The 72089-nt window shown below is 41.9% G+C and overlaps 1 protein-coding gene and 1 long non-coding RNA gene across 4 annotated transcripts; one reads left to right on the top strand and one right to left on the bottom strand.

Moving 5' to 3' along the window:
• Window positions 1-24989: 24989 nt before the first annotated feature.
• LOC311253992 lies at window positions 24990-28783 on the bottom strand. Its single transcript, XR_014622133.1, has 3 exons — window positions 28712-28783; window positions 27129-27272; window positions 24990-25147 (listed from the first exon to the last, which is right to left on the bottom strand). It is a non-coding gene; the product is annotated as an uncharacterized lncRNA (long non-coding RNA).
• LOC311253991 (uncharacterized protein) lies at window positions 27970-49782 on the top strand. 3 transcript variants are annotated; one of them, XM_084384419.1, is made up of 4 exons: window positions 27970-27982; window positions 46897-47042; window positions 47165-48219; window positions 48582-49782. In XM_084384419.1, exons 3-4 carry the CDS (start codon window positions 48124-48126, stop codon window positions 49107-49109), a joined length of 624 nt encoding a protein of 207 aa, XP_084240545.1. In that variant the 5' UTR covers window positions 27970-27982; window positions 46897-47042; window positions 47165-48123; the 3' UTR covers window positions 49110-49782. The 3 variants fall into 3 exon arrangements, 2 of the variants coding, with proteins under 2 accessions (XP_084240545.1, XP_084240544.1); XR_014622132.1 differs by lacking the exon at window positions 27970-27982 and adding an exon at window positions 44072-45745 and having other exon boundaries at window positions 47165-48276; XM_084384418.1 differs by lacking the exon at window positions 27970-27982 and adding an exon at window positions 44095-45745.
• The last annotated feature ends 22307 nt before the right edge of the window (window positions 49783-72089 follow it).

Genomic DNA, 72089 nt, shown 5'->3' on the forward strand with positions numbered 1-72089 from the left:
AAACCTGTTTGAAAGACCTTTTTTCAGTGAAATGCAGCTTAGTGCAAAAACAGGCTGCTCTCGCTCTGAAACGCTCATTTTTCACATAAGCCACTTTTCAGCCTTAGGCGACTGTACAGTGCAAAAACAGGCTGCTCTCGCTCTGAACGCTCATTTTTCACATAAGCCACTTTTCAGCGCTAAAACAGCCTCCAATCGCTCTGAAACGCTCATTTTTGACATAAGCCACTTTTCACCTTTAATGAATGAAATTCCAGGTAAAAACTCCTTTGCCATGAAGAAGATCCAAATTCAACCAGTTCAGGCTAGTAAACCTGTTTGAAAGACCTTTTTTCAGTGAAATGCAGCTTAGTGCAAAAACAGGCTGCTCTCGCTCTGAAACGCTCAATTTTCACATAAGCCACTTTTCAGCCTTAGGAGACTGTACAGTGCTAAAACAGCCCCCTATCGCTCTGAAACGCTCATTTTTGACATAACCCACTTTTCAGCCTTAATGAATTAAATTCCAGGTGAAACTTCTTTGCCATGAAGAAGATCCAAATTCAACAAGTTCAGGCTAGTAAACCTGTTTGAAAGACCTTTTTTCAGTGAAATGCAGCTTAGTGCAAAAACAGGCTGCTCTCGCTCTGAAACGCTCATTTTTCACATAAGCCACTTTTCAGCCTTAGGCGACTGTACAGTGCTAAAACAGCCTCCTATCGCTCTGAAACGCTCATTTTTGACATAACCCACTTTTCAGCCTTAATGAATTAAATTCCAGGTAAAAACTCATTTGCCATGAAGAAGATCCAAATTCAACCAGTTCAGGCTAGTAAACCTGTTTGAAAGACCTTTTTTCAGTGAAATGCAGCTTAGTGCAAAAACAGGCTGCTCTCGCTCTGAAACGCTCATTTTTCACATAAGCCACTTTTCAGCGCTAAAACAGCCTCCAATCGCTCTGAAACACTCATTTTTGACATAAGCCACTTTTCACCTTTAATGAATGAAATTCCAGGTAAAAACTCCTTTGCCATGAATAAGATCCAAATTCAACCAGTTCAGGCTAGTAAACCTGTTTGAAAGACCTTTTTTCAGTGAAATGCAGCTTAGTGCAAAAACAGGCTGCTCTCGCTCTGAAACGCTCATTTTTCACATAAGCCACTTTTCAGCCTTAGGCGACTGTACAGTGCTAAAACAGCCTCCAATCGCTCTGAAACGCTCATTTTTGACATAAGCCACTTTTCACCTTTAATGAATGAAATTCTAGGTAAAAACTCCTTTGCCATGAAGAAGATCCAAATTCAACCAGTTCAGGCTAGTAAACCTGTTTGAAAGACCTTTTTTCAGTGAAATGCAGCTTAGTGCAAAAACAGCCTCCTCTCGCTCTGAAACGCTCATTTTTCACATAAGCCACTTTTCAGCCTTAGGCGACTGTACAGTGCTAAAACAGCCTCCTATCGCTCTGAAACGCTCATTTTTGACATAACCCACTTTTCAGCCTTAATGAATGAAATTCCAGGTAAAAACTCCTTTGCCATGAAGAAGATCCAAATTCAACCAGTTCAGGCTAGTAAACCTGTTTGAAAGACCTTTTTTCAGTGAAATGCAGCTTAGTGCAAAAACAGGCTGCTCTCGCTCTGAAACGCTCATTTTTCACATAAGCCACTTTTCAGCCTTAGGCGACTGTACAGTGCTAAAACAGCCTCCAATCGCTCTGAAACGCTCATTTTTGACATAAGCCACTTTTCACCTTTAATGAATGAAATTCCAGGTAAAAACTCCTTTGCCATGAAGAAGATCCAAATTCAACCAGTTCAGGCTAGTAAACCTGTTTGAAAGACCTTTTTTCAGTGAAATGCAGCTTAGTGCAAAAACAGGCTGCTCTCGCTCTGAAACGCTCATTTTTCACATAAGCCACTTTTCAGCGCTAAAACAGCCTCCAATCGCTCTGAAACGCTCATTTTTGACATAAGCCACTTTTCACCTTTAATGAATGAAATTCCAGGTAAAAACTCCTTTGCCATGAAGAAGATCCAAATTCAACCAGTTCAGGCTAGTAAACCTGTTTGAAAGACCTTTTTTCAGTGAAATGCAGCTTAGTGCAAAAACAGGCTGCTCTCGCTCTGAAACGCTCAATTTTCACATAAGCCACTTTTCAGCCTTAGGAGACTGTACAGTGCTAAAACAGCCCCCTATCGCTCTGAAACGCTCATTTTTGACATAACCCACTTTTCAGCCTTAATGAATTAAATTCCAGGTGAAAACTCCTTTGCCATGAAGAAGATCCAAATTCAACCAGTTCAGGCTAGTAAACCTGTTTGAAAGACCTTTTTTCAGTGAAATGCAGCTTAGTGCAAAAACAGGCTGCTCTCGCTCTGAAACGCTCATTTTTCACATAAGCCACTTTTCAGCGCTAAAACAGCCTCCAATCGCTCTGAAACGCTCATTTTTGACATAAGCCACTTTTCACCTTTAATGAATGAAATTCCAGGTAAAAACTCCTTTGCCATGAAGAAGATCCAAATTCAACCAGTTCAGGCTAGTAAACCTGTTTGAAAGACCTTTTTTCAGTGAAATGCAGCTTAGTGCAAAAACAGGCTGCTCTCGCTCTGAAACGCTCATTTTTCACATAAGCCACTTTTCAGCCTTAGGCGACTGTACAGTGCTAAAACAGCCTCCAATCGCTCTGAAACGCTCATTTTTGACATAAGCCACTTTTCACCTTTAATGAATGAAATTCCAGGTAAAAACTCCTTTGCCATGAAGAAGATCCAAATTCAACCAGTTCAGGCTAGTAAACCTGTTTGAAAGACCTTTTTTCAGTGAAATGCAGCTTAGTGCAAAAACAGGCTGCTCTCGCTCTGAAACGCTCATTTTTCACATAAGCCACTTTTCAGCGCTAAAACAGCCTCCAATCGCTCTGAAACGCTCATTTTTGACATAAGCCACTTTTCACCTTTAATGAATGAAATTCCAGGTAAAAACTCCTTTGCCATGAAGAAGATCCAAATTCAACCAGTTCAGGCTAGTAAACCTGTTTGAAAGACCTTTTTTCAGTGAAATGCAGCTTAGTGCAAAAACAGGCTGCTCTCGCTCTGAAACGCTCATTTTTCACATAAGCCACTTTTCAGCGCTAAAACAGCCTCCAATCGCTCTGAAACGCTCATTTTTGACATAAGCCACTTTTCACCTTTAATGAATGAAATTCCAGGTAAAAACTCCTTTGCCATGAAGAAGATCCAAATTCAACCAGTTCAGGCTAGTAAACCTGTTTGAAAGACCTTTTTTCAGTGAAATGCAGCTTAGTGCAAAAACAGGCTGCTCTCGCTCTGAAACGCTCATTTTTCACATAAGCCACTTTTCAGCCTTAGGCGACTGTACAGTGCTAAAACAGCCTCCAATCGCTCTGAAACGCTCATTTTTGACATAAGCCACTTTTCACCTTTAATGAATGAAATTCCAGGTAAAAACTCCTTTGCCATGAAGAAGATCCAAATTCAACCAGTTCAGGCTAGTAAACCTGTTTGAAAGACCTTTTTTCAGTGAAATGCAGCTTAGTGCAAAAACAGGCTGCTCTCGCTCTGAAACGCTCATTTTTCACATAAGCCACTTTTCAGCGCTAAAACAGCCTCCAATCGCTCTGAAACGCTCATTTTTGACATAAGCCACTTTTCACCTTTAATGAATGAAATTCCAGGTAAAAACTCCTTTGCCATGAAGAAGATCCAAATTCAACCAGTTCAGGCTAGTAAACCTGTTTGAAAGACCTTTTTTCAGTGAAATGCAGCTTAGTGCAAAAACAGGCTGCTCTCGCTCTGAAACGCTCATTTTTCACATAAGCCACTTTTCAGCCTTAGGCGACTGTACAGTGCTAAAACAGCCTCCAATCGCTCTGAAACGCTCATTTTTGACATAAGCCACTTTTCACCTTTAATGAATGAAATTCCAGGTAAAAACTCCTTTGCCATGAAGAAGATCCAAATTCAACCAGTTCAGGCTAGTAAACCTGTTTGAAAGACCTTTTTTCAGTGAAATGCAGCTTAGTGCAAAAACAGGCTGCTCTCGCTCTGAAACGCTCATTTTTCACATAAGCCACTTTTCAGCGCTAAAACAGCCTCCAATCGCTCTGAAACGCTCATTTTTGACATAAGCCACTTTTCACCTTTAATGAATGAAATTCCAGGTAAAAACTCCTTTGCCATGAAGAAGATCCAAATTCAACCAGTTCAGGCTAGTAAACCTGTTTGAAAGACCTTTTTTCAGTGAAATGCAGCTTAGTGCAAAAACAGGCTGCTCTCGCTCTGAAACGCTCATTTTTCACATAAGCCACTTTTCAGCGCTAAAACAGCCTCCAATCGCTCTGAAACGCTCATTTTTGACATAAGCCACTTTTCACCTTTAATGAATGAAATTCCAGGTAAAAACTCCTTTGCCATGAAGAAGATCCAAATTCAACCAGTTCAGGCTAGTAAACCTGTTTGAAAGACCTTTTTTCAGTGAAATGCAGCTTAGTGCAAAAACAGGCTGCTCTCGCTCTGAAACGCTCATTTTTCACATAAGCCACTTTTCAGCCTTAGGCGACTGTACAGTGCTAAAACAGCCTCCAATCGCTCTGAAACGCTCATTTTTGACATAAGCCACTTTTCACCTTTAATGAATGAAATTCCAGGTAAAAACTCCTTTGCCATGAAGAAGATCCAAATTCAACCAGTTCAGGCTAGTAAACCTGTTTGAAAGACCTTTTTTCAGTGAAATGCAGCTTAGTGCAAAAACAGGCTGCTCTCGCTCTGAAACGCTCATTTTTCACATAAGCCACTTTTCAGCGCTAAAACAGCCTCCAATCGCTCTGAAACGCTCATTTTTGACATAAGCCACTTTTCACCTTTAATGAATGAAATTCCAGGTAAAAACTCCTTTGCCATGAAGAAGATCCAAATTCAACCAGTTCAGGCTAGTAAACCTGTTTGAAAGACCTTTTTTCAGTGAAATGCAGCTTAGTGCAAAAACAGGCTGCTCTCGCTCTGAAACGCTCATTTTTCACATAAGCCACTTTTCAGCGCTAAAACAGCCTCCAATCGCTCTGAAACGCTCATTTTTGACATAAGCCACTTTTCACCTTTAATGAATGAAATTCCAGGTAAAAACTCCTTTGCCATGAAGAAGATCCAAATTCAACCAGTTCAGGCTAGTAAACCTGTTTGAAAGACCTTTTTTCAGTGAAATGCAGCTTAGTGCAAAAACAGGCTGCTCTCGCTCTGAAACGCTCATTTTTCACATAAGCCACTTTTCAGCCTTAGGCGACTGTACAGTGCTAAAACAGCCTCCAATCGCTCTGAAACGCTCATTTTTGACATAAGCCACTTTTCACCTTTAATGAATGAAATTCCAGGTAAAAACTCCTTTGCCATGAAGAAGATCCAAATTCAACCAGTTCAGGCTAGTAAACCTGTTTGAAAGACCTTTTTTCAGTGAAATGCAGCTTAGTGCAAAAACAGGCTGCTCTCGCTCTGAAACGCTCATTTTTCACATAAGCCACTTTTCAGCGCTAAAACAGCCTCCAATCGCTCTGAAACGCTCATTTTTGACATAAGCCACTTTTCACCTTTAATGAATGAAATTCCAGGTAAAAACTCCTTTGCCATGAAGAAGATCCAAATTCAACCAGTTCAGGCTAGTAAACCTGTTTGAAAGACCTTTTTTCAGTGAAATGCAGCTTAGTGCAAAAACAGGCTGCTCTCGCTCTGAAACGCTCATTTTTCACATAAGCCACTTTTCAGCCTTAGGCGACTGTACAGTGCTAAAACAGCCTCCAATCGCTCTGAAACGCTCATTTTTGACATAAGCCACTTTTCACCTTTAATGAATGAAATTCCAGGTAAAAACTCCTTTGCCATGAAGAAGATCCAAATTCAACCAGTTCAGGCTAGTAAACCTGTTTGAAAGACCTTTTTTCAGTGAAATGCAGCTTAGTGCAAAAACAGGCTGCTCTCGCTCTGAAACGCTCATTTTTCACATAAGCCACTTTTCAGCGCTAAAACAGCCTCCAATCGCTCTGAAACGCTCATTTTTGACATAAGCCACTTTTCACCTTTAATGAATGAAATTCCAGGTAAAAACTCCTTTGCCATGAAGAAGATCCAAATTCAACCAGTTCAGGCTAGTAAACCTGTTTGAAAGACCTTTTTTCAGTGAAATGCAGCTTCGTGCAAAAACAGGCTGCTCTCGCTCTGAAACGCTCATTTTTCACATAAGCCACTTTTCAGCGCTAAAACAGCCTCCAATCGCTCTGAAACGCTCATTTTTGACATAAGCCACTTTTCACCTTTAATGAATGAAATTCCAGGTAAAAACTCCTTTGCCATGAATAAGATCCAAATTCATCCAGTTCAGGCTAGTAAACCTGGTTGAAAGACCTTTTTTCAGTGAAATGCAGCTTAGTGCAAAAACAGGCTGCTCTCGCTCTGAAACGCTCATTTTTCACATAAGCCACTTTTCAGCCTTAGGCGACTGTACAGTGCTAAAACAGCCTCCAATCGCTCTGAAACGCTCATTTTTGACATAAGCCACTTTTCACCTTTAATGAATGAAATTCCAGGGAAAAACTCCTTTGCCTTGAAGAAGATCCAAATTCAACCAGTTCAGGCTAGTAAACCTGTTTGAAAGACCTTTTTTCAGTGAAATGCAGCTTAGTGCAAAAACAGGCTGCTCTCGCTCTGAAACGCTCATTTTTCACATAAGCCACTTTTCAGCGCTAAAACAGCCTCCAATCGCTCTGAAACGCTCATTTTTGACATAAGCCACTTTTCACCTTTAATGAATGAAATTCCAGGTAAAAACTCCTTTGCCATGAAGAAGATCCAAATTCAACCAGTTCAGGCTAGTAAACCTGTTTGAAAGACCTTTTTTCAGTGAAATGCAGCTTAGTGCAAAAACAGGCTGCTCTCGCTCTGAAACGCTCATTTTTCACATAAGCCACTTTTCAGCCTTAGGCGACTGTACAGTGCTAAAACAGCCTCCAATCGCTCTGAAACGCTCATTTTTGACATAAGCCACTTTTCACCTTTAATGAATGAAATTCCAGGTAAAAACTCCTTTGCCATGAATAAGATCCAAATTCAACCAGTTCAGGCTAGTAAACCTGTTTGAAAGACCTTTTTTCAGTGAAATGCAGCTTAGTGCAAAAACAGGCTGCTCTCGCTCTGAAACGCTCATTTTTCACATAAGCCACTTTTCAGCCTTAGGCGACTGTACAGTGCTAAAACAGCCTCCAATCGCTCTGAAACGCTCATTTTTGACATAAGCCACTTTTCACCTTTAATGAATGAAATTCCAGGTAAAAACTCCTTTGCCATGAAGAAGATCCAAATTCAACCAGTTCAGGCTAGTAAACCTGTTTGAAAGACCTTTTTTCAGTGAAATGCAGCTTAGTGCAAAAACAGGCTGCTCTCGCTCTGAAACGCTCATTTTTCACATAACCCACTTTTCACCCTTAATGAATTAAATTCCAGGTAAAAACTCCTTTGCCATGAAGAAGATCCAAATTCAACCAGTTCAGGCTAGTAAACCTGTTTGAAAGACCTTTTTTCAGTGAAATGCAGCTTCGTGCAAAAACAGGCTGCTCTCGCTCTGAAACGCTCATTTTTGACATAAGCCACTTTTCACCTTTAATGAATGAAATTCCAGGTAAAAACTCCTTTGCCATGAAGAAGATCCAAATTCAACCAGTTCAGGCTAGTAAACCTGTTTGAAAGACCTTTTTTCAGTGAAATGCAGCTTAGTGCAAAAACAGGCTGCTCTCGCTCTGAAACGCTCAATTTTCACATAAGCCACTTTTCAGCCTTAGGAGACTGTACAGTGCTAAAACAGCCCCCTATCGCTCTGAAACGCTCATTTTTGACATAACCCACTTTTCAGCCTTAATGAATTAAATTCCAGGTGAAAACTCCTTTGCCATGAAGAAGATCCAAATTCAACAAGTTCAGGCTAGTAAACCTGTTTGAAAGACCTTTTTTCAGTGAAATGCAGCTTAGTGCAAAAACAGGCTGCTCTCGCTCTGAAACGCTCATTTTTCACATAAGCCACTTTTCAGCCTTAGGCGACTGTACAGTGCTAAAACAGCCTCCTATCGCTCTGAAACGCTCATTTTTGACATAACCCACTTTTCAGCCTTAATGAATTAAATTCCAGGTAAAAACTCATTTGCCATGAAGAAGATCCAAATTCAACCAGTTCAGGCTAGTAAACCTGTTTGAAAGACCTTTTTTCAGTGAAATGCAGCTTAGTGCAAAAACAGGCTGCTCTCGCTCTGAAACGCTCATTTTTCACATAAGCCACTTTTCAGCGCTAAAACAGCCTCCAATCGCTCTGAAACACTCATTTTTGACATAAGCCACTTTTCACCTTTAATGAATGAAATTCCAGGTAAAAACTCCTTTGCCATGAAGAAGATCCAAATTCAACCAGTTCAGGCTAGTAAACCTGTTTGAAAGACCTTTTTTCAGTGAAATGCAGCTTAGTGCAAAAACAGGCTGCTCTCGCTCTGAAACGCTCATTTTTCACATAAGCCACTTTTCAGCGCTAAAACAGCCTCCAATCGCTCTGAAACGCTCATTTTTGACATAAGCCACTTTTCACCTTTAATGAATGAAATTCCAGGTAAAAACTCCTTTGCCATGAAGAAGATCCAAATTCAACCAGTTCAGGCTAGTAAACCTGTTTGAAAGACCTTTTTTCAGTGAAATGCAGCTTAGTGCAAAAACAGGCTGCTCTCGCTCTGAAACGCTCATTTTTCACATAAGCCACTTTTCAGCCTTAGGCGACTGTACAGTGCTAAAACAGCCTCCAATCGCTCTGAAACGCTCATTTTTGACATAAGCCACTTTTCACCTTTAATGAATGAAATTCCAGGTAAAAACTCCTTTGCCATGAAGAAGATCCAAATTCAACCAGTTCAGGCTAGTAAACCTGTTTGAAAGACCTTTTTTCAGTGAAATGCAGCTTAGTGCAAAAACAGGCTGCTCTCGCTCTGAAACGCTCATTTTTCACATAAGCCACTTTTCAGCGCTAAAACAGCCTCCAATCGCTCTGAAACGCTCATTTTTGACATAAGCCACTTTTCACCTTTAATGAATGAAATTCCAGGTAAAAACTCCTTTGCCATGAAGAAGATCCAAATTCAACCAGTTCAGGCTAGTAAACCTGTTTGAAAGACCTTTTTTCAGTGAAATGCAGCTTAGTGCAAAAACAGGCTGCTCTCGCTCTGAAACGCTCATTTTTCACATAAGCCACTTTTCAGCGCTAAAACAGCCTCCAATCGCTCTGAAACGCTCATTTTTGACATAAGCCACTTTTCACCTTTAATGAATGAAATTCCAGGTAAAAACTCCTTTGCCATGAAGAAGATCCAAATTCAACCAGTTCAGGCTAGTAAACCTGTTTGAAAGACCTTTTTTCAGTGAAATGCAGCTTAGTGCAAAAACAGGCTGCTCTCGCTCTGAAACGCTCATTTTTCACATAAGCCACTTTTCAGCCTTAGGCGACTGTACAGTGCTAAAACAGCCTCCAATCGCTCTGAAACGCTCATTTTTGACATAAGCCACTTTTCACCTTTAATGAATGAAATTCCAGGTAAAAACTCCTTTGCCATGAAGAAGATCCAAATTCAACCAGTTCAGGCTAGTAAACCTGTTTGAAAGACCTTTTTTCAGTGAAATGCAGCTTAGTGCAAAAACAGGCTGCTCTCGCTCTGAAACGCTCATTTTTCACATAAGCCACTTTTCAGCGCTAAAACAGCCTCCAATCGCTCTGAAACGCTCATTTTTGACATAAGCCACTTTTCACCTTTAATGAATGAAATTCCAGGTAAAAACTCCTTTGCCATGAAGAAGATCCAAATTCAACCAGTTCAGGCTAGTAAACCTGTTTGAAAGACCTTTTTTCAGTGAAATGCAGCTTAGTGCAAAAACAGGCTGCTCTCGCTCTGAAACGCTCATTTTTCACATAAGCCACTTTTCAGCCTTAGGCGACTGTACAGTGCTAAAACAGCCTCCAATCGCTCTGAAACGCTCATTTTTGACATAAGCCACTTTTCACCTTTAATGAATGAAATTCCAGGTAAAAACTCCTTTGCCATGAAGAAGATCCAAATTCAACCAGTTCAGGCTAGTAAACCTGTTTGAAAGACCTTTTTTCAGTGAAATGCAGCTTAGTGCAAAAACAGGCTGCTCTCGCTCTGAAACGCTCATTTTTCACATAAGCCACTTTTCAGCGCTAAAACAGCCTCCAATCGCTCTGAAACGCTCATTTTTGACATAAGCCACTTTTCACCTTTAATGAATGAAATTCCAGGTAAAAACTCCTTTGCCATGAAGAAGATCCAAATTCAACCAGTTCAGGCTAGTAAACCTGTTTGAAAGACCTTTTTTCAGTGAAATGCAGCTTAGTGCAAAAACAGGCTGCTCTCGCTCTGAAACGCTCATTTTTCACATAAGCCACTTTTCAGCGCTAAAACAGCCTCCAATCGCTCTGAAACGCTCATTTTTGACATAAGCCACTTTTCACCTTTAATGAATGAAATTCCAGGTAAAAACTCCTTTGCCATGAAGAAGATCCAAATTCAACCAGTTCAGGCTAGTAAACCTGTTTGAAAGACCTTTTTTCAGTGAAATGCAGCTTAGTGCAAAAACAGGCTGCTCTCGCTCTGAAACGCTCATTTTTCACATAAGCCACTTTTCAGCCTTAGGCGACTGTACAGTGCTAAAACAGCCTCCAATCGCTCTGAAACGCTCATTTTTGACATAAGCCACTTTTCACCTTTAATGAATGAAATTCCAGGTAAAAACTCCTTTGCCATGAAGAAGATCCAAATTCAACCAGTTCAGGCTAGTAAACCTGTTTGAAAGACCTTTTTTCAGTGAAATGCAGCTTAGTGCAAAAACAGGCTGCTCTCGCTCTGAAACGCTCATTTTTCACATAAGCCACTTTTCAGCGCTAAAACAGCCTCCAATCGCTCTGAAACGCTCATTTTTGACATAAGCCACTTTTCACCTTTAATGAATGAAATTCCAGGTAAAAACTCCTTTGCCATGAAGAAGATCCAAATTCAACCAGTTCAGGCTAGTAAACCTGTTTGAAAGACCTTTTTTCAGTGAAATGCAGCTTAGTGCAAAAACAGGCTGCTCTCGCTCTGAAACGCTCATTTTTCACATAAGCCACTTTTCAGCCTTAGGCGACTGTACAGTGCTAAAACAGCCTCCAATCGCTCTGAAACGCTCATTTTTGACATAAGCCACTTTTCACCTTTAATGAATGAAATTCCAGGTAAAAACTCCTTTGCCATGAATAAGATCCAAATTCATCCAGTTCAGGCTAGTAAACCTGGTTGAAAGACCTTTTTTCAGTGAAATGCAGCTTAGTGCAAAAACAGGCTGCTCTCGCTCTGAAACGCTCATTTTTCACATAAGCCACTTTTCAGCCTTAGGCGACTGTACAGTGCTAAAACAGCCTCCAATCGCTCTGAAACGCTCATTTTTGACATAAGCCACTTTTCACCTTTAATGAATGAAATTCCAGGGAAAAACTCCTTTGCCTTGAAGAAGATCCAAATTCAACCAGTTCAGGCTAGTAAACCTGTTTGAAAGACCTTTTTTCAGTGAAATGCAGCTTAGTGCAAAAACAGGCTGCTCTCGCTCTGAAACGCTCATTTTTCACATAAGCCACTTTTCAGCGCTAAAACAGCCTCCAATCGCTCTGAAACGCTCATTTTTGACATAAGCCACTTTTCACCTTTAATGAATGAAATTCCAGGTAAAAACTCCTTTGCCATGAAGAAGATCCAAATTCAACCAGTTCAGGCTAGTAAACCTGTTTGAAAGACCTTTTTTCAGTGAAATGCAGCTTAGTGCAAAAACAGGCTGCTCTCGCTCTGAAACGCTCATTTTTCACATAAGCCACTTTTCAGCCTTAGGCGACTGTACAGTGCTAAAACAGCCTCCAATCGCTCTGAAACGCTCATTTTTGACATAAGCCACTTTTCACCTTTAATGAATGAAATTCCAGGTAAAAACTCCTTTGCCATGAATAAGATCCAAATTCAACCAGTTCAGGCTAGTAAACCTGTTTGAAAGACCTTTTTTCAGTGAAATGCAGCTTAGTGCAAAAACAGGCTGCTCTCGCTCTGAAACGCTCATTTTTCACATAAGCCACTTTTCAGCCTTAGGCGACTGTACAGTGCTAAAACAGCCTCCAATCGCTCTGAAACGCTCATTTTTGACATAAGCCACTTTTCACCTTTAATGAATGAAATTCCAGGTAAAAACTCCTTTGCCATGAAGAAGATCCAAATTCAACCAGTTCAGGCTAGTAAACCTGTTTGAAAGACCTTTTTTCAGTGAAATGCAGCTTAGTGCAAAAACAGGCTGCTCTCGCTCTGAAACGCTCATTTTTCACATAACCCACTTTTCACCCTTAATGAATTAAATTCCAGGTAAAAACTCCTTTGCCATGAAGAAGATCCAAATTCAACCAGTTCAGGCTAGTAAACCTGTTTGAAAGACCTTTTTTCAGTGAAATGCAGCTTCGTGCAAAAACAGGCTGCTCTCGCTCTGAAACGCTCATTTTTCACATAAGCCACTTTTCAGCCTTAGGCGACTGTACAGTGCTAAAACAGCCTCCAATCGCTCTGAAACGCTCATTTTTGACATAAGCCACTTTTCACCTTTAATGAATGAAATTCCAGGGAAAAACTCCTTTGCCTTGAAGAAGATCCAAATTCAACCAGTTCAGGCTAGTAAACCTGTTTGAAAGACCTTTTTTCAGTGAAATGCAGCTTAGTGCAAAAACAGGCTGCTCTCGCTCTGAAACGCTCATTTTTCACATAAGCCACTTTTCAGCGCTAAAACAGCCTCCAATCGCTCTGAAACGCTCATTTTTGACATAAGCCACTTTTCAGCCTTAGGCGACTGTACAGTGCTAAAACAGCCTCCAATCGCTCTGAAACGCTCATTTTTGACATAAGCCACTTTTCACCTTTAATGAATGAAATTCCAGGTAAAAACTCCTTTGCCTTGAAGAAGATCCAAATTCAACCAGTTCAGGCTAGTAAACCTGTTTGAAAGACCTTTTTTCAGTGAAATGCAGCTTAGTGCAAAAACAGGCTGCTCTCGCTCTGAAACGCTCATTTTTCACATAAGCCACTTTTCACCTTTAATGAATGAAATTCCAGGTAAAAACTCCTTTGCCATGAATAAGATCCAAATTCAACCAGTTCAGGCTAGTAAACCTGTTTGAAAGACCTTTTTTCAGTGAAATGCAGCTTAGTGCAAAAACAGGCTGCTCTCGCTCTGAAACGCTCATTTTTCACATAAGCCACTTTTCAGCGCTAAAACAGCCTCCAATCGCTCTGAAACGCTCATTTTTGACATAAGCCACTTTTCACCTTTAATGAATGAAATTCCAGGTAAAAACTCCTTTGCCATGAAGAAGATCCAAATTCAACCAGTTCAGGCTAGTAAACCTGTTTGAAAGACCTTTTTTCAGTGAAATGCAGCTTAGTGCAAAAACAGGCTGCTCTCGCTCTGAAACGCTCATTTTTCACATAAGCCACTTTTCAGCCTTAGGCGACTGTACAGTGCTAAAACAGCCTCCAATCGCTCTGAAACGCTCATTTTTGACATAAGCCACTTTTCACCTTTAATGAATGAAATTCCAGGTAAAAACTCCTTTGCCATGAAGAAGATCCAAATTCAACCAGTTCAGGCTAGTAAACCTGTTTGAAAGACCTTTTTTCAGTGAAATGCAGCTTAGTGCAAAAACAGGCTGCTCTCGCTCTGAAACGCTCATTTTTCACATAAGCCACTTTTCAGCCTTAGGCGACTGTACAGTGCTAAAACAGCCTCCAATCGCTCTGAAACGCTCATTTTTGACATAAGCCACTTTTCACCTTTAATGAATGAAATTCCAGGTAAAAACTCCTTTGCCATGAAGAAGATCCAAATTCAACCAGTTCAGGCTAGTAAACCTGTTTGAAAGACCTTTTTTCAGTGAAATGCAGCTTAGTGCCAAAACAGGCTGCTCTCGCTCTGAAACGCTCATTTTTCACATAACCCACTTTTCACCCTTAATGAATTAAATTCCAGGTAAAAACTCCTTTGCCATGAAGAAGATCCAAATTCAACCAGTTCAGGCTAGTAAACCTGTTTGAAAGACCTTTTTTCAGTGAAATGCAGCTTAGTGCAAAAACAGGCTGCTCTCGCTCTGAAACGCTCATTTTTCACATAAGCCACTTTTCAGCGCTAAAACAGCCTCCAATCGCTCTGAAACGCTCATTTTTGACATAAGCCACTTTTCAACTTTAATGAATGAAATGCCAGGTAAAAACTCCTTTGCCATGAAGAAGATCCAAATTCAACCAGTTCAGGCTAGTAAACCTGTTTGAAAGACCTTTTTTCAGTGAAATGCAGCTTAGTGCAAAAACAGGCTGCTCTCGCTCTGAAACGCTCATTTTTCACATAAGCCACTTTTCAGCCTTAGGCGACTGTACAGTGCTAAAACAGCCTCCAATCGCTCTGAAACGCTCATTTTTGACATAAGCCACTTTTCACCTTTAATAAATGAAATTCCAGGTAAAAACTCCTTTGCCTTGAAGAAGATCCAAATTCAACCAGTTCAGGCTAGTAAACCTGTTTGAAAGACCTTTTTTCAGTGAAATGCAGCTTAGTGCAAAAACAGGCTGCTCTCGCTCTGAAACGCTCATTTTTCACATAAGCCACTTTTCAGCGCTAAAACAGCCTCCAATCGCTCTGAAACGCTCATTTTTGACATAAGCCACTTTTCACCTTTAATGAATGAAATTCCAGGTAAAAACTCCTTTGCCATGAAGAAGATCCAAATTCAACCAGTTCAGGCTAGTAAACCTGTTTGAAAGACCTTTTTTCAGTGAAATGCAGCTTAGTGCAAAAACAGGCTGCTCTCGCTCTGAAACGCTCATTTTTCACATAAGCCACTTTTCAGCCTTAGGCGACTGTACAGTGCTAAAACAGCCTCCAATCGCTCTGAAACGCTCATTTTTGACATAAGCCACTTTTCACCTTTAATGAATGAAATTCCAGGTAAAAACTCCTTTGCCATGAAGAAGATCCAAATTCAACCAGTTCAGGCTAGTAAACCTGTTTGAAAGACCTTTTTTCAGTGAAATGCAGCTTAGTGCAAAAACAGGCTGCTCTCGCTCTGAAACGCTCATTTTTCACATAAGCCACTTTTCAGCGCTAAAACAGCCTCCAATCGCTCTGAAACGCTCATTTTTGACATAAGCCACTTTTCACCTTTAATGAATGAAATTCCAGGTAAAAACTCCTTTGCCATGAAGAAGATCCAAATTCAACCAGTTCAGGCTAGTAAACCTGTTTGAAAGACCTTTTTTCAGTGAAATGCAGCTTAGTGCAAAAACAGGCTGCTCTCGCTCTGAAACGCTCATTTTTCACAAAAGCCACTTTTCAGCGCTAAAACAGCCTCCAATCGCTCTGAAACGCTCATTTTTGACATAAGCCACTTTTCACCTTTAATGAATGAAATTCCAGGTAAAAACTCCTTTGCCATGAAGAAGATCCAAATTCAACCAGTTCAGGCTAGTAAACCTGTTTGAAAGACCTTTTTTCAGTGAAATGCAGCTTAGTGCAAAAACAGGCTGCTCTCGCTCTGAAACGCTCATTTTTCACATAAGCCACTTTTCAGCGCTAAAACAGCCTCCAATCGCTCTGAAACGCTCATTTTTGACATAAGCCACTTTTCACCTTTAATGAATGAAATTCCAGGTAAAAACTCCTTTGCCATGAAGAAGATCCAAATTCAACCAGTTCAGGCTAGTAAACCTGTTTGAAAGACCTTTTTTCAGTGAAATGCAGCTTAGTGCAAAAACAGGCTGCTCTCGCTCTGAAACGCTCATTTTTCACATAAGCCACTTTTCAGCGCTAAAACAGCCTCCAATCGCTCTGAAACGCTCATTTTTGACATAAGCCACTTTTCACCTTTAATGAATGAAATTCCAGGTAAAAACTCCTTTGCCATGAATAAGATCCAAATTCAACCAGTTCAGGCTAGTAAACCTGTTTGAAAGACCTTTTTTCAGTGAAATGCAGCTTAGTGCAAAAACAGGCTGCTCTCGCTCTGAAACGCTCATTTTTCACATAAGCCACTTTTCAGCCTTAGGCGACTGTACAGTGCTAAAACAGCCTCCAATCGCTCTGAAACGCTCATTTTTGACATAAGCCACTTTTCACCTTTAATAAATGAAATTCCAGGTAAAAACTCCTTTGCCTTGAAGAAGATCCAAATTCAACCAGTTCAGGCTAGTAAACCTGTTTGAAAGACCTTTTTTCAGTGAAATGCAGCTTAGTGCAAAAACAGGCTGCTCTCGCTCTGAAACGCTCATTTTTCACATAAGCCACTTTTCAGCGCTAAAACAGCCTCCAATCGCTCTGAAACGCTCATTTTTGACATAAGCCACTTTTCACCTTTAATGAATGAAATTCCAGGTAAAAACTCCTTTGCCATGAAGAAGATCCAAATTCAACCAGTTCAGGCTAGTAAACCTGTTTGAAAGACCTTTTTTCAGTGAAATGCAGCTTAGTGCAAAAACAGGCTGCTCTCGCTCTGAAACGCTCATTTTTCACATAACCCACTTTTCACCCTTAATGAATTAAATTCCAGGTAAAAACTCCTTTGCCATGAAGAAGATCCAAATTCAACCAGTTCAGGCTAGTAAACCTGTTTGAAAGACCTTTTTTCAGTGAAATGCAGCTTCGTGCAAAAACAGGCTGCTCTCGCTCTGAAACGCTCATTTTTCACATAAGCCACTTTTCAGCGCTAAAACAGCCTCCAATCGCTCTGAAACGCTCATTTTTGACATAAGCCACTTTTCACCTTTAATGAATGAAATTCCAGGTAAAAACTCCTTTGCCATGAAGAAGATCCAAATTCATCCAGTTCAGGCTAGTAAACCTGGTTGAAAGACCTTTTTTCAGTGAAATGCAGCTTAGTGCAAAAACAGGCTGCTCTCGCTCTGAAACGCTCATTTTTCACATAAGCCACTTTTCAGCCTTAGGCGACTGTACAGTGCTAAAACAGCCTCCAATCGCTCTGAAACGCTCATTTTTGACATAAGCCACTTTTCACCTTTAATGAATGAAATTCCAGGGAAAAACTCCTTTGCCTTGAAGAAGATCCAAATTCAACCAGTTCAGGCTAGTAAACCTGTTTGAAAGACCTTTTTTCAGTGAAATGCAGCTTAGTGCAAAAACAGGCTGCTCTCGCTCTGAAACGCTCATTTTTCACATAAGCCACTTTTCAGCGCTAAAACAGCCTCCAATCGCTCTGAAACGCTCATTTTTGACATAAGCCACTTTTCACCTTTAATGAATGAAATTCCAGGTAAAAACTCCTTTGCCATGAAGAAGATCCAAATTCAACCAGTTCAGGCTAGTAAACCTGTTTGAAAGACCTTTTTTCAGTGAAATGCAGCTTAGTGCAAAAACAGGCTGCTCTCGCTCTGAAACGCTCATTTTTCACATAAGCCACTTTTCAGCCTTAGGCGACTGTACAGTGCAAAAACAGGCTGCTCTCGCTCTGAAACGCTCATTTTTCACATAAGCCACTTTTCAGCGCTAAAACAGCCTCCAATCGCTCTGAAACGCTCATTTTTGACATAAGCCACTTTTCACCTTTAATGAATGAAATTCCAGGTAAAAACTCCTTTGCCATGAAGAAGATCCAAATTCATCCAGTTCAGGCTAGTAAACCTGGTTGAAAGACCTTTTTTCAGTGAAATGCAGCTTAGTGCCAAAACAGGCTGCTCTCGCTCTGAAACGCTCATTTTTCACATAAGCCACTTTTCAGCCTTATAGGCGACTGTACAGTGCAAAAACAGCCTCCTCTCGCTCTGAAACGCTCATTTTTCACATAAGCCACTTTTCAGCCTTAGGCGACTGTACAGTGCTAAAACAGCCTCCTATCGCTCTCAAACGCTCATTTTTGACATAACCCACTTTTCAGCCTTAATGAATTAAATTCCAGGTAAAAACTCCTTTGCCATGAAGAAGATCCAAATTCAACCAGTTCAGGCTAGTAAACCTGTTTGAAAGACCTTTTTTCAGTGAAATGCAGCTTAGTGCAAAAACAGGCTGCTCTCGCTCTGAAACGCTCATTTTTCACATAAGCCACTTTTCAGCGCTAAAACAGCCTCCTATCGCTCTGAAACGCTCATTTTTGACATAAGCCACTTTTCAGCCTTAATGAATGAAATTCCAGGTAAAAACTCCTTTGCCATGAAGAAGATCCAAATTCAACCAGTTCAGGCTAGTAAACCTGTTTGAAAGACCTTTTTTCAGTGAAATGCAGCTTAGTGCAAAAACAGGCTGCTCTCGCTCTGAAACGCTCATTTTTCACATAAGCCACTTTTCAGCCTTAGGCGACTGTACAGTGCTAAAACAGCCTGCTATCGCTCTGAAACGCTCATTTTTGACATAAGCCACTTTTCAGCCTTAATGAATTAAATTCCAGGTAAAAACTCCTTTGCCATGAAGAAGATCCAAATTCAACCAGTTCAGGCTAGTAAACCTGTTTGAAAGACCTTTTTTCAGTGAAATGCAGCTTAGTGCAAAAACAGGCTGCTCTTGCTCTGAAACGCTCATTTTTCACATAAGCCACTTTTCAGCGCTAAAACAGCCTCCAATCGCTCTGAAACGCTCATTTTTGACATAAGCCACTTTTCACCTTTAATGAATGAAATTCCAGGTAAAAACTCCTTTGCCATGAAGAAGATCCAAATTCAACCAGTTCAGGCTAGTAAACCTGTTTGAAAGACCTTTTTTCAGTGAAATGCAGCTTAGTGCAAAAACAGGCTGCTCTCGCTCTGAAACGCTCATTTTTCACATAAGCCACTTTTCAGCGCTAAAACAGCCTGCAATCGCTCTGAAACGCTCATTTTTGACATAAGCCACTTTTCACCTTTAATGAATGAAATTCCAGGTAAAAACTCCTTTGCCATGAAGAAGATCCAAATTCAACCAGTTCAGGCTAGTAAACCTGTTTGAAAGACCTTTTTTCAGTGAAATGCAGCTTAGTGCAAAAACAGGCTGCTCTCGCTCTGAAACGCTCATTTTTCACATAAGCCACTTTTCAGCCTTAGGCGACTGTACAGTGCTAAAACAGCCTCCAATCGCTCTGAAACGCTCATTTTTGACATAAGCCACTTTTCACCTTTAATGAATGAAATTCCAGGTAAAAACTCCTTTGCCATGAAGAAGATCCAAATTCAACCAGTTCAGGCTAGTAAACCTGTTTGAAAGACCTTTTTTCAGTGAAATGCAGCTTAGTGCAAAAACAGGCTGCTCTCGCTCTGAAACGCTCATTTTTCACATAAGCCACTTTTCAGCGCTAAAACAGCCTCCAATCGCTCTGAAACGCTCATTTTTGACATAAGCCACTTTTCACCTTTAATGAATGAAATTCCAGGTAAAAACTCCTTTGCCATGAAGAAGATCCAAATTCATCCAGTTCAGGCTAGTAAACCTGGTTGAAAGACCTTTTTTCAGTGAAATGCAGCTTAGTGCCAAAACAGGCTGCTCTCGCTCTGAAACGCTCATTTTTCACATAAGCCACTTTTCAGCCTTATAGGCGACTGTACAGTGCAAAAACAGCCTCCTCTCGCTCTGAAACGCTCATTTTTCACATAAGCCACTTTTCAGCCTTAGGCGACTGTACAGTGCTAAAACAGCCTCCAATCGCTCTGAAACGCTCATTTTTGACATAAGCCACTTTTCACCTTTAATGAATGAAATTCCAGGTAAAAACTCCTTTGCCATGAATAAGATCCAAATTCAACCAGTTCAGGCTAGTAAACCTGTTTGAAAGACCTTTTTTCAGTGAAATGCAGCTTAGTGCAAAAACAGGCTGCTCTCGCTCTGAAACGCTCATTTTTCTCATAAGCCACTTTTCACCCTTAATGAATGAAATTCCAGGTAAAAACTCCTTTGCCGTGAAGAAGATCCAAATTCAACCAGTTCAGGCTAGTAAACCTGTTTGAAAGACCTTTTTTCAGTGAAATGCAGCTTAGTGCAAAAACAGGCTGCTCTCGCTCTGAAACGCTCATTTTTCACATAAGCCACTTTTCAGCCTTAGGCGACTGTGCAGTGCTAAAACAGCCTCCAATCGCTCTGAAACGCTCATTTTTGACATAAGCCACTTTTCAGCCTTAATGAATTAAATTCCAGGTAAAAACTCCTTTGCCATGAAGAAGATCCAAATTCAACAAGTTCAGGCTAGTAAACCTGTTTGAAAGACCTTTTTTCAGTGAAATGCAGCTTAGTACAAAAACAGGCTGCTCTCGCTCTGAAACGCTTATTTTTCACATAAGCCACTTTTCAGCCTTAGGCGACTGTACAGTGCTAAAACAGCCTCCAATCGCTCTGAAACGCTCATTTTTGACATAAGCCACTTTTCACCTTTAATGAATGAAATTCCAGGTAAAAACTCCTTTGCCATGAAGAAGATCCAAATTCAACCAGTTCAGGCTAGTAAACCTGTTTGAAAGACCTTTTTTCAGTGAAATGCAGCTTAGTGCAAAAACAGGCTGCTCTCGCTCTGAAACGCTCATTTTTCACATAAGCCACTTTTCAGCGCTAAAACAGCCTCCAATCGCTCTGAAACGCTCATTTTTGACATAAGCCACTTTTCACCTTTAATGAATGAAATTCCAGGTAAAAACTCCTTTGCCATGAAGAAGATCCAAATTCAACCAGTTCAGGCTAGTAAACCTGTTTGAAAGACCTTTTTTCAGTGAAATGCAGCTTAGTGCAAAAACAGGCTGCTCTCGCTCTGAAACGCTCATTTTTCACATAAGCCACTTTTCAGCCTTAGGCGACTGTACAGTGCTAAAACAGCCTGCTATCGCTCTGAAACGCTCATTTTTGACATAAGCCACTTTTCAGCCTTAATGAATTAAATTCCAGGTAAAAACTCCTTTGCCATGAAGAAGATCCAAATTCAACCAGTTCAGGCTAGTAAACCTGTTTGAAAGACCTTTTTTCAGTGAAATGCAGCTTAGTGCAAAAACAGGCTGCTCTTGCTCTGAAACGCTCATTTTTCACATAAGCCACTTTTCAGCGCTAAAACAGCCTCCAATCGCTCTGAAACGCTCATTTTTGACATAAGCCACTTTTCACCTTTAATGAATGAAATTCCAGGTAAAAACTCCTTTGCCATGAAGAAGATCCAAATTCAACCAGTTCAGGCTAGTAAACCTGTTTGAAAGACCTTTTTTCAGTGAAATGCAGCTTAGTGCAAAAACAGGCTGCTCTCGCTCTGAAACGCTCATTTTTCACATAAGCCACTTTTCAGCGCTAAAACAGCCTCCAATCGCTCTGAAACGCTCATTTTTGACATAAGCCACTTTTCACCTTTAATGAATGAAATTCCAGGTAAAAACTCCTTTGCCATGAAGAAGATCCAAATTCAACCAGTTCAGGCTAGTAAACCTGTTTGAAAGACCTTTTTTCAGTGAAATGCAGCTTAGTGCAAAAACAGGCTGCTCTCGCTCTGAAACGCTCATTTTTCACATAAGCCACTTTTCAGCGCTAAAACAGCCTCCAATCGCTCTGAAACGCTCATTTTTGACATAAGCCACTTTTCACCTTTAATGAATGAAATTCCAGGTAAAAACTCCTTTGCCATGAAGAAGATCCAAATTCATCCAGTTCAGGCTAGTAAACCTGGTTGAAAGACCTTTTTTCAGTGAAATGCAGCTTAGTGCCAAAACAGGCTGCTCTCGCTCTGAAACGCTCATTTTTCACATAAGCCACTTTTCAGCCTTATAGGCGACTGTACAGTGCAAAAACAGCCTCCTCTCGCTCTGAAACGCTCATTTTTCACATAAGCCACTTTTCAGCCTTAGGCGACTGTACAGTGCTAAAACAGCCTCCAATCGCTCTGAAACGCTCATTTTTGACATAAGCCACTTTTCACCTTTAATGAATGAAATTCCAGGTAAAAACTCCTTTGCCATGAAGAAGATCCAAATTCAACCAGTTCAGGCTAGTAAACCTGTTTGAAAGACCTTTTTTCAGTGAAATGCAGCTTAGTGCAAAAACAGGCTGCTCTCGCTCTGAAACGCTCATTTTTCACATAAGCCACTTTTCAGCCTTATAGGCGACTGTACAGTGCAAAAACAGCCTCCTCTCGCTCTGAAACGCTCATTTTTCACATAAGCCACTTTTCAGCCTTAGGCGACTGTACAGTGCTAAAACAGCCTCCTATCGCTCTGAAACGCTCATTTTTGACATAAGCCACTTTTCAGCCTTAATGAATGAAATTCCAGGTAAAAACTCCTTTGCCATGAAGAAGATCCAAATTCAACAAGTTCAGGCTAGTAAACCTGTTTGAAAGACCTTTTTTCAGTGAAATGCAGCTTAGTGCAAAAACAGGCTGCTCTCGCTCTGAAACGCTCATTTTTCACATAAGCCACTTTTCACCCTTAATGAATGAAATTCCAGGTAAAAACTTCTTTGCCATGAAGAAGATACAAATTCAACCAGTTCAGGCTAGTAAACCTGTTTGAAAGACCTTTTTTCAGTGAAATGCAGCTTAGTGCAAAAACAGGCTGCTCTCGCTCTGAAACGCTCATTTTTCACATAAGCCACTTTTCAGCCTTAGGCTAAAACAGCCTCCTATCGCTCTGAAACGCTCATTTTTCACATAAGCCACTTTTCACCCTTAATGAATGAAATTCCAGGTAAAAACTCCTTTGCCATGAAGAAGATCCAAATTCAACCAGTTCAGGCTAGTAAACCTGTTTGAAAGACCTTTTTTCAGTGAAATGCAGCTTAGGCGACTGTACAGTGCTAAAACAGCCTCCTATCGATCTGAAACGCTCATTTTTCACATAAGCCACTTTTCACCCTTAATGAATGAAATTCGAGGTAAAAACTCCTTTGCCATGAAGAAGATCCAAATTCAACCAGTTCAGGCTAGTAAACCTGTTTGAAAGACCTTTTTTCAGTGAAATGCAGCTTAGGCGACTGTACAGTGCTAAAACAGCCTCCTATTGCTCTGAAACGCTCATTTTTGACATAACCCACTTTTCAGCCTTAATGAATTAAATTCCAGGTAAAAACTCCTTTGCCATGAAGAAGATCCAAATTCAACCAGTTCAGGCTAGTAAACCTGTTTGAAAGACCTTTTTTCAGTGAAATGCAGCTTAGTGCAAAAACAGGCTGCTCTCGCTCTGAAACGCTCATTTTTCACATAAGCCACTTTTCAGCCTTAGGCGACTGTACAGTGCTAAAACAGCCTCCTATCGCTCTGAAACGCTTATTTTTGACATAAGCCACTTTTCACCCTTAATGAATGAAATTCCAGGTAAAAACTCCTTTGCCATGAAGAAGATCCAAATTCAACCAGTTCAGGCTAGAAAACCTGTTTGAAAGACCTTTTTTCAGTGAAATGCAGCTTAGGCGACTGTACAGTGCTAAAACAGGCTCCTCTCGCTCTGAAACACTCATTTTTGACATAAGCCACTTTTCACCCTTAATGAATTAAATTCCAGGTAAAAACTCCTTTGCCATGAAGAAGATCCAAATTGTCGGGGTTCGATACTTTGAAACGCTGGTTTGGAAAGATGATGGCCCAGTCGGCAAACTTTAGTTTGGTGATTTTCTTTTTATTACACCAACAACCCAAAGACAAAAATACCCACAGGTGGCAAAGCAACAAAAAAAACGCAGGAATATTTACAATATGACAGAGTAAAAAAAATATTTACAAGGAACAGGCAGCAACTGTCATCCACATGCCACTCAGCCGAATCCTTCCTTCAAGTGAGCCGAGCTCTCTTTAAATACCCCCTTGGCCCCTCCCCCGGGCAAACCAATTAACAAAACACAGGGGTTAAGAAACATAAACTGGGAAACAACCCAGATAGCAAAATTCTTTTGGCCCATATCTGGCCCACACCTGACATGTTCATCCGGTCCACATACCGCATGGAATGATGTCACTTGGGAGGTCCGCTCCTGTTTGCCAAAAGTGGGCCACAACCAAGCCATCACAATGCCAGATGTCAACCAAAAACAGGCCAAATAAACCAGCAATCAACCGAATGTGGGCCACTGTACACTTTTATTCTGGCCCAAGTACGGCATGGGAAGATGGCACAAGGGTGGTCCACAGTTGTTTGCCAGAAGTGGGCCACAACCAAACCAACACAGTGCCAAATGTCAGCCGACACGCAATAAACCAGCACTCACCCAAATGTGGGCCACCACTGTACATTTTTATTCTGGCCCACATCCCACATGGAATGATGGCACATGAGTGGTCCACAGCTGTTTGCTAGAAGTGGGCCACAACCAAACCAACACAGTGCCAAATGTCAGCCATGACCAAATAAACCAGCACTCACCCAAATGTGGGCCACCACTGTACATTTTTATTCTGGCCCATATACCACTTGGAATGATGGCACAAATGTGGTCCACAGTTGTTTGCCAGAAGTGGGCCACAACCAAACCAACACAGTGCCAAGTGTCAGCCAAAAATAGACCAAATAAACCAGCACTCACCCAAATTTGGGCCACTATGCATTTTTATTCTGACCCACCTACCACATGGAATGACATGAGTGGTCCACACTTGTTTCTCACATATGACCCACAGCCTAGTCATAATGCTACATATTAACCAAGAGCTGAATACATCAGAACTGGTTTACAGTCTATGATCTTGTCTAGCCTGTACACATTGGAGTCACAACCAAACCATGACAAAGTTCTATGTCAAATATGAACACATCATATAAATAAACCAGAACTGGTCTGAATTTGTGGCTACTGTACATGTCATTATGGTACCTCCAGATACTGTGTTAAATGGTGGCAATGGTCCAGTCTTGTTGGTCTCAGTCAAAGATGAAGATACCTACTGAAGAATTGAAGAAAAAACCAGACACGAGAAACAACTTGTGAACAGTAGAGAACTATTTTATTTTTTTAACATGTGCCACAAACAACAACACAACACAAACAAAACAAACATGAAGATGAACATGAAAATTCTGACTGCGGAACACTGTTGCGGAACACGCTCACTCATGGCCCCACCATTGTCTCCTCTTCATCTGGCCCTTTAAGAAATGCACAAAAGAACATATTTTGTTGACTCAGTAAAGCAGTACTGTGGTTACTGTATATGGTTGCAGTGCAAAACACAAAACCTTATCAGGAGACCAAACAAAAAAGGCCCTGTAAAGTGATATAAAGTTATACAATATTGTGTTCATCAAACACTCTGACAAACTTCACATTTAACCTGAAGTTACAGTAATAAAACATAATGTATATTTGAGTTTGTCTTCATGTTAAAGGGGAATAGTGCACAGCCATTTGATTTTTTGCTATTTTGCTAACCTTTCCTCAGCATTTGTTGGTTCACTGAAGCCAGCCATAATGCAATTAATGGAGCATATCATATACATGTTGCAATGTGTGTATTTGTGTGGTTCTATCCTTTCATAAAAAGATAATGGATACAGGGTGTTTTGGTGTGTCATGATGCTGCCAGCACGAGAGCTGGGATACTGGGTCGGAGGGTCTGATCTTACAAGGTTGGTTTTCAGCCAAGTGACGCTAGGTGGAAGGCAGAGAGCCTCCATTCTCCCTGGAACAAGCCAGCAACATTACTCTGAAGCTGTTTCATTAAAGCATAAGTAAGCGGAATGTTTGTGTTAATATAAGTCTTATATAGTTATATCTTCCGACAGCAATCACTTATATAGAGTGTTTGGTCCGAAACACGGGTCTGTCAGTCACCCTGCTCTGCTGTAAGCCGAGGAGAAAACTTTCCTTGTATCCTACAACCTTTATCCAATGAGGAGAGAGAACGGCATAAAGGGGCGGTCCTCTCTGTGTGTGCAGCCAAGGGATGCACGCGCATGTGTTGACGTAGGGAAGAGGGCGGGGACTGCTAACTCCATCCGCTGACAGGAAGTTAGCCAAAACGACCGGATCGCTTACTTCTGCTTTAAGTAAAAAGTAGGTAAAAATCTTGAATATTTCCTCTTTAATGACTCTCCATGGGGACCCCCAAGATAGCTGTCAGTCTGGTGGTGCGTAATAGGTATCCACAAAACTGGACATTTACTGGACCAGAGGTCTGTGTGCTATGGCACGGTGCTCTGGCGGAACACTGGGGCCATACTCAGATCTAAAAGCCCTCACAAGAGGAGAGAGTTGGGATAAAAGTTGAGGTGAGGTCTCTCTGTCCTGGTTTATTCTTTATATATTATGCCAAGGTAAGTATTATATTCCATTGCAACATGGCTGAGGCTCTCAGTTGGAAGCAACTCCATCCTACATATTAAACCTATCACATATCAAGTCTGAGATGACAATGAGTCAGCTAGCCTCACTCACACAATCGCTGTGTAGTTACATCAGACCTGCCCACATGGTGGAGCTGAAGACCATGAATGCAGCAGTAAAGGGAAAAGTTTGAGGTTAGATAAGACCACATCTTAAGACTCAAAACTTCATCCACTCATGTTAACATTAGAAGTATGTTTTTGTGTTTGATAGGGGGTTCTTTCATTCCAGCTCAATTTAGCAGGGAGATGGCATGTAATATTAATATATTTAAAAATATATTTCAGCTGTTGCTTCATATTCATTAATTTATTTTGTAGATAGAATATTATACTAAAGTCAAATACAGTTTTCATTAAAGATGTGTTTCTAACTGAAATGTGATTTCCCTACTTTTCAGACCCATGTACTGGCTTTTAAGAAAGGCAATGGGTGACAATTCCAGTTACAGTTTACATTACTGTCCCACCACTGCCAAGTGAAATCTTTACATTTACAAGAAAATGGCTATGCTTGCTGCATGGTGGCTGAACAAGCTTCTAATTCCTAAGTGACCATAGCGGAAAAAATGGCAAAAATCACAACACTGCCTTTTTTAATTGTATTTGCTCATTTAGAATTGGGGAGATTTGTTCTGTACTTTGCGCTCGTTTTTTTTTTACATATGCTGACAGCTTCATCTTGATTTCTGCTGTAGAACAGTATCACACATATATTGCAAAATAGGTATTGTAGCTGACTTACGTGCGAGCTGTGTGGCACGCCTTTTCTCCTCTCTCTCTCTCCTCCCACCATCCCTGTCTCCAGCGAGATGAAGCCACCTTTTTATATAAGCCTCCACCTCCTGGTCTGTTGCAGTGGCCGTCAATTGATTGTTTCTGACCGTTCCTAAAAATTTAGAAAACTGTAAAGCTTTGGATAGATTGCACACAATGGTGAGAAATGGCTAACTGCATGACATGCTATATCCTGCCCATAGTTGGGCAGCAATGAATGTAGTTTGAAAACAGTCTAGCCATGACCAGCCAATTACTAAAATTGTAGGAGGAAAACTCTCGCCTTCAGCTGACGAACTGATTGCAGACTGGTGCATCTTAGAGCAGGGGGCAGATAAATAGCTGGAGAAGATGGTGAAGCACATAGTTTTAGATATTTTTATTATGGTGCAGGTTGCTGACATTTCGGCACAGAGTATGTCTTCTTCAAAGCAAACAGAGCAATTTAAGAATGGCAGCTTTAAACTGGTGCCTTATAAAATGTGATTGGGTGTATATGTTGTTGTATTATAAGTATTTTATAACGAGTATTAGACTATCAGCATTTTTAATTAATTGTATTACTTAAAGCTATGGTCTAAGGTCTGAAAGACGATGAGAAGCCGCCATTAGCAGCACCGTGGAGAGCTCCAGAGCTGGAGGGAGACTCGTCGCTCTGGGCGACCCAGCACAGGGTGCTGTATGTGGGGGAGAGGAGTAGGAAGACCGGGGCCTGTAGCTCCGCGGCGCCGTAGTTCGCAGAGCGACCCCGCTCAGGTTGCCGCTGCGGCTAGAAGCGGCTGTGTGTTGGGGAGAGGATCAGGGAGACTCGACGCGGCACCGGTACCAGTAATAACGGCAGCAACACATTCTGTGCTTCTGTACTGTGCTTCTCTGAATCCTAGTGGGGCTTTCAGCGGCATGTGTTTAAACATGTACCCTCTGACTGTTATAATCATATGGATGCTGTTATAATGTGTTGTGATTGAGATCCTGACCCACCAAACATCCTGGAAAGTGACAAAGTTACGTTTTTCGTACAAAATTACATAATCACCATCAGTAAACAGGACGCTGTCTGACTATTTCACTCGCGGGGAGGGATGCTGTTTTCTGGAGGGAAAGTTCACTGCCACAGAGATTTATTTTTCTTGTCTCACACAGAGTCGTTGAACATGGGTCGGCATGTTCTCTGACCACTTTGCCACCACTTCTCAACTGCCTGCTCTGCATTATAGTCCTCAACCTCAGGGAAATGCAATGATATACGGAGGAGGGAATTGAGCATTTTGTTTGAGAGTGAGCGTTTGACATTTTTTTTTTCACTGTCCCGTAATTGTCCCGGACAAAATATAAGTGTGTCCCAGCAGGAATTTTTATGGTCCCCGCCGGGACATCGTTAATTTCGAGCCCTGCTGCCTGGTCATATTAACCTTGTATAAAAACTGAATGTTAACTAGCTAACATTTTTCGCAGCACTGGCAACCTGACAAAACAATGTGAAGTTCCAACAATAAGAGCTGAATGTTTCCCACAGAAATTCATTCATTTATTTTTCGTTCAGGGACTCACCTCACCGTGACTTCTCTCCTCGATCTCCGGCTCGCGCACTTTTTGCTCCCTTGCTCCCTTTCGTCAATTCGAATATGATGCATTCAAAAGACTCGTAATTTGGAAAACTCCAACTTAAAGCGGAAAAAAACATAACGGAAAGTAGAGTTTGAATAAAGATACGATCCTTACAGACTTAATAGCGTTGACTTAATAAAAAAAAAAAAACAAAAAAAAAAACACTGTCACTGTGGGTGATATGTTCAGGTAAATGTAGGTCAATACATTTTCCAATGTCGACCTGCCAGTCATTTTCTATGTGACACAGAGAGCAGGTGGGAGCGGTTTCTGTTCACAAATGAACTGTCACTCTTGGCCTAGGCTATGCTCTTATTGGCACACTCGGTCAAGGAATGTACAGTATGTTGTGAATTTAATGAATTGAATTGAATTTATTTATTTAAAACAGGGACAATGCACAAAAAAACATTAATCTTGTAAGACAAGAAGAGATGCTTTGAGCCAGGTTATAGTTCCGCCTGTAGTCCCTGGGCAGGTAAAGTTAAAGCAGATACAGTATTAAAATCATTGAAATATGAGTGACATGATGACCATAATATTTTAAAAATAGACAGAATACACTAGTAAAAGCAGGGAACAAGAGCACCAAATCATGAAGTGCACAGCAGCACATACTCTCTCTTACTCTTATCACACATTCAAACAGATAACAGTCCAACTATCCTCCTCTAATAACCACATTCATACACATATTAATAACCAGACACGTATACACACATGTAACTCAACAATGTGTGCAAACTCGCTTCCTCAGTAACCAGCGCTTTGACAAGCATGAGAACATGTAGGGATTTGTACATAGAATAAGTTCTGGAAGGACATTCCATTGGCCACACATGAAAATGCATATACTCAAATCAGAGAAAACACAGAATTGTTGGTCAATATATATATATTTTTATAAATTAACTTTGATCAACAAACAACAAATTCATCACAGTCAGCATATTATTTATACTGACAGATAATATTGCACTAAGAGAAGAACAAGTTAAACTTGACTATGCCTACTGTATGTAATTCCTGCTGGTATCAGACGGATAACAACTCTCAGAATTCACCATCCGCTTGTTGTGTTAACTTTTTTCTCTCAGATTTTTATGAACGGTTTTGTTTCTCTTTGTATCATGGGTGCAACATCCGGGCTTGCCATGGGGATGTGTTGTTCATGATAGACATTAGCTTGGATAAAATTCTCACCTCCATAGTGGAGAACACAATTAAGGCAGTTCAGGCCTAAAGGTCTTCAGTCCTCTAACTGCTTCAAGCTCCAGCAAAGAAGCTGGACGGGGGCTCCATTAGTGGCGAGCTTCTTCCAGAATGAGTGAAGGATCAATATTGCAGGTCGTTCATGCTGCAACATTGCCAATCATGCCCATCATGGAACATTTCCACCGAAAAAGGAATATCTACTTGCACTTTGCACTTTGGATTCCTTGTTTTTTCCCCTGTCCGAGACTTAGGCTCGTTGACTCTTTTGTTGCTACTTTATTTCTGTTGGACTTTGATTACCTGTTTATTTACCTCTTTCTAAAATAATAAACTGTTCCATTTGAGTCTGCATTTGGGTCCTGTTATCCCCTATACCCTGAATAGTGGACAGCGGTTCAATGAGAGAAGCAAACTAACTTAACTTAACTTGTCTTGTCTTTTCTTGTCCTGGCACATTTGTACTTCACAAAGTATGGACCCCACAATGTTACTGAACCATATGTGGGCCACTTTAGGCTCACATCCAGATTAGTCGATGCTAACTTGCCGTCTTTCGGCCAAAAATGGCCCAAATGTGTTTCAACAAAGGTGGGCCACCTGTGTGGAACCATATGTGGGCCACTTTAGGCTCACATCCAGATTAGTCGATGCTAACTTGTCGTCTTTCAGCCAAAACTGGCCCAAATGTGTTTCAATAAAGGTGGGCCACGTGTGTGGAGCCATAAGTGGGCCACTTTAGGCTCACATCCAGATTAGTCGATGCTTACTTACCGTCTTTTGGCCAAAACTGGCCCAATTGTGTTTGAGCAAAGGTGGGCCACATGCGTTTTCTCATAAGTGGGCCACATAGGCTCACATCCAGATTAGTCGATGCTAATTTGCTGTCTTTCGGCCAAAACTGGCCCAATTGTGTTTCAGCAAAGGTGGGCCACTTGTATTTTCTCATATGTTGGCCACTTTAGGCTCACATCCAGATTAGTCGATGCTAATTTGCCGTCTTTTGCCCAAAACTGGCCCAAATGTGTTTCAGCAAAGGTGGGCCACGTGTGCTGAACCATATGTGGCCCAGCCTTGGTTCACTTAAGGAATAACCATTCCCTACTCTGCCACGTATTTGCCAAAGATGGGCCATATCTGTTTTGTGATATAAGGGCCGAATGTAGCATTTACCACATGGGCCAGTTTAGGCTCACATCTGTTTTGTGCGGGCCAGAAGAATGCCTACAGTGCCGGATTGTTGCCTGAAGTGGCCCACATCCGTATGCTATCTGGGAAAGCACAAAACTAACAGAACCCCTTTAAATCTAACCCCAGTACTGTGGCACTAATAACCCCTCATATAGCTGTGCCACTTTTCCCACAGAACACATACATTAACAATATTTCAAAACAATTAACACACATAGTTTAGTCCATGGTCACCTGACCCATGGAAGCGCGCCACAGTGCGCTACTTATGACGTGGCCCGGAACTGCCTCGGTTCGGCCCGTGAACCCGAGACAGACCTCTGCAGCAACAGCAGGTGAGCGTGTGTGTAGGTGTGTGTGTGTGTGTGTGTGTGTACGTGTCGCGTAGGCGCCGAGTGTGCACCCTCGACGACCCACGGAGGGGAGAACAGAGTTCAGGGTAAAAAGTTTATGTCACTGCTGGACCGCGAGATGCGGCCGGCGGGGAAACAGGTGATAAGGAGCTTGGCTCCGCCGGAACAATGAGGGCGCAGCGCGCCCCACCGGCACTCTCTGACAGAGAGAGCGCGCCGGTCAGGAAATGACGGGCGTTCAACAGCGCTCCGCCACATTATCCCCCTCCTCCCCGAGGTTGACGATGTGCGGCAACCTGGAGAGATAGTCTGCCACAACATTGGTCTTGCCCGCTCGGTGTCGGATCTGGAACTGGAACGGCTGGAGAGAGAGGTACCAGCGGGTGAGACGACTGTTGTGGTCTTTCATGGAGTTAATCCAGGTCAGAGCCCTGTGATCAGTCTCTAAGTCAAACTCTCTCCCCAGCAGGTAGTACCTCAAACTCTCCAGGGCCCATTTGATGGCCAGGCCCTCCTTCTCCACAGTGGAGTACCTGGTCTCCCGTGGCAGCAGCTTCCGGCTCAGGTACAGCACCGGTCGCTCGTCACCAGGCTCACCTTGGGCCAGGACTGCCCCCAGTCCCACCGCTGAGGCATCGGTCTGAACCAGGAACCGCTGGCTGAAGTCAGGGCTCCTCAGAACTGGCGAAGAGCACAAACAGGCCTTGAGAGCTTGGAACGCCGCCTCGCAGTCCTCGTTCCAGATGACCGGGTTGCTCTGGTCCTTCGCCGTCAGTGCTGTCAGAGGTGCTGCGAGGGTGGCGAACTGTGGGACGAACCTCCTGTACCAGCCGGCCAAGCCCAAGAAGGACCTCACCTCCTTCTTCGTGCGAGGGCGTGGGCAGCTACGGATGGCCTCGACCTTGTCCACCTGTGGTCGGACCTCCCCTCGTCCAAGCCGGTACCCCAAGTACTTCGCCTCCTCCCAGGCCCATTGACACTTGGCTGGATTCAGCGTCAGGCCTGCCTGCTGGATCTGGCCCAGGACTCGCTCCAGATCATGCAGGTGCTGCTCCCAGGTGGCACTGAAGATGACCACGTCATCGAGGTAGGTAGCACTGCAGTCCTCACACCTCCGCAGGACACGGTCCATCAGCCTCTGGAAAGTTGCTGGTGCTCCATGTAGGCCGAAGGGCATCACCGTGAACTGGAAGAGGCCAGCAGGTGTCTGGAACGCTGTGCAGGGACGACTGGACGCTTCCAGGGGTACCTGCCAGTACCCTTTACAGAGGTCCAGGGTGGTGATGAACCTAGCCCGACCAATCCTCTCCAGCAGGTCGTCGATCCGGGGCATCGGGTAGGCGTCGAACTCTGACATGGCGTTGACCTTCCTGAAGTCCATGCAGATGCGCAGGGAACCGTCCTTCTTCCCCACAATGACCACCGGGCTACACCACTCAGACTGCGACGGCTCGATCACCCCCAAGCGCTGCATCTCCTCCACCTCCTTCTGAAGTTTGGCCACCAGGTGCTGGGGCACCCGGTAGGCCCTCTGACGAACCGGCCCCTTGTCTTTCAGCCGGACCACATGCTCCACGAGGTCAGTCTTCCCCGGGTTGGCCGCGAAGAGCTTGGCGACCCGCTGGAACACCTGGCACAGCTGGCTGGACTGGGCGGCAGAGAGGTGCCCGAGAGCAGGCTCCGCAGACTGGCTCAGGTCGGCGAGGGTAGACTCCTCCTCCCCCGCGCTGTCCACCGCCGTCACCAGCAGAGACGCCACGGGAACCCGAGCCTCCCTCCACTCCTTCAGCAGGTTGACGTGGTAAATCTGCTTTGCCCTTTTCTTGTCCGGGTGGTGGATCTCGTAGGTCACCGGGCCCATCTTCCTGAGGACGGTGTACGGGCCCTGCCATTTGGCCAGCAGCTTGCTGTTGGAGGATGGCAGGAGGAGTAGGACCTTCTGGCCAGGCTGGAACTCTCTGTGCCTGGCCTGTCGGTCGTACCACGCCTTCTGGGTCTGCTTGGCCTCACGAAGGTTGACCTCGGCCTCGTCTCGGTACCTTGCCAACCGGTCCCTCATCTCCAGCACGAACTGGACCACACCACGGTCACTGGTGCCGGTTGCGGGAGACTCCCAGGTCTTCCGCAGCAGATCCAATGGCCCCTGTACCTCCCAGCCATACAGAAGCTCAAACGGGGAAAACCCTGTGGACGCTTGGGGAACCTCCCGGTAGGCGAAAAGCAGGTAGGGCAGCCACTGGTCCCAGTCTCTCCCAGTGTCGGCCACAAACTTCTGCAGCATCTTCTTCAGGGTCTGAATGAAGCGCTCGACCAGGCCGTCCGTCTGAGGGTGGTCTTGATCGCCGAAATCCCCAGTGCCGGTGGAAGAGCTGCAGGAGTCTGGAGGTGAAGTTGGTCCCCTGGTCTGTGATGATCTCGTCCGGTACACCAACCCTGGAAAACAACTGAACAAGACAACGCAGAACAGCAGGAGCAGTGACCGTGCGCAGGGGGAAAGCCTCTGGGAACCGTGTAGCGTAGTCACAGAGCACCAGGATGTACTGGTGCCCCCCACTGCTCTTCACCAATGGGCCCACAATGTCCATGGCCACACGCCTAAACGGAGTGGAGATCATGGGCAGGGGTTGTAGGTAGGCTCGGTCGGACTGGCAGACATAGCAAGTTTTCTGACAGGTGGGACAGGTTTTGCAGAAGGTTTGCACATCAACATACATGGAAGGCCAATAGAACCTGGGGGATATGCGCAAATAGGTTTTGTTGCGGCCAAGATGACCTGCCCAAGGCAAGGTGTGTGCCAGGTGCATTATCATCGGCCGGCATGACACAGGAACCACAAGGCGTTTGACCCCCTCCGCCACTGCATACAAAACATCACTGTCAACAACAAAACATTCTTTCTCCCCTTTTGACATATCCAGCCCCCCAACCACCTTGGCGAACAAGGACTTCAGAGTCCCATCCTCCCTTTGCAGGGCCCCAATGTCCTCTGGCACCTCCCACATGCCCTTTGCCAGTCCCTTTGCACAGTCCGGCTCCCGGGACTTCAGCCCCTTTTCAAACCGCCGCTGGCGGCGAGACTTCCTGGGCCCCTTCATGGGCCCCTCAAACAAACTGCTGTCCAGGGTTGAAAAGAGTTCTGGATCGGGCCCCTTTTTCGGCCCTGGGTCGGCTGTCACCCCCGCCCTGGCCTGGGTGCGGGTGATCACATAACCGGACAAACCCTTCCCCAGGTCACTGTCTTTGGGGCCGGCCTCCAGCAGCACGTCCAGCAGCACAGGTAAGTCCCACCCCAGGATAGCAGCAACAGGTAACCTTTCCACCAGCCCGACCGTCAGCAGGTAAGGTTGCTCATCCACCACCACCGTCACCTCAGCTGTGGGGTAGGAATGGCTGTCCCCGTGCACACACAAAATGTCTTCCTGTCTGCTATAATCCACCACGCCCGTTGGCACCAACTCCCTTCGGACCAGCGTCAGGAAGCTCCCCGAGTCAACCAGAGCAGTCACAGACTCACCATTAATGGTAACGTCCTTAAAACGCTGTTGCCCTCCCCCAGCACTTGCAACCTCAGCCCGAGGAGTGTAGCATGCCCCGCTAAGCTTAGCTTTTCTGATGGGGCACAACGAAGCCTTGTGCCCTGCTTGCTGGCGGTAGAAACAGATGAACTCCTTACCGGGGCTGCGCTGGCGAGGTGTGGGCCGGGATTCTCCAGGCGGATGCTGGCTGGCTCTGGCTGCTGGTCTGGGCTGCGACGAAACCTGGCGACTGGGACCACCGTGATAAGCAGGCGGGCCTCCCCTCCGTGCGTTGAGGTACTGCAGCGCTAGCTTGCCTGCAGCTAACCCATCCGTTGGCTTGTGCTCCTTCACCCAGGTGCGGATGTCTGTTGGGAAGACTCGCAGCAGCTGCTCCAAGATGACCTGCTCACCGATCTGCTCCTTGGTATGCTGCTCTGGCCGAATCCATCGACGGTAGAGACCCTTTAAGCGGTGGTAAGTTTCTGTTGGGTTCTCTCCCGGTGGAACTGCCATGGCCCGGAACTGCTGGCGATACGTCTCCGGTGAGACGTCAAACTTGGTCAGGAGTGCCGCCTTCAGGTCCGGGTATGAATGAGCCCTCTCCTCGTCCATAGCGGTGTACGCCTCTAGCGCCTTCCCAGTGAGTAGCGGCACCAGGCGACACGCCCACTCACCATCTGGCCAACCACACGTTCTGGCAATCCACTCGAAGCGAAGCAGGTAATTTCCAATGTCCTCCCCAGCCAGGTACTGGGGAATCTTGGGGTCACCAAAGGGTCTGCTCTCCGGCCTCGGAGGTTCTGTCCCACTGCTCACCCCAAACCTTGCCGCCCTTAAGGGTGAACTGCGGCGCGGTGCAGCAGGTGTAGGTAAGTCCATTCTAAGGCTCATCAGCGACCTCTCAGATGGTGATAGGGACCCAGGTGCAGGGACAGGTGCTACCGGCCTCGGCCCTGCCACTGCCTGATCCAGTTGCGGGGCTGGCCACGAAGCCTGGAGTCCCCTGAGCTCTGCCAGGAACCCCTCCTCTCTTCTCTGCTGTCCCTCCAGGAAGGTCCTCATGACCGCCACCAGCTCCTCTCCTGGACTTGGAGCTCCAGGGCCGGCCTGCCGGACTGGGGCCGCCGCACCCCCTTCGTCCTCCTCGGCTGTGGACCAGGCTCCCTCCTCGCCATCTTTGTCCTGCACTGGTTCCTCCTTTTGTGAGCGCAACCCAGTACCCGTCTTCCTGTGTACCGGATGCGCCCTCGTCGACTGGCCATCCCACTTCTGACACCAAATGTCGGGGTTCGATACTTTGAAACGCTGGTTTGGAAAGATGATGGCCCAGTCGGCAAACTTTAGTTTGGTGATTTTCTTTTTATTACACCAAAAACCCAAAGACAAAAATACCCACAGGTGGCAAAGCAACAAAAAAAACGCAGGAATATTTACAATATGACAGAGTAAAAAAAATATTTACAAGGAACAGGCAGCAACTGTTATCCACATGCCACTCAGCCGAATCCTTCCTTCAAGTGAGCCGAGCTCTCTTTAAAAACCCCCTTGGCCCCTCCCCCGGGCAAACCAATTAACAAAACACAGGGGTTAAGAAACATAAACTGGGAAACAAAGCACAAAACTAACAGAACCCCTTTAAATATAACCCCAGTACTGTGGCACTAATAACCCCTCATATGGCTGTGCCACTTTTCCCACAGAACACATACATTAACAATATTTCAAAACAATTAACACACATAGTTTAGTCCATGGTCGCCTGACCCATGGAAGCACGCCACAGTGCGCTACTTATGACGTGGCCCGGAACTGCCTCGGTTCGGCCCGTGAACCCGAGACAGACCTCCGCAGCAACAGCAGGTGAGCATGTGTGTAGGTGTGTGTGTGTGTGTGTGTGTGTGTGTGTACGTGTCGCGTAGGCGCCGAGTGTGCACCCTCGACAACCCACGGAGGGGAGAACAGAGTTCAGGGTAAAAAGTTTATGTCACTGCTGGACCGCGACATGCGGCCGGCGGGGAAACAGGTGATAAGGAGCTTGGCTCTGCCGGAACAATGAGGCGCCCCACCGGCACTCTCTGAGAGAGAGAGCGAGCCGGTCAGGAAATGACGGGCGTTCAACAGCGCTCCGCCACACAAATTCAACCAGTTCAGGCTAGAAAACCTGTTTGAAAGATCTTTTTTCAGTGAAATGCAGCTTAGGCGACTGTACAGTGCAAAAACAGGCTCCTCTTGCTCTGAAACGCTCATTTTTCATAAGCCACTTTTCACCCTTAATGAATTAAATTCCAGGTAAAAACTCCTTTGCCATGAAGAAGATCCAAATTCAACCAGTTCAGGATAGAAAACCTGTTTGAAAGACCTTTTTTCAGTGAAATGCAGCTTAGGCTACTGTACAGCGCAAAAACAGGCTCCTCTCGCTCTGAAACGTCTATTTTTGACATAAGCCAGTTTTCAGCCTTAATGAATTAAATTCCAGGTAAAAACTCCTTTGCCATGGAGAAGATCCAAATTCAACCAGTTCAGGCTAGAAAACCTGTTTGAAAGACCTTTTTTCAGTGAAATGCAGCTTAGTGCAAAAACAGGCTCCTCTCGCTCTGAAACGCTCATTTTTGACATAAGCCACTTTTCAGTCTTAATGAATTAAATTCCAGGTAAAAACTCCTTTGCCATGAAGAAGATCCAAATTCAACCAGTTCAGGCTAGAAAACTTGTTTGAAAGACCTTTTTTCAGTGAAATGCAGCTTAGGCTACTGTACAGTGCAGAAACAGGCTCCTCTCGCTCTGAAATGCTCATTTTTGACATAAGCCAGTTTTCACCCTTAATGAATTAAATTCCAGGTAAAAACTCCTTTGCCATGAAGAAGATCCAAATTCAACCAGTTCAGGCTAGAAAACCTGTTTGAAAGACCTTTTTTAAGTGAAATGCAGTTTAGTGCAAAAACAGGCTCCTCTCGCTCTGAAACGCTAATTTTTCACATAAGCCACTTTTCAGCCTTAGGCGACTGTACAGTGCAAAAACAGGCTCCTATCGCTCTGAAACGCTCATTTTTCACATAAGCCACTTTTCAGCGCAAAAACAGGCTCCTCTCGCTCTGAAACGCTCAATTTTGACATAAGCCACTTTTCAGTCTTAATGAATTAAATTCCAGGTAAAAACTTCTTTGCCATGAAGAAGATCCAAATTCAACCAGTTCAGGCTAGAAAACCTGTTTGAAAGACCTTTTTTCAGTGAAATGCAGCTTAGGCTACTGTACAGTGCAGAAACAGGCTCCTCTCGCTCTGAAATGCTCATTTTTGACATAAGCCAGTTTTCACCCTTAATGAATTAAATTCCAGGTAAAAACTCCTTTGCCATGAAGAAGATCCAAATTCAACCAGTTCAGGCTAGAAAACTTGTTTGAAAGACCTTTTTTCAGTGAAATGCAGCTTAGGCTACTGTACAGTGCAGAAACAGGCTCCTCTCGCTCTGAAATGCTCATTTTTGACATAAGCCAGTTTTCACCCTTAATGAATGAAATTCCAGGTAAAAACTCCTTTGCCATGAAGAAGATCCAAATTCAACCAGTTCAGGCTAGAAAACCTGTTTGAAAGACCTTTTTTAAGTGAAATGCAGTTTAGTGCAAAAACAGGCTCCTCTCGCTCTGAAACGCTCATTTTTCACATAAGCCACTTTTCAGCCTTAGGCGACTGTACAGTGCAAAAACAGGCTCCTCTCGCTCTGAAACGCTCATTTTTCACATAAGCCACTTTTCAGCCTTAATGAATGAAATTCCAGGTAAAAACTCCTTTGCCATGAAGAAGATCCAAATTCAACCAGTTCAGGCTAGAAAACCTGTTTGAAAGACCGTTTTTCAGTGAAATGCAGCTTAGTGCAAAAACAGGCTCCTCTCGCTCTGAAACGCTCATTTTTGACATAAGCCACTTTTCAGTCTTAATGAATTTAATTCCAGGTAAAAACTCCTTTGCCATGAAGAAGATCCAAATTCAACCAGTTCAGGCTAGAAAACTTGTTTGAAAGACCTTTTTTCAGTGAAATGCAGCTTAGGCTACTGTACAGTGCAGAAACAGGCTCCTCTCGCTCTGAAATGCTCATTTTTGACATAAGTCAGTTTTCACCCTTAATCTATTAAATTCCAGGTAAAAACTCCTTTGCCATGAAGAAGATCCAAATTCAACCTGTTCAGGCTAGAAAACTTCTTTGAAAGACCTTTTTTCAGTGAAATGCAGCTTAGACAAAAATAGGCTCCTCTCGCTCTGAAAGGCTCATTTTTGACATAAGCCAGTTTTCACCCTTAATGAATTAAATTCCAGGTAAAAACTTGTTTGCTATGAAGACAAGGGCGCAATTTCCACTGGGGACAGGGGGGACATGTCCGCCCCACTTTTCAAAATCATGTTTTTGTCCCCCCCACTTTTTACACTTTGAAAACTAACAGTAGGCACAGGCTGTAATTGCAAAACAACAAGAAACCCTGCGTAAACTGACCGCTCGGAAGCCCCCCTCACACTACGTGCTCAATCAAAGACACAGACAGGACGCGGCACAGCAGCAAAAAGATGAAAAGGAGCCGACAGCTCAACTTAAAGTCCTTATTTGGAACGGGACTAAAAAGGAAGAAAGAAAATGTGAGTTGATTAGTCATTACTGGTATTTCTAACTTTACTCTATACACTATTGTAGCTAACGTTAGCTAACTAATATGTTAAACCAGGCGCTTAGCCATCTCTGTTTAAAACGTGTATGCAGCGCACTGATCACACAAGGAAGAGAGGAGGTGAAAAGAGACAACAACACCGTTACCTGTTGTATACTGGCCTCAGGCTGTACGATCGCTAAAACGCTGACGACCAGTGAGTAACGAGTTTGAAAGTAGCCTCTAACTTAATCAATCAATCAATCAATCACATTTTATTTGTATAGCACTTTACAATAGCCAGACGGTACCCAAAGTGCTTTACATCAAAACAATAAAATAATACATAAAAGCAATACATAAAAAACACAGGAAAGTGCTACAGTGCTGCAAGAAAACACAAGAAAGTACTACTAGTGCTGCAGGGTGTTAAAGGCCCTCCAAAAGTGCATTAAGTAAAAAACAGGCAAAATAAGTACACCTAAGAGCAGGACTACCCTAGTCAGAGTTAAATGCCAATCTAAAAAAGTGTGTCTTCAGCTTCGATTTAAAAAGGCTGAGGTCAGTAGTGGTGCGAATGTCAGGGGGCAGTCTGTTCCACAGCCTGGGAGCTGTGACAGCAAAAGAACGATCGCCCCACTGTTTAAGTCTTGACCTTGGTACCTCTAACAGGAGCTGGCCGGAAGAACGGAGGGCCCTGCCATGATCGCGGACAGTTAAAATCTCTGACAGGTAGGAGGGAGCCAGGCCATTAATGGAGTAAAAAACAAACAATAAAAGTTTAAAATCAATTCTAAAACGAACTGGAAGCCAGTGGAGTGACGACAGCACAGGGGTAATGTGTTCACACCTGGACGTGCCTGTTAAAAATCGGGCAGCAGCGTTCTGAACAAGTTGGAGACGCGAGATTAAAGACTGGCTTCATGAACGCAGCTCAAACCAACCCGGTGCCTCAGCAGGATGACCAAGCCTTGATAAATACACCGGATCCGCGCATCCTCATGCATTTCAGCCGGGTCGCTACCGGAGCTAAATTAAAAAAATAAATAAAAATAAAAATAAAAGCGCTCCTTGCGGTGGAGCTGAGAACAGCGGAGTTTCCTCTACTACAGCTGAACAGCTGACATGTGGTCAAGACGTACAGACCTGTCACAGTCTCACGGTGCATTTCATAATTATAAACTTCAACCTCAGAGCTCTCTGTCCTCAGACTGTCCTCACCTGTCCTGAACATCACACAGGGACAACATGGAGCCATGGAGCTGCTTGTGTGATTGGTTACTGAGTTGAGTTGATTTGTGTCTGACTGTCAGTCTGTGACCAACACTGTCTATGGTGCTGAAAGCTCAAGCAGGTTGATGTCTGGCTGAGTCAGTAGCTACCATGTCTTTGGTACAACACAAACATTAAATGGACACAGACAGTCTACAATTAACATGGTAGCTACATGGCTTAGACATGGTAGCCACTGACTCAGACAGTGACCTGTGTGTGTGTGTGTGTGTCAGAGGGGGTGATCTGTGGCATTGTCTTCTGCAGAAATATTTAGTGTGACTAGCATGTTTAAATAATGGAATAAATGCAATGTTTAAATAACTATCACAAGGGCCCATCGAGAATGCTCCTCCCTCTCTGTGCTGAGACCCACGCTCCGCCACTGGCAGTATGGCTAATGACAAAATAGTAGGCTAGGGTTAAATAGAAATGGCATGATTTAAGCTCTACGCAGGCAGAAATCGAGCGCACTGTGGTGTAGTGAAGAATGAAAACCAACTTGTAAGCTCAAGGGACTTTACTCAACATCTTCAGCAGGAAGTACAGCTTCATAACAACAGCTCCTTCTTCTTCTCTTCACCTACATACATAGTCCTGTCTTATTCAGTGGTGCCATCTAGTGACACTCCAACGTAACAGCGTTACAGAACACAACACGCGCTATGCGTACACAAATTTGCCGTTCCTACTTGTGTCCCCCCCACTTCTGAAACTAAAGTTTCGCCCATGGTTAAGTATATTTCTCCAGGAAAGTTTCTTCTGCCTCTCAAGTTTATAATTACAGTTTATAATTCAAGAGAAGGTCCGAACAGTCTGATGACATTATTTTGCATATGAATTAGCCATGTGCTTCTGTTCCTTCGCAGACCATGTCAATAACACCCGAAGACATAGTGTAGTCGGATTCTCTGAGCACCGCAGACAGTTCAGTCCTTTTGAATTCTCATTCACATCTTTCTTTGACCTCATGACGCTTTCCAACAAGGTCAAGGTGTGGTTTGGTAAACACTAGGAGGTCATTTTTGACTATGCGCGTTCCTCCCAAAACGGCGCTGACGTCCCCTGCAGAGTTTAATCTTGACATTTTCAATACGTCTTTGTATAAAATCACAATCGAGTAAGTCGACATTAAAAAAAAAAGCGTTGAGCATGGAAATGTAATTTGTTACATACTGGTTGAAATAAAATCCATGGTGACTACAGCTGTGGCTAGTGGTTGTGGCTAACCTTGCATGCCACCATATGCACAAAGGATTGTGCCATCAGAACAGCTCATGGCAGTCTATCACAGATGTTAATCATTAAAATCTGAATCACTTTCACTGTTTGTTTCAATCTCGTAATTTATGTATTTTGTAACTTTACAATCGACCTAATACGGCTTGGCTTTATTCGCGGACTTCATGCTACGAGGATACAATAGACGATAGTAATTAAGGTTTCAAACATTTAGTAAATGGGGTAATTTGAATGTCGACAAGATAACGTGCAAAAATTAATTTAAAAAAAATAGTATCGCAAACATACCTCCAGTCCTCAGTCAACTTCTCTGCACGATCCGCTTCTCCGATTGCATTCACAGGCAGTGGGAAACTTCACTACTGTTATGGCCTCAAATTGAAAGGAAACTTTTATCAAATGTTTCAATGCAAAAATACTACAGATTGAGGTAATTACTCCCATATTAAATAATTACTTCAAATATAGTTTTAAGCAGAGTGAATACTACGAAAACTGCCTATTAAAAATGAAATAATCTTAATATTCTCAGTCATGCAAGCCATGGGATGGTTTTGATTAGTAAAAATGAGTTAAAATATTTTTTTATCTTCAAATAATTTCAAATCATAAAGGGATTAAGAAGTTAAACATGTATTAATAATCATTATTTATTCAGTTCCAGGAAATCAGTAATTCCTGCCTGCCTTGAACGCAGCAGTGTTTTTGGAGGGAGTTTGGAGGTGCAGGTGCATTGAAAGCTCCCCTCCCCCACCCTGACTTGCACCTGACCTGACTGTGAACTTTCAGAGGAGCATGTAGTATGGCACTTATTCAATCTGAGATACAGAGCAGCACAAGTCTGAACTTTTTAAATGCTGTTTATCTTTAATAGGGATTTTCACATATTTTATACCAGATATGTATATTTAAATTACTATTGAAAATAAAATAAAAAATACAATTAGAATTTTTCTTTTCTATTAAATTTTGTAACTTGTAAGAAATGACTTATCATGGAAGGCTGAATATTGAGACAATATTTAGGAAAGACTGATATTTTAGCTCTGGCAGCTCATTGTAGTGACACTGAAGGTCAGTTTCTAAGCCTGTTGAGTGGCATCCTATGGTGGCATCCCCTCCCCCACCCTGAGTCCTCTCTTAACAGCCTTAGCTTTGAAGTCTGTCTTCTCCCTCTCACTAGAGAGATTTCTGATGCTGCTCGGGAAATTGCCTCCATACAGAATTGGGGGAGCATACGTCAGTCCGACCACCCAAAAGTCCGACTACCCATTAATCCGAGTTACTTTACAGTGTTAGGGTTAGGCTAAGGCAAATGTAATCAAATAATGCCCTATTTGCATATTTAAATATATATTCATGGAAACCTCCAATACAAAGGATGTTCTTATTCATGTCAGTGATCAACCTGTGAAGTTTCATGGATATATCTCTTAGTTTAAATTTTTGCCCTATTCACCTCAATTATACAGGGGCTAATATTGTGGTGGCCATATTGGATTTCCAGCAAAAAATTAACTTGCTTGTCCATATAGGTTGTAATCCTACTGGGTCATAGATATTTTTCTGGTGGCCAACCTTTTATAACATTGCAAATGCAGCACCCCGGGTGGATCATCTTATTTGTCCTCCAACATGTCAATCATTCTGAGGAAATGCTCACGTCACGCTGTCATGCATGCTCTTTCCTGGCTCGTTTCCACTAGCTGCACGTGCACTTTGATTATTTATGTGTCCCATGAAATGTCTGCGAGGACTTTTACCCCAGTTGGTGTGACAGTGGAGCATTACCGGCGGCCCGGTGGATGGTGCAGCGGGGGCTCCACCGGCCGGGACCGCACAGTAAAGCCGGGGGCATGGAGGGGGTGAAAGGGGAGGCTATACAGTAGGATATACAGTAACATGTTTTAATAAAAGTATTTTAAACATGCACAGAACAGTAACACTCTTGCATAAAAGGTATGCCCCAGTGGTCAGCATAATCCGACTCGAAGCAGACTGGTGCATTTGTGTGCAGATTAAGAGGAATAACAGAGTTTGTCATCCTGAATGTGTACAGAGTGTTTTGAATAGGAAAGCTAAGTAGCTTTAGAAAGCTCTAATCATTATGGGACAAAAATATTTTTGTATGACACTTATAAGTGAGCAACATAAAAATCTGGCTAAATCCCTTCAATCCTGTTTTTTCACCTTTAATACCCCCTGTCTCTTTGGCTGCCATGCAGCCCCCTTTCACCTTAGAGACCCCAAAATTTGCATGGAGGTTGTCTTGGGGCCCCTACACAAGAATACGAAAGCAAAATATAAGTCATTTAGAAAAAAGGTCCTTTTCAAAAACCCAAGGGTGTTACACCCTCTGACATACTGACAAATTTATAGCATTTTTTTTATAGAGGTCGTGGAAGTCTGAGCTTTTGATATGTTGTTCTGTAGCCCCAGATGAGTAGATAAGCATTGGTTTGGCTTTGATTAAACATCTACTTTTTGGTAGGCGGGCCTTCAAACTTTCACATTTTTAAACCAAATGAGGCTCACCATTCCAACAAACTGAATGACTTGAAACTTGTTATCTATTCCAAAAGCTCACAACTGCTGGCCACTAGGAAAGCGAAGAACGCTCCAATTATGGGACCAAAATGTTCTTGTATTACAATTTTAGCTGAGCAACATACTCAAATCGTATTCATTTAGAATAAAGTTTTGATATTTTTGTTAAACAGTTTTACATGTCTTTTTTGGCCTTAAATGGCCCCCTTTGACCCTAGAGACCCTAAATTTTGCACGGTGGTTGACCCCCCAATACAAGTGTGCCTAAGGATTTTTCATATTGCAGGTTATACTGGTTTACAAAATAAATGTAATGTGTGAAAAATACCATTTGAAAAGTTGAGTGAGGATTTGAAATGTTTTTTCAAGACACAAGAGCACAAATTTAACCGAAAAAGTGAGCACAGCGCCTAAAAACTCTCTCTGTCTCTCTCTTTTTTTTTTTCCAACATCGCGTCATATTACGTCACAAGAGGGAGTTGTATGCTAGCAGCTGCCATAGCTTAGTGTGGGAGCAGATGGCTATTTGTCAGAGCGGTCGTCTTATCGTGAGTCAGTGTGTTTACAGCAGGTTTGGATTGCGTTATCATGGACATGGTAAATTATTCAGTTTGTGGTGGTTTCACAAACTCCAGCCTGTCACGACATCGAGTCCACCGGTCCACCAGAAAAAAAACGGTGCTATCTTCCGTGCCTGGGTGCGTGTTGTGCAGCTGAAGAGACGGGGCTTGACCTCTGCGTCAGCTACGAAAAACTCGGTTGTGTGTCGCTCAGTTTAAACCAGAGGATTATCACTCCAGCGATCTGATGGAGTTCAACTGGGATTCCGAAGCAAGAACTGTGCGACCCCCCGCCCCCCTCTCCCCTCCAACCCCCGGTGCGGTGCGGTGCCTTCGGTGCCGACAGCCTCATCCGGACCGCTGTCTGTCAGCAGCTGCTGGTGCTGCCGCCCCGGCAGGAGACAGTAACGGATCAGACAGAGACTCAGCTGAACGTGAACAGCCACTTGTAAGTCTTGTTTTATAACATTTGCGTGAGCTAGAGTGGGTGACATCATCGCTAGAGTGGAGAGCAGCTGCAAAAACTTGAGAAAAAACTCTCTTCATCTTGATTTGGGTCCCACAGCTTTTACTTCACATAGACAATATATACATAGAAATGTAGGAAATCTTGTTGGCTTTCAGGTGATGTTCTTATTTCAGATGTAGGACTTAAACTTTTGGCTGTAGAAGCCCTCGAGCGACAAGCACTCCAGCAACTCCCCCATAAGCTGCAGTGTTAACTTTGAGCCTAAATTTCTGGAGTGGAGCAGACGGTACCGGTTTTGTCTCTCGCTCTGGCTCCCTCATTTTTCACTTTACAGAAATAAAAAAGACATCACATGGTTCAGCAATGTCTCCTGTTACTCACTGTATACATATTTTGGCCATAACCATTACACTTTTTTCTAAACCTGCAGGAGTTTGGGAGGTGTTTTCCCATTCATTCTTATGGGGACATTTTCAACTTTGGTTCTGCTATTGCTCCAGCATATGCAGCTACAGAAACTGTTTGGCTGTCAAACTGTTCAGCTTTTTAAGCTCTTTCAGCCTATTACTTTTCAGCTTTTCAGCCTTTTCATCCTTTTCAAATATTCAGCTTCATGTTCAGCTAGAGAAACCATCCAATTATCAAAATGTTCAGCTTTTTAAGCTCTTTGAACCTATTACTTTTCCGCCTTTGACTTTTCAGCTTTTGAAAAAAGACAGCTTTTTCTGCAAATTCTTGACCATTCATTCTCATAGTTGTATGCATTTTTTATGCATTAGGCAAGTGTTTTCCAGCACATTCAGCAGATTTCCGAAATCACTTCAGCCGTCAGCATTCACGCTGTATTTTCGCAGGAAATACAATTTTTCGAGTTATATATGCTATCTATATGCATACAGGCGGTACAACTCCAACACTATCTGACCTCCATTTTTAACACACTTGAACACATTCTGTGACAGAGCTGTTGTATGGGATTGCAGGTTGGACAAGGGTATATGTAGTAAACCAACCATTGAATGTATTAAGTTACATATTTGTATAAAGATTGACCTCTTATTATCCTAGCTTTCCAGGCACAGCCCAAGATGTGTCATGGTGCAAATTAATAGGTAATTTTCTTTTTTCAGGGCTACTGACAAGTTCATTGTGTGCCAAAGCCAGCTTATGTCTCTATTTACTAACTGCTCAGCCTGTTGTGGAGAAACTGAAGTAAGTAACTCCAACGGAAAGAAACATTGAGACGCAGGAGGGAACTTGTGCAAAAATAAAGCAGGTAAGGGTCTTCTTGTGATTTCTGATGAAAAAGTATCATAACTTGTATTTCAGTTTGTATATCTTGTGTTATTTATGTACTGTGATCTTCTGCCTTTCACATATGTCTTTCATGTCTGTCAGCATTTTTGGCTCCTCATGGATTCTCTGAGAGTGCGAGAGTGCAGCACTGTCCTGTCCTCGTCTGCTGCGGCTCCCCTTTCCAGATCCCTCCAGAAGATCAACAAGGAGGAAGCTGTTGGCATATTCACTGCCAGCATTCATGATTTGATACAGGACATTGATAACTCTGAGGCTTTTCATACTCATAACACTGTTTTTTTTTTTTTTAAATGGGTCAGATGGTATATTTCTTTTGATTATTAATGGATAATAACCGTTTTTTACAATCTGGACCTTATTTCTAGCATAAAATACGATCATTTACTCACCCAGATAACTTTGGTGTCATTACAAGTCGTTCCAACGAAATTAGATCCAGCTGAGAGCCGCGTATATCTGTATAATGCAAGTACACAGGGCAGTGCAATGTAGCCTCTAAATAACACATTATCTGCCGCAAAATTCGTTAATTTCACCAATATTTTGTTATGATACGCTACTGCTATTCCCCTCTGAGTCCGGGGTTAGCTGTTGGTCTGTAGGTTGACCTACTAACCTCTGATCTGGATGATGTCATCTCCGACTGCGGCGCGCCTTGTTGCTATCGCTAATGCTACGGTTCGTTTCTGCGTGTGTCCGACTTGTCTGAACAAAATGAGCAGCTGGACGAAGTTCAGCTTCCTCTCCGCAACCTAGACTTACTAAAGCTCTGGCTAGTTGCACTAAAAATGGACCCGAATGCCGAAGCGGAATGATTATTATCAGAATGAGCCGGGCAGCGGTCGGAGATGATATCGTCCAGGTCAGAGGTCAGTAGGTCAACCTACAGACCCCGGGTGTTGATAACCGCTAACCCCCGGACTCAGAGGGGAATAGCACTAGCGTATCATAACAAAATATTGGTGAATGAAAGAGTTTCGCGGCAATTTTTTATTACTTACTAGTATTACTGTTTTTTTTAAAGAGAGTAATTATTGATAATGGCATTGACATACTGTCATCATATTCTCACACTTTTGATCTGTCTCCCTTCAGGGACCAAAGCTCCTCTCAACAGCAGCAGCAAGAAGCACCAGGTACCACAAGATCAAGGAGAGCCTTATGAACAAGAGTAGCAGAGGCTGTCAAAAGAGGTATCTGCATTCACTACTGACCAATGATGTAGGCATACTCAAGTGTTGGAACCAAGTGATAAAGTCACAATCTCTTTTTCAGTAATTCAGTAATGGATGGTAGTCATTTGTTTTACTCACCCATTACTTGTCCATTATACTCACACAAGGATACAGTAATAAGTCTGCATGAATAATAAAATGCATACTTTGGAACTGTGAGACAGTAGATACAGTAGATCATGGCCACATTCATGCCAACACCAGTAGAATTTTTTTTTTTACAATTGTGTGTTACTGACTATACATTTTTATCATTTTAACAGATCTGTGAAACAATCCTGGGCCATGCCAAAGACAGGTTCTCCTTCACCAGCTACCTTGTGAGTGCCGTGCTGCTAGAGGCAGAGCTGTTTGACCGGCATCTGAAAACATTCCCTGAAGAGGCTCTGAATACCACCATGAGGGCATACCCCATGCTACACAAGGAGAGGCTCAGGACTGAGCTTTCTCTCATCTACGAAAGTCCAGACTTCAGGGGCTCCTGCAGTGCACTGGCTCTGTACCAGGTTCTACAGAGCTACAACCTCCAGGAAACCTTCTCTGAGACTGTGGCGCTGTTGAACATCCTCATAATCACTCCAATGACAACAGCTGAAGCTGAGAGGTGTTTCTCCACCTTAAAGAGGTTCAAGACATTCCTGAGAAATACAATGGGACAGGAACGTCTGAATGCATTGGGCCTGCTTTCCATGGAGAGGGAACTTGTCAGGAACATGCCTGATTTCAATGAGAGGGTGATTGATCGCTTTGCTTGCTTGAAAGAGAGGCGAGCTAAATTCCAATACAAGTGATGAGTGAGTGTGTTCTTAAATGGTGAGTTGTGTTATGTTGTACTCTCCAAATGTTGAATTGTAAATAGTTGTATTGATTGCATATTGCCAGCCAAATATAAACTGAATATGTTCTGGAAAATTTTGATTAATTACAGTTTTGATGATAGTGTAATTTGATTTGATTATCGCTATGGCATCCATGATGGCTATAAATTGTAGACTGTGCTAAATGTGATTTCATGGGCAAACTATTAGATGACAATGTATCTGTTAATGTGTGTTTTATTGTGGAACCAAATTTATTGTATTTGAGACATTTAAATAGCCTAGCTATACAAAAAATACTGAATAGTATGAATATTTTATGTCTGGTGTTGCCATCTAGTGGTTGAACAGGAACACCAAATTAATCAATGAAATGTGACACTGTAAAGCTGGCTATCTGACTTTTATTTATTATTATTTTACCCATTGAATGGGTCACCTTAGCCATCATTGCAACTTTTGCCTAGTGGTGGTGAAACCGAAGCTTTCTGAAGCACTGAACCACTTTGACAAAGTTGCCTGGAAAATGATGCACTGCTTCGAAGCATTCGATACAGTCAAAATAGTGACATCTGCTGGCTGTTGAGGGGAAGAATTGACGTCATGACTTTCATGAGTCAGTTTTTAATAAAATGTATGTTCTCTCACCAAACTTGTGTCATAATGTTACTGTAGTCAATCTAAATATTCTATATATTCTGTCATTGGTAAGTATCAGTACTCCGACATGTATTAGATAATCAATACTAGTTTTTTTATTGCATGATACATGGTAGTAATCTGTACGATGTTGTGATGTAAGCATATCCGTAGCTAATGCGTATACAGTAAGCTAAGCCACCAGTCTCTGACCAACTCTGCACTGACTGTCCTGACACCACAGCTCAATTTCTCTCTCCTCTGGCCATCAATTCTCCTCCTGGTGTCTCTCTGCTCTCTAATGTGCATAATGGACTCCTAGTTATACGGTTGTGGTCTGTCGTATTTGTAATTATACACATGTAAAGTTCCCTCGGGGTCAGAACCAGCACCACAATCCATTGTTTTCCTATTGTTCAAACCGACCGCTCTCCCTCTGCCTACGTCACTTCCGTTAAGGGTTTTTCGATGCGGAAGTAAAATTTTCTCCCAAAAACGGAAGTCTTATTTATAAATTTATATTTATAAATATAATTTTAAGAAAAACTTGTTCCTACATTATATTTCTAAGCATTGGTTTAAGGGGGGGGGTCTAACCTGCAATATGCTCTTTAAGTCTTTTAGAATGTGAAAATTTATAAAAATAAAGGGGTTTATTTGAAGACCTCACATGCACCAGGATGACCTTTCAAGTTTCTGAAGGTTGTATGGGCTGGGGACTTTACAAACTGCAGAGGCCATGTCAGGATTTCAGCCTTCTCGGACAAAGCTTTGATCATTTATTAAAGAAAAGGGACTGTCCTGCCTTTTTAAAATTCAAATGTGTTGGGGCGGTGTTTAGTTCAGTTGGTAGAGCACCCGCCCCATGTGTAGAGCAGGCGGCCCTGGTTCGAATCCCACATTCAGCGGCCCTATCCTGCCTGTCATTCCCCCTCTCTGCCTCCCATTTCCTGTCACTCTCTGAACTGTCCTATCAATTAAAGGCATAAAAGCCCCAAAAATATACTTAAAAAAAAAACAATTCAAATGTGTAAAACCTTTTTTTTTTAACCTTAAATAGTCCCCTTTGACCCTAGTCAAAGTCACTCTAGGGTCTAATAAACTCACACACAATTGGCCCATGTATCGCGTACCATCACATAAACGGTATCATCATTGCCAGACTTGGCCCACATCTGGTTAACATACTATTTGCCTTGTCAGAAATAGACAAGAAGTGCCGGCTTGATGCCAGATCTGGCCCAGACCTGTCTGCTACGTATCTGGGCCACATACAACTAACCACAAATGGCCCACATTTGGCATGCCATTACATAAACGGTGCCATCATTGCCAGACCTGGCGCACACCTGGCTAACATACTATTTACCAGGTCAGAAATAGGCCAGAAGTGCCGGCTTGATGCCAGATCTGGCCCAGACCTGTCTGCTACTGTACAGACCTGGGCCACATACACCTAACCACAATTGGCCCACATTTGGCATGCCATTTCATAAACGGTGCCATCACTGCCAGACCTGGCCCACATCTGGCTAACATACTATTGCCATGCCAGATGTAGGCCAGAGGTGCCGGCTTGATGCCGGATCTGGCCCTGACCCGCTTGCTATGTGGGGCTGGCATTTCTAACAAGAAAACGGCTTGAAAACAATCTCACTGCACACACCTCTGCTGTGTGTGTGACTGCGGGCACAGCGGGGTTGGTTGCACCATGAGACATGAGAGGGGGGGATTCAATTACATTTTATAAAGATTAAAACACTTTGTTTTATGCTCTAGTCGACTGCCTATACCCCCTATGCCAAGAGCCGGCCCTGCAACCTCCTCTAGGACAAGTATCCAACATTTTAAACTGCCTCATTAAAACAGGTAACACACAACTGAACACCTGCTAGGCTTGCTAGCACAATGTTTCCTTCTGGAAGCGTGGCAAAGCACATAAAAAATAGGGACCCGCCATTTCTGCTATTTTTTTCGACACGCACCCAAAATACAACTAAATGTTAGTATATTAACAATATATGAACATTCAAAACTTACAGTAAGTCCAGTGAGGCTGACTGTTGCCACGTAGGTCCAACTTTCTGCAGTCCTCCGTGCTGCCTGTCTTCGGTGCTCCCCCCCTTTTATTGCATTTTAGCATGTACAAGGCCTATTATTAAATTCCACCTATTTGAAATAATAGAAATAAGAAGACTTTACCATTCTTATATGTAGGCCTTAATTCTATTAACTTGTACTTAAGTTGTGTTTTTAATTTATGCTTACTTAATAAAGAAATATTTCAATTTAATCAAACATTATTAGTATAAATTACTCAAAAAGAAAGAACATGTTACACAAACTTGACATAATTAAGTTAGTAGAACTTTTTTAAAACTTTGAGTATGCAGTACTTAATCTATTTAATTAATTTGAACGTTCGGGTTTACAGTGTAGCATAAGCTGTATTTGACTGAAAAAAGGTCTTTCACTGAAGTTTCCTTGCCTGAACTGGTTGAATGTGGATCTATTTCATGACAAACAAGGTTTTACCTGATCTTTAATTCATTGAGGGTGAAAACTGGCTTATGTCAATTTTTAGCATTTCAGAACAATAGTAGCCAGTCCAGGCTAGGAAACTTGCTTGAGAAACCTTTTTGCAGTCAAATACAGCTTATGCTACTGTACAGTGCACAGAGCACACAGTACAAATACACATAACAAAGTAGAAATATACAGAAAACTGTAGAAATACACAGTGGAAATACACAGCACACAGTATAAATATACAGTAGAATTACACATCACAGCAGAATAACTCCTCACAATAGAAATACTCAGTCGAAATACAGAGCAGACAATAGAAATGCACAGTAGAAATACTTATCACAGTAGAAATACACTGTAGAAATACAGAGCACACAGTAGAAATGCACAGTAGAAATACACATCACACAGTGGAAGTACACAGCACACAGTCGAAATACACTTTAGAAATACAGAGCAGACAATAAAAATACACAGCAGACATAAACATCACAGTAGAAATACACATCACAATATAAAAACACAGTGGAAATACAGAGCAGACACTAGAAATACACAGTAGAAATACACATCACAGTAGAAATACACATCACAGTAGAAATACACAGCACACAGTGCAAATACACTAGAAATACCACACAGTCAAAATACACAGTAGAAATACACAGTAGAAATACACAGCACAGAGTCGAAATACACTTTAGAAATGAAGAGCAGACAATAGAAATACGCAGTAGAAATACACATCACAATAGAAATGCACAGTAGAAATACACAGCACACAGTTGAAATACACAGTAGAAATACAGAGCAGACAAGAGAAATACACAGTAGAAATACACAGCACACAGTAGAAATACAGAGCAGACAAGAGAAATACACAGTAGAAATACACAGCACACAGTAGGAATACACTAGAAATACATAGCAGACGGTAGAAATACATTGTAGAAATACACATCATAAAGTCCAAATACACTGTAGAAATACACAGTAGAAATACACATCACAGTGGAAATACACAGTAGAAATATAGATCACAGTAGAAATACACATCACAGTAGAAATACACAGCACACAGTACAAATACTATAGAAATACATAGCACACAGTCAATATACACAGTAGAAATACAGAGCAGACAATAGAAATACACAGTAGAAATACATATCACAATAGAAATACACAGTAGAAATACACAGCACAATAGAAATACACAGTAGAAATACAGAGCAGACAATAGAAATACACAGTAGAAATACACATCACAGTAGTAATGCAGAGCAGACAATAGAAATACACAGTGGAAATACACGTCACAGTAGAAATACACAGTAGAAATACACAGCACACAGTACAAATACACTAGAAATACATAAGACAGTCGAAATATACAGTGGAAATACACATCACAATAGAAATACACAGTAGAAATACACAGCAGACAATAGAAATACACAGTGGAAATACACATCACAGTAGAAATACACATCACAATAGAAATACACAGTAGAAATACACATCACAGTAGAAATACACATCACAATAGAAATACACAGTAGAAATACACATCACTGTAGAAACACAGAAGAAATACACAGCACACACTGCAAATACACAAGAAATACATAGCACACAGTCAAAATACACAGTAGAAAAAAGGAGGAGACAATAGACATACACAGAGAAATAGAAATCACAATAGAAATACACAGTAGAAATACACAGCACACAGTGCAAATACACTAGAAATACATAGCACACAGTCAAAATACACAGTAGAAATACAGAGCAGACAAGAGAAATACACAGTAGAAATACACAGCACACAGTAGAAATACACAGTAGAAATACACAGCACACAGTAGAAATACACTAGAAATACATAGCAGACAGTAGAAATACATTGTAGAAATACACATCATAAAGTCCAAATACACTGTAGAAATACACATCACAGTGGAAATACACAGTAGAAATATAGATCACAGTAGAAATACACATCACAGTAGAAATACACAGCACACAGTACAAATACTATAGAAATACATACAGTAGGTACTACTTCAAAGTGGCCATTTCACTCGCGGGGAGCGAGATTCACGCAACGCGTGAAATGTCAGTGACAACTGTAGCCACTAGGTGGAAGCATAGTACTGAATTGCAGCTGAAACGATTTTGGGACAATTCCACATTTGACCACAATGTAGCTGCAATGGAGAGTGGCGCTGTTTTAGGCTACAGGTAGAGTGAATGGAGAGGGGGACTGCTAAACCGTATCATATTGATTCAGACTGATTGTTTCACAGCGGTGGGACACCTCAGTTATCTGGGTGACCTTGGATAATCACTTGTGCTTTCTTTGTTTTACAGTAGAGCTAAACTACATTAGTCGTTTTTTAAGGAACATTTGTTTACTGGTAAAATTGCCGACCTGAATTATTGTCCCAGTCCGCCCCCGTGAGCATATATCACGGCCTGACTGGATGTTGCTTAAATATAAGAATAGCCAATAAAAATATCTGATACCCTAAAGACATCTGAGGTTGTGATTTCACTTGCTCGCTCGCTGCAGCCATGGCTAATAAGCGGAGGCAGAAACAATTACGCACAGCCTACAGAATTTTCTACGTCCATACAAGCATTTAAGAAATTATTCTTATCAGTTCCATAATTCAGAGAGGATTTTTACTCAACGAAAAAATTTATAAAGATCATCTTTTAGGTTGAAGACACGACAGCAGCACCTATGTCCAGACGCTGGTGTGTGTTATGACTGACGTATAGCTCCCCTGGTAGAGCAGCTCCCTCAGAAGCAGAATCTGCCGCTAGTGTGAATTCGAATCTCAGTTTAGGCTGTAACTTTAGTTAATGTGTTTTCTTTTCTCATCATCATCATCATCATTATGATCACATATAGCTCCAAGTTTGAGCAAATAAATGAGCAAATGAGCATTAATTCTCTGCCGGGCCGCGGCACCAGCTTTCCTGCTTGTGTACATAAAATACATTAAATTCTGACACCACAACTGTAGCGTACCGAATATCAATAGATGATAACCAGAAAAAAAACGTTCTATTGATCTGATTCACCGGCTTCATGGACGTCGGAACTATTTTCTGAGAGGGGGGGCGGGGGAAGCACGCACTTTTATCAATGATTAAGGATTTGATTTTAAGTTATTTTATAATGGCGTGCAGTTATAAGAGAACTAGATGGATGAACACGGCATCTTTATTGTTAAGAAAATGAAACTCCAGGAAGCTCCCCACTGCGTAAAAACGCAGCGCAGCCAGGAGCTGCACCTCCGGGCTGAGGGCAAAATTGCAGCGGGTTGCTCTCTGGATGTGTGGAGACAGAGTGATCAGCCGTTGGATCTCCGCACGGGGCAGCCGGTACTTTGCCTGGACAGCCCGGTCTGACAGCACGTCCAGTGGGGAGAAGTGCTGACGCACGTATGCATTTATGTAAACCGTCTGGCTTCGCGCACGGCGACGCTGTTGGTTCGCAGCGAGAATGTGCTGTATTGTAGCCATCGTTTCTCACACGCGCGGACTTTGGCAACGCATTTATATACTGTAGAGTAGCAGGTGAAGCCTCTCTGGATGAGGTTCAGTTGAGTTTAATTACATCTGTTTCCTTGATATCTGTGAAATGCCACAGGGTTGTTGTATTTTTATGTGTAGCAGCCTACTATAAACTCATATGCAGATATGTGTGGAAAACTTAAACGTGTAATTCAATAACAAGGTTTTTTCTTCTTCTTCTATTAGCCTATGTTTCTTGCGCCAGTGGTCCGCAGCTATGAGCGCATTTCAACATTGAGCATTGTTTTATTATTTCGAAAAGTGGAGGATGTAAATTTCCCTGACGCGGCTTGATCACTGAGCATTTGGCTGTAAGAAGGCTGTTAAGAGTGGGTCAGCTCGATCTTACATTTCCTTCTTAGTGAAAGATCTTCTTAAGCTAAGAGCGACTCTGGAAAACACATCCTTCTTTCACAGCGTTCTTAAGAGCGCTCCTAAGAAGATCTTAGCACTTAAGAGCTCCTTAACGAATCTGAGAAACGCGGCCATTGGCAGGGCCAGACACAGCTTAATGAGCTTCTCCACCTCCGAATGCAGGATGGACACATCCTGGATGGTGCTTACTTCTCGTCCCCTACACACATTCCTCAGTATGGGGGAATGCAAATGTTAAGGCATCTGGAACAAGTTGCTTAACTGGAAAGACCACATCCATCCCCCACACTTTTGAAAAGCTTGCTACGCCAGCGCCCCCACCCCCACCCCCGCGCGCTGAGGACAGCAAAGAGGTCTGCAACAAATACATTGATCACTTGGCCAAGGGATCTCCTCCTGCAGGGAGACGGCTTCAGGGACTCAGTCCGCTTTAAATAACCTTCTGTATATCCGACTACTGTGAAGCTGCTGATTATGTATTTTAATAAAGCTAGAGAAAACTGTCTGACATGACGTGGCGTCATTCTTCTTTCTATAAGCCTGTTGTAGAAAATAGAAGGAATAGAAAGCACAAATATTTGTGTTAAATTCTGACACCACAACTGAAATAAAGAAAGCCGGTCATAGACGTCGGAACTCACGCACCCCATCAGCCACCCTACCCACGGGAAGATACGAGAAGTAAGCACCATCCAGGATGTGCATATGGACCTGGTGCGCTCCGAGGCGGAGCGGCGTTTTGATCAGGAAGGACTCCGCATAGCTGCAGGGCGAGAGCAGGCAGTTCTTGAGGCGGCTCAGGGGAAACGAGTGGATGTGGGTTCCTCGGAACTGACCCCCTTTCCACGAGAGAGGTGGAGAAGCTCATTAAGCTGTGCCTGGCCCTGCCAATATCTGTCGCGGCATCCGAGCACTCTTTCTCAGCCTTGCGCAGGCTGAAAACCTGGCTGCACACCATGACGCAGGAGAGACCAACACATTTGACCGTTATGAACGTTCACAGTGACCTTATGGATGAAAGCGATGTCTCGACCCTGCTTAAAATCTTCATCAGTGGGTCAACTGAGAGAAGGTCCACTTTTGGATATGCATGAAAGCCCTGAGTCAGGAGCGCAGACTTTTCTTTTTTTCATTCAAGGGTACAAATAATGCCGTTATGTTCCTTAAATGGCTTGATTTAGTGATCAAAGTTTCATTTTCTTAACAATAAAGATGCCGTGTTCATCCATCTAGTTCTCTTATAACTGCACGCCATTATAAAATAACTTCAAATCAAATCCTTAATCATTGATAAAAGTGCGTGCTTCCCCCGCCCCCCCTCTCAGAAAATAGTTCCGACGTCCATGAAGCCGGTGAATCAGATCAATAGAACGTTTTTTTTCTGGTTATCATCTATTGATATTCGGTACGCTACAGTTGTGGTGTCAGAATCTATGTACACAAGCAGGAAAGCTGGTGCCGCGGCCGGTGGAGAATTAATGCTCATTTGCTCATTTATTTGCGCAAACTTGGAGCCATATGTGATCATAATGATGATGAGAAAAGAAAACACATTAACTTAAGTTACAGCCTACACAGAGATTCGAACTTGTATCAGCGGGTGATTCTGCTTACTGAGGGAGCTGCTCTACCAGGGGAGCTATACGTCAGTCACAATGTTTTCATGTGCCTTATCTTTCACCGACCCGCTGCCCCAGCTGACACACCAGCGTCTGGACATACGTGCTGCTGTCGTGTCTTCAACCTAAAAGCTGATCTTTATACACTTTTTCGTTGAGTAAAAATCCTCTCTGAATTATGGAACTGATAAGAATCATTTCTTAAATGCTTATATGGACGTTGAAACTTCTGTAGGCTGTGCGTAATTTAAAAGGCTTCATAGTGAAAAAAAATCATTCATCTCATCCGCCATCAACATCATCAACAACTCACTAAGTTTGTCCTTGCTAGAGGGACCCTGTAGCGACAGGCTGAAGGAAGGAGTTGGAATGAGGTGTGGAGTGGGTGAGGTATTATTAGCTACATTCTTGTATTTAAGCAACAATGAACAGAAACATAAATCAGGCAACTCTGTCCATTCCCGTTCATGGTCACTGCTCCCTGCTGCTGCATGTTGTCGTCCTCCTGCTCACAGATGCCACCTGGTGGTTGTTTGGGCACATTGCCGCTTCTCATGAAAACACAATTTATCCGCCACTAAAAAGGTGTGTGATTCTCGCGTGATTCACGCGAGAATCACGCGTGAACTCGGCCACAACGAAGTAGTACCTACTGTAGCACACAGTCAATATACACAGTAGAAATACAGAGCAGACAAGAGAAATACACAGTAGAAATACAGAGCCAACAATAGAAATAAACAGTAGAAATACATATCACAATAGAAATACACAGTAGAAATACACAGCACAGAGTTGAAATACACTTTAGAAATACAGAGCAGACAATAGAAATACACAGTAGAAATACACATCACAGTAGTAATACAGAGCAGACAATAGAAATACACAGTGGAAATACACGTCACAGTGGAAATACACGTCACAGTAGAAATACACATCACAATAGAAATACACAGTAGAAATGCACAGTAGAAATACACAGCACACAGTACAAATACACTAGAAATACATAAGACACAGTCGAAATATACAGTGGAAATACACATCACAATAGAAATACACAGTAGAAATACACAGCAGACAATAGAAATACACAGTGGAAATACACATCACAGTAGAAATACACATCACAATAGAAATACACAGTAGAAATACACATCACAATAGAAATACACAGTAGAAATACACATCACTGTAGAAACACACAGAAGAAATACACAGCACACACTGCAAATACACAAGAAATACATAGCACACAGTCAAAATACACAGTAGAAAAAAGGAGGAGACAATAGACATACACAGAGAAATAGAAATCACAGTAGAAATACACATCACAATAGAAATACACAGTAGAAATACACAGCACACAGTGCAAATACACTAGAAATACATAGCACACAGTCAAAATACACAGTAGAAATACAGAGCAGACAAGAGAAATACACAGTAGAAATACACAGCACACAGTAGAAATACACAGTAGAAATACACAGCACACAGTAGTAATACAGAGCAGACAATAGAAATACACAGTGGAAATACACGTCACAGTAGAAATACACATCACAATAGAAATACACAGTAGAAATGCACATCACAATAGAAATACACAGTAGAAATACACATCACAGTAGTAATACAGAGCAGACAATAGAAATACACAGTGGAAATACACGTCACAGTAGAAATACACATCACAATAGAAATACACAGTAGAAAGGCACATCACAATAGAAATACACAGTAGAAACACACAGCACACAGTAGTAATACAGAGCAGACAATAGAAATACACAGTGGAAATACACGTCACAGTAGAAATACACATCACAATAGAAATACACAGTAGAAATGCACATCACAATAGAAATACACAGTAGAAATACACATCACAGTAGTAATACAGAGCAGACAATAGAAATACACAGTGGAAATACACGTCACAGTGGAAATACACATCACAATAGAAATACACAGTAGAAATGCACATCACAATAGAAATACACAGTAGAAACACACAGCACACAGTACAAATACACTAGAAATACATAGGACACAGTCGAAATATACAGTAGAAATACACATCACAATAGAAATACACAGTAGAAATACACAGCAGACAGTAGAAATACAGAGCAGACAATAGAAATACACAGTGGAAATACACATCACAGTAGAAGTACACATCACAATAGAAATACACAATAGAAATACACAGTAGAAATACACATCACAGTAGAAATACACATCACAATAGAAATACACAGTAGAAATACACATCACTGTAGAAACACACAGAAGAAATACACAGCACGCAGCGCAAATACACAAGAAATACATAGCACACAGTCAAAATACACAGTAGAAAAAAGGAGGACACAATAGATATACACAGAGGTATACAAATCACAGTAGAAATAGACAGTAGAAATACACATCACAATAGAAATACACAGTAGAAACACACAGCACACAGTACAAATACACTAGAAATACATAGGACACAGTCGAAATATACAGTAGAAATACACATCACAATAGACATACACAGTAGAAATACACAGCAGACAGTAGAAATACACAGCAGACAATAGAAATACACAGTGGAAATACACATCACAGTAGAAATACACATCACAATAGAAATACACAATAGAAATACACAGTAGAAATACACATCACAGTAGAAATACACATCACAATAGAAATACACAGTAGAAATACACATCACTGTAGAAACACAGAAGAAATACACAGCACACAGTGCAAATACACAAGAAATACATAGCACACTGTCAAAATACACAGTAGAAAAAAGGAGGAGACAATAGATATACACAGAGAAATACAAATCACAGTAGAAATACACAGTAGAAATACACATCACAATAGAAATACACAGTAGAAATACACAGCAAACAGTAGAAATACACTAGAAATACATAGCACACAGTCGAAATACACAGTAGAAATACGCATCACAGTAGAAATACACAGTAGAAATACACAGCACACAGTACAAATGCACTAGAAATACACAGCACAGTCGAAATACACAGAGCAGACAAGAGAAATACACAGTAGAAATACAGAGCCAACAATAGAAATAAACAGTAGAAATACACAGTAGAAATACACAGCACAGAGTTGAAATACACTTTAGAAATACAGAGCAGATAATAGAAATACACAGTAGAAATACACATCACAGTAGTAATACAGAGCAGACAATAGAAATACACAGTGGAAATACACGTCACAGTAGAAATACACATCACAATAGAAATACACAGTAGAAATACACAGCACACAGTACAAATACACTAGAAATACATAGGACACAGTCGAAATATACAGTAGAAATACACATCACAATAGAAATACACAGTAGAAAAAAGGAGGAGACAATAGACATACACAGAGAAATACAAATCACAGTAGAAATACATAGTAGAAATACACATCACAATAGAAATACACAGTAGAAATACACAGCAAACAGTAGAAATACACTAGAAATACATATCACACAGTCGAAATACACAGTAGAAATACGCATCACAGTAGAAATACACAGTAGAAATACACAGCACACAGTACAAATGCACTAGAAATACACAGCACAGTCGAAATACACAGTAGAAATACAGAGCAGACAAGAGAAATACACAGTAGAAATACAGAGCCAACAATAGAAATAAACAGTAGAAATACACAGCACAGAGTTGAAATACACTTTAGAAATACAGAGCAGATAATAGAAATACACAGTAGAAATACACATCACAGTAGTAATACAGAGCAGACAATAGAAATACACAGTGGAAATACATGTCACAGTAGAAATACACATCACAATAGAAATACACAGTAGAAATGCACATCACAATAGAAATACACAGTAGAAATACACAGCACACAGTAGAAATACACTAGAAATACATAGGACACAGTCGAAATATACAGTAGAAATACACATTACAATAGAAATACACAGTAGAAATACACAGCAGACAGTAGAAATACACAGCAGACAATAGAAATACACAGTGGAAATACACATCACAGTAGAAATACACATCACAATAGAAATACAAAGTAGAAATACACATCACAGTAGAAATACACATCACAATAGAAATACACAGTAGAAATACACATCACAATAGAAATACACAGTAGAAATACACATCACTGTAGAAACACACAGAAGAAATACACAGCACACAGTGCAAATACACAAGAAATACATAGCACACAGTCAAAATACACAGTAGAAAAAAGGAGGAGACAATAGACATACACAGAGAAATACAACTCACAGTAGAAATACACAGTAGAAATACACATCACAATAGAAATACACAGTAGAAATACATAGCAAACAGTAGAAATACACTAGAAATACATAGCACACAGTCGAAATACACAGTAGAAATACGCATCACAGTAGAAATACACAGTAGAAATACACAGCACACAGTACAAATGCACTAGAAATACACAGCACAGTCGAAATACACAGTAGAAATACAGAGCAGACAAGAGAAATACACATCACAATAGAAATACAGGGTAGATATACACCGCACACAGTACAAATACACTAGAAATACATAGCACAGTCAAAATACACAGTAGAATTACATATCACAATGGAAATACACATCACAGTAGAAATACACAGTAGAAATACACAGCACACAGTGCAAATACGCTAGAAATACATGGCACACAGTTGAAATGCACAGTAGAAATACACAGTATTTAATAACAACCAAATTGTGATAAGACAGAGGCCCATTACTTTTTCTCAGTGGGAGAAGAAAGGCATTCACACCTTAGGGGATGTTTATAATGATACTGGTCTTCGCTCATTTCAGGATCTGAAAGACTGTTATGACCTGCCAGGCTCATCTTTCTTTTTTTATCTTCAGCTTAGGGCGGCACTTAAGGCCTATGGAGTCCCGTGGGGTTAGCCACTGAAACAACACCCCTTTCACAAACTTGTTACGAGCAGAGGAACCTCCCGGGGCTTTGTCTCTACTTTTTATACTTTTCTACTGAAGTCCTCTTACAAGGACCTGCTCTTAGACAAACAGTGGAGAAGTGATTTTGATTGGGACACGGTTTGGTCTGACATTTTGTTGACTTCACGTAATCCAAATCACCAACAAATCCACCTGAATTATGCTCATAGAACTTACCTAACCCCACGAAGATTGCACTTAATGGGTCTGGTGGCTGACTCCCGGTGCACCCTGTGTTCCCTCGGGGCTCCTGGTACATTTCTTCACATGTTCTGGCAATGCCCTCCTGTCGCTAGTTTTTGGAGCCGTGTATCTTCTCACCTATCAAATATTTTTTCTTTGACAATTCCGGTGTCAATAACTACTTTACTCCTGAATGATTTATCTCAGTTTTCAACATCTGGACAGCAGAAAAGACTTATTTTTGCTGGCCTTACTGCAGCTAAGAAATTAGTAGCTATGAGGTAGAAACACCCCGATAAGCTGTCAGTGAACAATTGGATCCTCACATTTCTTGATATTATTTACCTGGAGTTGTCCACTGCTCGTGTGATTGGAGTCAAGGAATCCGAGATTGAGCTGTGGGTCTCAGTGGCAGGGAAACTAAAGGAGCGGATCTAGCCACCTAATTTGCTAGTAGCTTTTGGTTCTGGGGGGCCCAGGGGTGGTGGTGGTGGTGGTGGGCGGGTGGGGTGGTTATTTTATATGTTGTTTTTTTTTTTTTTTTTTACTATTGTGGTTTTCTCATTCTTATGTCTGTCATCATGTTTTGTATTTGTTATTAAAATGCACTGCCTTTTTCAAAGTTTGGAAAATAAAATAAAAATTTCATCACAAGAAAAAAGAAATGCACAGTAGAAATACACAGCACACAGTCAAAATACACAGTAGAAATACACATCACAGTAGAAATACACAGTAGAAATACACAGCACACAGTGCAAATACACTAGAAATACATAGCACAAAGTCGAAATACACATTAGAAATACAGAGCAGACAAGAGAAATACACAGTAGAAATACACAGCACACAGTAGAAATACACAGTAGAAATACACAGCACACAGTAGAAATACACTAGAAATACATAGCAGACAGTAGAAATACATTGTAGAAATACACATCACAATGTCCAAATATACTGTAGAAATACACAGTAGAAATACACATCACAGTAGAAATACACAGTAGAAATATAGATCACAGTAGAAATACACATCACAGTAGAAATACACAGCACACAGTACAAATACTATAGAAATACATAGCACACAGTCAAAATACACAGTAGAAATACAGAGCCAACAATAGAAATAAACAGTAGAAATACACAGCACAGAGTTGAAATACACTTTAGAAATACAGAGCAGACAATAGAAATACACAGTAGAAATACACATCACAGTATAAATACAGAGCAGACAGTAGAAATACACAGTAGAAATACACATCACAATGGAAATACACATCACAGTCGAAATACACTTTAGAAATACACAGCACACAGTGCACATAGACTAGAAATACATAGCACACAGTTGAAGTACACAGTAGAAATACACAGCACAGAGTCCAAATACACTTAAGAAATACAGAGCAGACAATAGAAATACACAGTAGAAATAGACCTTAACAGTACAAATACACATCACAATAGAAATACACAGTAGAAATACACATTACAGTAGAAATACACATCACAAAAGAAATACACAGTAGAAATACACAGCACACAGTACAAATACAGATCAGACAATAGAAATACACAGTAGAAATACACAGCACACAGTACAAATACAGATCAGACAATAGAAATACACAGTAGAAATACACAGCACACAGTGCAAATACACACTAGAAATACACAGCACACAGTGCAAATACACTAGAAATACATAGCACACAGTTGAAATACACAGTAGAAATACACATCACAGTAGAAATACACATCACAATAGAAATACACAGTAGAAATACACAACACACAGTACAAATACACTAGAAATACATAGCACACAGTCTAAATACACAGTAGAAATACAGAGCAGACAAGAGAAACACACAGTAGAAATACACATCACAGTAGAAATACACAGTAGAAATACACAGCACACAATGCAAATACACAGTAGAAATACACAGCACACAGTGCAAATACACTAGAAATACATAGCACACAGTTGAAATACACAGTAGAAATACACACCACAGTAGAAGTACACATCACAATAGAAATACACAGTAGAAATACACATCACAGTAGAAATACACATCACAATAGAAATACACGGTACAAATACACAACACACAGTACAAATACACTAGAAATACATAGCACACAGTCTAAATACACAGTAGAAATACACATCACAATAGAATTACACAGTAGAAGTACACAGCACACAGTAGAAATACACAGCGCAGAGTCAAAATACACTTTAGAAATACAGAGCAGACAATAGAAATACACAGTAGAAATACACATCACAGTAGAAATACACTTCAGAAATATAGAGCAGACAATAGAAATACACAGTAGAAATACAAAGCCTCGTTTGCTATAAAGAAGATCCAAATTCAACCACTTCAGGCTAGAAAACTTAAGTGAAAGACCTTTTTTCAGTCAAATACAGCTTATGCAAATCAAAAATCAAATCAAATAAAATTTTATTTGTATAGCCCAAATTCACAAATCACAGTTTGCCTCAGAGGGCTTTACAATCTGTACAGAGACGACACCCTCTGTCCTTCGACCCTCGATTCGAGTGAGGAAAAACTTGCCCCCCCAAAAAAGGACCTTTTAACAGGCAAAAAAAATGCGGAAGAAACCTCAGGGAGAGCCACAGAGGAGGGATCCCTCTCCCAGGACGGACAGACGTGCAATAGATGTCGCATGTACAGAGCAGATCAACGAGATCACAATGTATTCAATTATAAGCGATGGTTGACAGGAGTGAAAGTACATAAAGATGTATTACAGCAATAATAATGAAATGCACATGGAAATGTGATTACTAGTGATAACAGTAGTAGTGATTAATGGTAAGGATCGCTCTGAAACGCTCATTTTTCACATAAGCCACTTTTCAGCCTTAGGCGACTGTACAGTGCAAAAACAGGCTGCTCTCGCTCTGAAACGCTCATTTTTCACATAACCCACTTTTCACCCTTAATGAATTAAATTCCAGGTAAAAACTCCTTTGCCATGAAGAAGATCCAAATTCAACCAGTTCAGGCTAGTAAACCTGTTTGAAAGACCTTTTTTCAGTGAAATGCAGCTTAGTGCAAAAACAGGCTGCTCTCGCTCTGAAACGCTCATTTTTCACATAAGCCACTTTTCAGCGCTAAAACAGCCTCCAATCGCTCTGAAACGCTCATTTTTGACATAAGCCACTTTTCACCTTTAATGAATGAAATTCCAGGTAAAAACTCCTTTGCCATGAAGAAGATCCAAATTCAACCAGTTCAGGCTAGTAAACCTGTTTGAAAGACCTTTTTTCAGTGAAATGCAGCTTAGTGCAAAAACAGGCTGCTCTCGCTCTGAAACGCTCATTTTTCACATAAGCCACTTTTCAGCCTTATAGGCGACTGTACAGTGCAAAAACAGCCTCCAATCGCTCTGAAACGCTCATTTTTGACATAAGCCACTTTTCACCTTTAATGAATGAAATTCCAGGTAAAAACTCCTTTGCCATGAAGAAGATCCAAATTCAACCAGTTCAGGCTAGTAAACCTGTTTGAAAGACCTTTTTTCAGTGAAATGCAGCTTAGTGCAAAAACAGGCTGCTCTCGCTCTGAAACGCTCATTTTTCACATAAGCCACTTTTCAGCCTTAGGCGACTGTACAGTGCTAAAACAGCCTCCAATGGCTCTGAAACGCTCATTTTTGACATAAGCCACTTTTCACCTTTAATGGATGAAATTCCAGGTAAAAACTCCTTTGCCATGAAGAAGATCCAAATTCAACCAGTTCAGGCTAGTAAACCTGTTTGAAAGACCTTTTTTCAGTGAAATGCAGCTTAGTGCAAAAACAGGCTGCTCTCGCTCTGAAACGCTCATTTTTCACATAAGCCACTTTTCAGCGCTAAAACAGCCTCCAATCGCTCTGAAACGCTCATTTTTGACATAAGCCACTTTTCACCTTTAATGAATGAAATTCCAGGTAAAAACTCCTTTGCCATGAAGAAGATCCAAATTCAACCAGTTCAGGCTAGTAAACCTGTTTGAAAGACCTTTTTTCAGTGAAATGCAGCTTAGTGCAAAAACAGGCTGCTCTCGCTCTGAAACGCTCATTTTTCACAAAAGCCACTTTTCAGCGCTAAAACAGCCTCCAATCGCTCTGAAACGCTCATTTTTGACATAAGCCACTTTTCACCTTTAATGAATGAAATTCCAGGTAAAAACTCCTTTGCCATGAAGAAGATCCAAATTCAACCAGTTCAGGCTAGTAAACCTGTTTGAAAGACCTTTTTTCAGTGAAATGCAGCTTAGTGCAAAAACAGGCTGCTCTCGCTCTGAAACGCTCATTTTTCACAAAAGCCACTTTTCAGCGCTAAAACAGCCTCCTATCGCTCTGAAACGCTCATTTTTGACATAAGCCACTTCTCACCTTTAATGAATGAAATTCCAGGTAAAAACTCCTTTGCCATGAAGAAGATCCAAATTCAACCAGTTCAGGCTAGTAAACCTGTTTGAAAGACCTTTTTTCAGTGAAATGCAGCTTAGTGCAAAAACAGGCTGCTCTCGCTCTGAAACGCTCATTTTTCACAAAAGCCACTTTTCAGCGCTAAAGCAGCCTCCAATCGCTCTGAAACGCTCATTTTTGACATAAGCCACTTTTCACCTTTAATGAATGAAATTCCAGGTAAAAACTCCTTTGCCATGAAGAAGATCCAAATTCAACCAGTTCAGGCTAGTAAACCTGTTTGAAAGACCTTTTTTCAGTGAAATGCAGCTTAGTGCAAAAACAGGCTGCTCTCGCTCTGAAACGCTCATTTTTCACATAAGCCACTTTTCAGCCTTATAGGCGACTGTACAGTGCAAAAACAGCCTCCAATCGCTCTGAAACGCTCATTTTTGACATAAGCCACTTTTCACCTTTAATGAATGAAATTCCAGGTAAAAACTCCTTTGCCATGAAGAAGATCCAAATTCAACCAGTTCAGGCTAGTAAACCTGTTTGAAAGACCTTTTTTCAGTGAAATGCAGCTTAGTGCAAAAACAGGCTGCTCTCGCTCTGAAACGCTCATTTTTCACATAAGCCACTTTTCAGCGCTAAAACAGCCTCCAATCGCTCTGAAACGCTCATTTTTGACATAAGCCACTTTTCACCTTTAATGAATGAAATTCCAGGTAAAAACTCCTTTGCCATGAAGAAGATCCAAATTCAACCAGTTCAGGCTAGTAAACCTGTTTGAAAGACCTTTTTTCAGTGAAATGCAGCTTAGTGCAAAATCAGGCTGCTCTCGCTCTGAAACGCTCATTTTTCACAAAAGCCACTTTTCAGCCTTATAGGCGACTGTACAGTGCAAAAACAGCCTCCTCTCGCTCTGAAACGCTCATTTTTCACATAAGCCACTTTTCAGCCTTAGGCGACTGTACAGTGCTAAAACAGCCTCCTATCGCTCTGAAACGCTCATTTTTGACATAAGCCACTTTTCACCTTTAATGAATGAAATTCCAGGTAAAAACTCCTTTGCCATGAAGAAGATCCAAATTCAACCAGTTCAGGCTAGTAAACCTGTTTGAAAGACCTTTTTTCAGTGAAATGCAGCTTAGTGCAAAAACAGGCTGCTCTCGCTCTGAAACGCTCATTTTTCACAAAAGCCACTTTTCAGCCTTATAGGCGACTGTACAGTGCAAAAACAGCCTCCTCTCGCTCTGAAACGCTCATTTTTCACATAAGCCACTTTTCAGCCTTAGGCGACTGTACAGTGCTAAAACAGCCTCCTATCGCTCTGAAACGCTCATTTTTGACATAACCCACTTTTCACCCTTAATGAATGAAATTCCAGGTAAAAACTCCTTTGCCGTGAAGAAGATCCAAATTCAACCAGTTCAGGCTAGTAAACCTGTTTGAAAGACCTTTTTTCAGTGAAATGCAGCTTAGTGCAAAAACAGGCTGCTCTCGCTCTGAAACGCTCATTTTTCACATAAGCCACTTTTCAGCGCTAAAACAGCCTCCAATCGCTCTGAAACGCTCATTTTTGACATAAGCCACTTTTCACCTGTAATGAATGAAATTCCAGGTAAAAACTCCTTTGCCATGAAGAAGATCCAAATTCAACCAGTTCAGGCTAGTAAACCTGTTTGAAAGACCTTTTTTCAGTGAAATGCAGCTTAGTGCAAAAACAGGCTGCTCTCGCTCTGAAACGCTCATTTTTCACATAAGCCACTTTTCAGCCTTAGGCGACTGGACAGTGCTAAAACAGCCTCCTATCGCTCTGAAACGCTCATTTTTGACATAACCCACTTTTCAGCCTTAATGAATTAAATTCCAGGTAAAAACTCATTTGCCATGAAGAAGATCCAAATTCAACCAGTTCAGGCTAGTAAACCTGTTTGAAAGACCTTTTTTCAGTGAAATGCAGCTTAGTGCAAAAACAGGCTGCTCTCGCTCTGAAACGCTCATTTTTCACATAAGCCACTTTTCAGCGCTAAAACAGCCTCCAATCGCTCTGAAACGCTCATTTTTGACATAAGCCACTTTTCACCTTTAATGAATGAAATTCCAGGTAAAAACTCCTTTGCCATGAATAAGATCCAAATTCAACCAGTTCAGGCTAGTAAACCTGTTTGAAAGACCTTTTTTCAGTGAAATGCAGCTTAGTGCAAAAACAGGCTGCTCTCGCTCTGAAACGCTCATTTTTCACATAAGCCACTTTTCAGCCTTAGGCGACTGTACAGTGCTAAAACAGCCTCCAATCGCTCTGAAACGCTCATTTTTGACATAAGCCACTTTTCACCTTTAATGAATGAAATTCCAGGTAAAAACTCCTTTGCCATGAAGAAGATCCAAATTCAGCCAGTTCAGGCTAGTAAACCTGTTTGAAAGACCTTTTTTCAGTGAAATGCAGCTTAGTGCAAAAACAGGCTGCTCTCGCTCTGAAACGCTCATTTTTCACATAAGCCACTTTTCAGCGCTAAAACAGCCTCCAATCGCTCTGAAACGCTCATTTTTGACATAAGCCACTTTTCACCTTTAATGAATGAAATTCCAGGTAAAAACTCCTTTGCCATGAAGAAGATCCAAATTCAACCAGTTCAGGCTAGTAAACCTGTTTAAAAGACCTTTTTTCAGAGAAATGCAGCTTAGTGCAAAAACAGGCTGCTCTCGCTCTGAAACGCTCATTTTTCACATAACCCACTTTTCAGCCTTAATGAATTAAATTCCAGGTAAAAACTCCTTTGCCATGAAGAAGATCCAAATTCAACCAGTTCAGGCTAGTAAACCTGTTTGAAAGACCTTTTTTCAGTGAAATGCAGCTTAGTGCAAAAACAGGCTGCTCTCGCTCTGAAACGCTCATTTTTCACAAAAGCCACTTTTCAGCGCTAAAACAGCCTCCAATCGCTCTGAAACGCTCATTTTTGACATAAGCCACTTTTCACCTTTAATGAATGAAATTCCAGGTAAAAACTCCTTTGCCATGAAGAAGATCCAAATTCAACCAGTTCAGGCTAGTAAACCTGTTTGAAAGACCTTTTTTCAGTGAAATGCAGCTTAGTGCAAAAACAGGCTGCTCTCGCTCTGAAACGCTCATTTTTCACATAAGCCACTTTTCAGCCTTATAGGCGACTGTACAGTGCAAAAACAGCCTCCAATCGCTCTGAAACGCTCATTTTTGACATAAGCCACTTTTCACCTTTAATGAATGAAATTCCAGGTAAAAACTCCTTTGCCATGAAGAAGATCCAAATTCAACCAGTTCAGGCTAGTAAACCTGTTTGAAAGACCTTTTTTCAGTGAAATGCAGCTTAGTGCAAAAACAGGCTGCTCTCGCTCTGAAACGCTCATTTTTCACATAAGCCACTTTTCAGCCTTAGGCGACTGTACAGTGCTAAAACAGCCTCCAATCGCTCTGAAACGCTCATTTTTGACATAAGCCACTTTTCACCTTTAATGAATGAAATTCCAGGTAAAAACTCCTTTGCCATGAAGAAGATCCAAATTCAACCAGTTCAGGCTAGTAAACCTGTTTGAAAGACCTTTTTTCAGTGAAATGCAGCTTAGTGCAAAAACAGGCTGCTCTCGCTCTGAAACGCTCATTTTTCACATAAGCCACTTTTCAGCGCTAAAACAGCCTCCAATCGCTCTGAAACGCTCATTTTTGACATAAGCCACTTTTCACCTTTAATGAATGAAATTCCAGGTAAAAACTCCTTTGCCATGAAGAAGATCCAAATTCAACCAGTTCAGGCTAGTAAACCTGTTTGAAAGACCTTTTTTCAGTGAAATGCAGCTTAGTGCAAAAACAGGCTGCTCTCGCTCTGAAACGCTCATTTTTCACAAAAGCCACTTTTCAGCCTTAGGCGACTGTACAGTGCTAAAACAGCCTCCTATCGCTCTGAAACGCTCATTTTTGACATAACCCACTTTTCACCCTTAATGAATGAAATTCCAGGTAAAAACTCCTTTGCCGTGAAGAAGATCCAAATTCAACCAGTTCAGGCTAGTAAACCTGTTTGAAAGACCTTTTTTCAGTGAAATGCAGCTTAGTGCAAAAACAGGCTGCTCTCGCTCTGAAACGCTCATTTTTCACATAAGCCACTTTTCAGCCTTAGGCGACTGGACAGTGCTAAAACAGCCTCCTATCGCTCTGAAACGCTCATTTTTGACATAAGCCACTTTTCAGCCTTAATGAATTAAATTCCAGGTAAAAACTCATTTGCCATGAAGAAGATCCAAATTCAACCAGTTCAGGCTAGTAAACCTGTTTGAAAGACCTTTTTTCAGTGAAATGCAGCTTAGTGCAAAAACAGGCTGCTCTCGCTCTGAAACGCTCATTTTTCACATAAGCCACTTTTCAGCCTTAGGCGACTGTACAGTGCAAAAACAGGCTGCTCTCGCTCTGAAACGCTCATTTTTCACATAACCCACTTTTCACCCTTAATGAATTAAATTCCAGGTAAAAACTCCTTTGCCATGAAGAAGATCCAAATTCAACC

The sequence above is a fragment of the Pagrus pagrus genome (genome assembly GCF_965226575.1).
Source record: "Pagrus pagrus genome assembly, contig: HAP1_SCAFFOLD_115, whole genome shotgun sequence".
NCBI lineage: Eukaryota > Metazoa > Chordata > Actinopteri > Spariformes > Sparidae > Pagrus > Pagrus pagrus.

Bases quoted from the DNA above. Each gene is read 5' to 3' on its own strand.
- LOC311253991 (XM_084384419.1), top strand. From the start codon at position 48,124: ATGGCATTGACATACTGTCATCATATTCTCACACTTTTGATCTGTCTC. The intron at 48,220-48,581 runs GTACCACAAGAT...TCATTTTAACAG, and splicing joins GCAGCAGCAAGAAGCACCAG to ATCTGTGAAACAATCCTGGG.